This window comes from Aptenodytes patagonicus, chromosome 7, assembly GCF_965638725.1.
Source record: "Aptenodytes patagonicus chromosome 7, bAptPat1.pri.cur, whole genome shotgun sequence".
Classification (NCBI taxonomy): Eukaryota; Metazoa; Chordata; class Aves; order Sphenisciformes; family Spheniscidae; genus Aptenodytes; species Aptenodytes patagonicus.
Genome location: NC_134955.1, coordinates 9,102,940 through 9,174,039, shown reverse-complemented (window position 1 = coordinate 9,174,039; position 71,100 = coordinate 9,102,940). Strand labels below are relative to the sequence as shown.

The following is a 71,100-nucleotide window of genomic DNA, read 5'->3' as shown; positions in this document are numbered from 1 at the left end:
TTTCTATAATCTGCTATTTTTATACTTCACACACATGATTTACTTTTTTGCAGCAAGTACTAATTAAACTGTTCAGACAAATTTCATATTGTAGTTCTAGGATTTATTCCCTTTCAAGTGTAAATGCTGAGGAAGCCAAGAGAAGCAGTAGAAATATACAGTATTTACATCAGTGTGACCTGGAGCAGAATCCAGAAGAGAGTTTTTAGTAACACCTTTTACCATCCACTTTAGACGTTGCTTTTAGATTTTATCTGTGTGTTTTGTTTTAAAGAAAACGAGACTTTTAGAGTTGTCAGGATTAAATTCGCGTTACCATTTTTATACTGATGAATTATGTAAAGTGTGACATTTCCAGAAATATGCATACCTTCATGGCTGAGAGAGATAACAGTTTGAATAGTAGTTAGCATAACCAGTAGTTAGTCGAAAAACTCGCCGCCTTACAGCAAGGGCTGAACACCCCTCTTTACTGTTGAAAACAAATCACAAAGGGCTAAATTTTGGGCTTGTGGGCTTAGATAATAAAAAGAGGGTACAGTTCTGGCTTCCACTGAAGTTGATAGCGAAACTCCTCTTGACTACGCTAGCAGCGGGATTTCGCTCTGTACAGCAAAGCGTGGGAGAGTTGCAGAAGATCTGTAAATGTTTTTGAAACTCGGTGCTAACTTTGGTTCTCCTCGGTGCTAAGGAAATAATTAGATTTCTCTCTTGAATGCATGGCATTTTCATTCTTTTTAATTCTGCCTGGTAATTTGCTTACTTGTGCCTAACAGTGTCGAGGGACTACAGAACAGTAGGTGTGGTCTTTTTAAATAAACTTGTATTGTTTTTGTGGGATCCACTTGATGTTTCACACTTTTGCTTTAGCAGTAAAAGTGACTTGTGCTGACGGCTGGAGTAATTGCTGTGCAGGGAATAAAACTGACTGTCTTTGTTTTCTCGCTCCAGTTCTAAAATTTAAGTGGATTCTTGCAGATCTAAGCTGAAATACGTAGATAAATTTTTGCTGTATGCAATAAAAATGGTTTATATGTTTTTCTGATGCTTAAACGTGCATAAGACACATGTAACCATTATTGAAAGGTAAAAAAGAGAATGGGGCAAATTTGGAGGCAATAAATTTTATTTTTATACCTTATTCTTTCTCATTGTTTGTTATTTTTTTAAGCTCTTCTAGTGCTTTTTCCAACTCCCCTTGAAATTAATGAGAGCCAGACCAAGTCCCAAAAGACTTTTGTAGACATTAAAAAAGATGAAACACTTTCCTTCGAGAGGTGACAGAGCTCTAACTTTAAAATGTGTCCTGCTAAAGGGCGTTAGGAGCCATCTACTGGTGCAGCAGGTAGGTACTTGCTCTGAGTGGAGGTAAAGCTTTAAGCAAATATCAATAAGTGACGCTCCTGTCACTACATTCGTCACAATTTCTGCCGGTTTCCACGTTTGAACGTTGTTAGAAAATATGGCAAAGACATGAAGCTGGCCAGATTTGTACTGAATGTCATTGGAGATAAGTAGTGGATTGGGTGTTTTCATAATGATCAACTTACTTTTGAAATTGGCAAACCACACATTCTGAAGGTCAGATAGAGGAAGGGATGACAGCACGTCATCTTGTGAATCTTCTTATCTCACTGGTCATTTTTGTCATGTCGTTAGAAGCTGGCTACTGCAAAAGTTCTGGTTTGGGTTTTTGGCTTCTTTTCCTACAATACTGTCTCAGAAGGTAACAGGAGGATCTGTTTCTAATGCAGCATACTTGAGGAAGATAGAGATGCTATTTAAACTTTGTGCTGTTTGGCAGTAAGAATGAGTTTCAAGACTCTTTTGCACTAGTTTAGTTATTAGCTGTAGGATTAGTTGTATCTCTAACAATCGCAGTGGGTAGCAGCTCAGGGGGAGTTTTCCTCAGAAGTTCCCTGGCTTCCCTTTGCTCACGCTGGCATCAGCACAAGCAGGTTTCAGCCGAAGCTGGGAGCATTACAAAAGCCAACCCTTTGTGACTCTTTGGAGAGACAGGAAAACATACAGTAACATAAGGACTCGAGGAGGCTTTTTTGGCTGATCATTTTTGATCATATTAAATCGATATAAAGAACTACAAGAAACACAACTGCGTGTGATAATTTCCATCACTTGACAAAACTACCAGATTCTGTTACACCTGGCTGTGGTAGGAGTTGAAGAGATCCTGAGACGGGATCAAGTTGCATGTCAGCTATGCCCAGTATATGCAGGCTCGCACAGCCAGAAAAAGACGTGCGTGTTCCTAACAGCGACCTGTTTCATTTTTCTGTCCTATGATGCTGGCTGTCATTAGAAGACTTTTAAAGAATCTTTGTTTAGTGTCCGTTCTTTCATACAAAGCACTGTTATTTTATGAAACAGTATCTAGTTGAGCCATATACATGGGGGTGAATGCTTTTGCCCAGAATGTAGCAATGCTTGTGATCAGCATAAATGGAAAAACCCACATTCTTGCTGCCTGCTGGAATGCACAGCTGTGTTCCCGGAAGAACCAGCCAGTCCAAAAACCTTCTCCTGTCTTTTCTTCTTTTGTTTGGCCTTGAGTTAGGTGACTACTTTTTCTTTGTATTTCATTTGCAAGACTACATATGTGTTGTCATGCATGTATGCACTGGTCTTTCGTCAGAGGAAATGGTTCCTTTCTGGCGCTTGCTGAGAAAGAAGGAAAGAGTATTTCCTCTGTACGTTAGATCCCTCAACAGAAACAGGCAGCTCATTGCTAAATGAAATACATGTTAAGCGTCCACCATCTGCACAGTACATGCAAGTTGTATTCTGCGGAGTCTGATATAAACATTGTTTTCTTGGACTAGCACAATAGCTTTGATTCAAGATTAAATCCTCAGGCTGTTTGTCAAGTCTACAATTACCAGAACGATCTGGCTCTGAACGGAGTGAGTAGCTGATGTGGGTAGCTGGTGTTCCCTGATGGATGTTAGCGTGGAGGTTCACTTGTGGCAGGGGCAGGGGATCAGCAAGGTATAGCAGACCAAAGGGACAAAGAAAATTACTATTTGTAAAAGAGGATTTAGAGCATGACTGAATGCCACACGGTAACTAAAGGCTACAGCCAGCTGATGATATCTGGCACAGAATAAGGATCCAAAATCCTGGGGCTCTTTCCGCTTTAGGATTGCACCCAGTGACTCTCCTAGCTCACGTTCAGGCAGTTGCTACTGTTTGCGCAAGTCAGTGTTGCCAATGGAGCTGTAGAATTTTGCTCTGTATCTGCTATCAGTACTTTTTTCGAAATGATTCATAAAACTAGAGTTAGGGTATGTTAAAATAGTTTATTGTAGCTGTCGTATTTTCCCCTTTAAGCAGATAAAATTGTCATTCTTTCCAAATTAAAAGAAGAACTGCAAACAGAGAAAGAAATCCATATTCTAGTGCACTGCACTGTCAGCCACAAAATTTAGTTTTCAGTTACATTGTTTAAGTTGCAGAGGAACACTTATTTATCTGAAGTAAGGTAATTTTATAGATCTATAAAACCTGCATTTTCTCTCATGTTCCTCTCCCCCCAATTTTAGACATCCAGAAAAAAACTAAAACTGTAAAATAAATCTTCAAATGCTGCAGAAGGCTGAGCACAGCTTTTACTACATACCTTTGCAATTAGAACTAATTTACTGCCCTGTGAGATGGGGGGAAATGTGCAAGGTACTTCTTGGATAAATATACCTCAGTAAGAAAAGCATAGCTGCTCTGTAAAAGTTATCTGCTTGTATTCAACTAGTATCAGGGTCATTCTTGCAGCTACATACCGCAGAGCGTTAATTAATGGGGCTGCAGCTGGTGGTACCACTTTGGCTGCTTCAGCCCAGCCTCTTATTCCATATTTCTCAGGTTCGTATGACCAGTCTTGGACCACATCCCATCATTTTTTCCCCCAAAGTACAAAAAGTACTTAAGTCCCTACTGGAAAACTGCCAGGCTTTCATAAAAAGAACAGAGCTGTTGTTTCTTTGCTATTTTTGTCTTCTCTGCCAAAAAAGACACCATGTTGCATTGGCAGTTGTGTATTTTTAAATTGCCTTCTATGTTGAGCTTCTCGGGTCAAACCCCAGGCTTTCTACAGCCCATGGATGTCCAGCATGTTGCGGACTGTAGCTCCGCTGTAAATCTTGGGGGACTGGATTACTTTATGCAATGATTCCCACAGACAGCAGGACTGTACTTCTCAGTTTCCTAAATGTCAGGAGGCACACAAGTTTGAAAAAGAGCTGGTGAGGCAGGTATATGGAAAAGGGCATGTGAGCCTGTGGTAAAAAGCTGTCTCCAGTCGTGATGGCCTTCGCAGCAGGAGGGCGCAGTCATGATTAGATTTGGCCAAGTGGCAAAATTCCCCGACCTTACTGGAACAAGGATCTTGAAGTCTAAGAGGCTGTAGCGGGTACAGAGCAGTTCTGTCCTCCTGTGGTTTGTGAGAGGGAGCATCCTGCCATGAAAGCCAAGTCACTTCATCCCCAGTGTGTAGGGTTTTATTCCTCCGGAGTTCTTGAAACCGAAACAGAAAGGAGTAAATCTATCCTCATCATTTTAAGTCCCTTCAGCCATTTACTCTTAATGTAAAGAAGCCTGAATTTTAGGAGAAAAAGCAAAGCCATAAGGAACAAAACTCAGAAGTAAAACAAAAGCTCTTTCCTACCTGTAGGTTGCCAGTTTGTTAAAAAAAAAAAAAACAAAACACAAAGCAAAACACAAACCACCCCAAAACTAGGGTTATATAGACATTGAAGCGTGCAACACAAGATCTGTACTAAGTAAGTTCTTCGCAGAGATACAAGGGGAAAGGCCACCCAAAGTGCTACACGGTAATCTGGGGGGTGGTGATTCTCAAGCTTTTTTACCCTGGAAATGGTCTATGAAAATAATTGATGTTGTTTGTTCCCTGTTCTCTGAGTGCCTGGGATGAGACTGCCAAATGCATGGATTGTTTTAGTACTGGACAAGTACTCTTGTTGCCCTCTTTCCTAAACACCTGTTGCATGACCAAAGTGTGGCTACCACCATCACTGGCCCATGTACAGTTATGTGACATGGTTTGCCATCTGGAGGAGGCCACGGAGCTGGAAGTCGGGTGGAGCAAATGGGAAGTAAAAGCAAAATTATAGTTACCTGACAGAGATGGGACCGTAGCGCTGAATGTCCCTAGAAGAGGCTTTGTGATTCAGCCTGCAGAACTGCTGCAGAGGATTATACTACTAATTCTTGAATAACATTAAGCTTCCTTAAAAGTAGTTTTAGTATATACAGTTGCCGTTATCAATCAGCATATCAAAGTGAAGCAGCGTATCTCAGCACGTCAGACGGGCACTTCAGGAAGGCGTATTTACTGGGATTGAGAGATGGGACATGCAGTGGCACACAGCAATTTCTACTTTCCCCCATTCTGGTAATTTTATATGTTCGTACCAATGCTTCTTTTGTCCCACTTTGTGCCCTTTTTTTGAATGATTATAAAACACTTATACCATGTAAAAGGCAAATGTTTTTGGCATAAATGTAATGGCATTTTAAAAATTAAGTTCACTGCCAAAAGCATTTAAAAATGAAATTGTAAGCAAACTACAAAACCCAAAAATACCTACTTTGCCAATGCTTTTCATTCTGATGAATTATCTTTTAAGATAATACTTCTGACTGTGAGAGGTAAGATTTCATTGCCAAAATACAGTCCATTCCTATAAGGGCTCACTCTTGTATTTAAATTTGAATGAATAATATGACCGGCCTCTTCTGTAATTGCTACAACCTGATTTGGGGTGTGCAAAAAGCTTGCAAGATTAAGACTTTTTGCAGGTTATTATTAACGCAGATACAGTCTTCAGCTCCAAACTGCCTTGGAAATACCTGTATTTAACTGTACAGCACCTCAATGATTTTTTTTTTCTGCTTACAAAGAAAACTGTACTGTTCCCATTCAAGAAATAAAACAGAATCAAAATTAGTGTTGTCAGGCATTTGCTAGCAGCCTGTTCCTCATATGACAATGATTTCAGAGATCATCTGGATCCCCCAAAACCGTTTGTTTAAAGTATGTCACTGAGGCATTGTTTTAAGGATCAGTACCATAGGTGTGTCTTCTCAATTCAAAAATCTGAACTTTGGCTCTGCCAGCCAGCCTGTACACGCAAATGGAGAGGTGGCCTTAGCTGCAGCGAGTTTTCAGACAGTTCCCAGGATTTTTGACGAAGGCATGCCAGAAACAGACTCTTCAGTTGAGATTTTGACAAGGCGGTGCAAGACTGGCAGATTAGGCAGTGCTCAAGTGAACAATTAACTTATGCCCTGGCGTGTGTTTTTCCTGTTATTTATAATTCTGTTGCTTAGTGTCATTTAAATATATATATTTTTTATATATATATATACACACATATAAATGTTTGAAAAACAAGACTAACAGTCACTGGAATAGAGAGAGATGGTGGAAGGCTTCATGAAAGATGTCCTACCACAGGAAATACAGTTTGCTGTAAAGTGCTAAGTGGTGAAAAATGCGACCACACTTTTTCTTTACTGCTTTAAATGTTCCTTACACACACGCACATATTACCTTGACTCCTCAAAATCCTATAACAACAGTTTTTTTAAGGCCCCCTTCATCATTCAGTTCCTACTGAAAAATGCTTTGTAGGTGAACACCTGCTTTATTTACATAACTAAAGATGAACTAAGTTTCATACTTAAGAAAGGGCTTCATCATATTTGGTACATATGCCAAATAGAATATAGCTAGTGATTCCTCTACTTCTGAATGGGTAATTAATTTTCTGGGAATTTGCAGTAATATTTGGTAAACGGCACGTGGCATAGACATTCTTTACACAGTGTAGTAACTGAGAGGTGGCTTACGATGCCTTGAAGAGGATTAGCAACAAGAAGGTTAGCTTTAACTCCTTACACGCTGCTTTAAATCTTACTGGGACCACACTGTAAGGAAGTGGATCTTTCAGCTCTTACGCTCCATGCCAGCTTCTGTTAATGCAAAATGTGGTGCTTGGAGTTGAGAGCTATTTTGTCTTCCTCCATGTAAATCAGCTAATCCAAAATCCTGGGCAGCCTGCCTTCCCCATTCACAAGTGCTGAGAGCAGTGGTACTTGAGGGAGCTTGCAGGCTTGGTTCTTGAGCAATGATTTATGGCTTTTGACTGAGGTCATCACTTGGCACATAGTGATGACCAATTTGATGGATTAAGGACTCAAGCAACTCAAGGGCCCTTAACATTTGTAACCAATCATAATCTGGCTGGCAATGACCACAACAAAAAACCCCATGTATTCTTGTCTGGATCTATTTTAAACTACTTTGGCTTTGTTTTCATCTTGGAGACCTGCTCCTGCCATTAGATACTCTTTGATTTGGTTCCAAGGATGGGTCAGAGTCACGTTTTTCTTTGATAAACCTATTTTGGTTCCCTCATTGATGTACACTGCTGAAAGCTGCACGTTTCTTTTCGGTCTGCTATTACATTACCACATCAAGGAGAGCTTGAGGGGCCAGCTCTGCAGAGCAGGAAAAAAGGGATTTTTGTGTCAGTGAGAGCATATGTACTGTTTTTCTTTTGTATCTGCTGGAGCAGCGGGTCCCGATTAACAGCACCTTAGATATCACCAGTTCACCTGCACCTGCGCAGTGTGTGTAAGGCAGACTGCTCCACAATGGGAGTTAGTAAGATTTTCTCTACTGCAGAAGCTGTAAGGGGGAGTGGCGAGCTCTTAGAGAAAATACTTTTTCCTAGATAGACCTCCAGTTGGGAGAGGTACGTTGTCACCCCCGTACTGCTGAGCAGTTGGTAGCTCAGGTTTGTGAAAAGTGAAACTTTCCTCCCCCTGGAGGGTCTGCGCAGACAGCTCCTCCCCACGTCCCTAAACAGTCCTTTGTGAGAGCTGTTCTCTGTTTTAGCCATTGGTATCTCTTGGAGATGCTCTGAATCTCTTCCTCTCAATAATGTGTCTTTATTTTGTCCCACTAATTTATTTGGATTATACAATATCTTGTAATATTTGTATTATTGTATACTGCAATGTGAACTGCAGAACATCCCCTTAGGTAGGGGTGGATGAGAAGCTCTGAATACAGGAAACTCGATGAATATATGTTGTTCACATATTTTAAGTGAGCATAGTTCAGAAATAAAATAGTCATATCAACTGCAATGTTCTGCAAGGCTGATACTAATGTCAGTGGCAGTAAAATGCTATACGACTTTGGTATTGAACCTTTTCCTGTACAGTTGTGCTTTGAAAGCTGGCTTTTCTATGTCAAAAGTGTCTTGCTGTACTGCATCGCTGGGACAGAGATATTTTTCTGATGTGTAGTGTAGGCAGCTCAAACAACAGCAGTAAGAATTAATACTAGTCAATTCTTATATAGCACGTCTCACCCACTGTAGTGAAATGGCATCTCTTGCACAGGAAAGTCCCATCTTATTAAGGCAACCTTGTTTTGAAGGTGGTGATTTATTTTTTTCCTATGGTATTTCACAATCCCAGGAATTTATTTAGAGGATATTGGTATGTCTTGTGAGTTTTACTTTGCTCTGTTACATTTTAAGTGACTAAAATATAGGTTGAAAATAAATTTGCCAGAGTATTCTTATTTCTGTTATTTGTTTTGTTCTGTAGCAGTGCCTGGGAGCCACGGTGCTGGCTCCTTCACCAGTGATAGGGGCTGTGTAAATATAGAAAAAGGTGAACCTTGCTTCAAAGAGAGAGAAAATATTTCTGTGGCATGCAGAGGAAAATAGATACCAGGAAGGCTGTTCTTTTGCTCAAAGTAGCTCCTTCAGAGTGACTTGCATGGTGAACATCATCTTTCCTGAGAAGATCTCTAGCTCAGAATTGTGTATGCAATGCTCCTGAGCTAAAATCCACTCTGGGAACATCAGCACGTGCCTTAAGTGCTTTTGGGCTCAAACACGTCTGTTTCATAGAACTAAGAACTCTCCTCCCCAGCTGTCCCAGATCTTGATGTTCACCTTAGAAAGTGCGCCTCTTCCTTTTTACAGATGGAGGTAGGAACCGAGCTCTGCTTGACTATGGTCATATGATATGTCACTGAAAGAGCTGGGACTAAGAGCTGGGACTAAGACCTACTGCTTTGTAACTAGTCACCTCTGTCTTTTTCACAAAAGGGTGGGGATGAAATGAGTTTTCTTCAGATCGCCAAAAATGTCAGCAGACTCCAGATATCTCCAAACCTAAACTGTCTCCAACGCCTTCTCACGAGTCCAGGGCCTCACCTCTTCCCCTCTGTGCAGCTGCCAAAACCTCTAGCTTCCTTTCACTGACAGCTTCACCAGTGCAGCTGTGTATTTTCAATGAGTAGCACTAGGAAAATTTGGGGGTGGAATATAATTAAATTTTTAAAACCCACAGAAAAGTTTCTGGTTTGAACATATTAGTTACTCGAGTTCAATTAAAGCTTAATTTCTGAAGAAGTTACCTGATGCTACCACAGATGATCCAGAGAGCTGCAGGATGATCTGTGCTGTGGATTACGCTAGCCCCAGCGCTGTCACTCTCATCCTAATTTGAATCAGTAGAAAAACCAAGGTACTGAAGGCCAGTGACAGACTCATGGAAGGATCTGTGTCAGAACCAGGTTAGGTCTCGGTAACCTCTGATGGCAGTTGCTGTGCAGAGAGCCGTGGCAGCGTTCCTTTTGTGAAGCACAGCAAAAATCGGGCTCTCTTTGTCATCTGCTGAAGAGAAGGTAAACATTAAATGCACCTCGGTTCTGAGCAATTCTAAGTTATGATTCATGCAAGCCTTGTTCAGCAAAAATAAGGTAATGTTTCAAATGAATGTATGCTTGCCTTGTAATCTCCCCTTCTTCTTTTATGCAGCCCTAGGTGCTGCTGAATAGAGGTAGGTCTGCTGCTGAAGCACATGCCTGTGTAATCCTCCTTGCTTTCTAAGCAAGGGATTCTTTAGCTTATATGGGACATTCTTGTAGTTGGTGTCTCTTCTTGGATCTGTTTTGAAAGTATGGGAAGTCAGTGGTGCATTATATGAGACACTGATATACGAGACACTGATATGCTCTGGATTTATGTGCTGGCTGTGGAGTTGTTTAGACCTGTCAGAGTCCTTGTCTGGACAATAGGAAATCTAAGAACACAAATGCCAGATGAATGGAGCCAACAGAAAATGGTCTGGGCTTTCTTGGGCATACAGCTCTTGCAGGTACAAGTCATAGCTCTGAATGTGTCTGTCCAGATGAAAGGCCAGCGATGAGAAAGAATTGCATTCAGCTTTGGCTACCAGAAAGCAGCTGTGGATTCTCTGGTGTCAAAGCTCACTCCTCACTACCATGTCCACCTTATTTTTTATCTTTTTTTCCTTACACAACCCATTAGGTGGCACCTAGAGAACAGAAAAGAGATACATCTGACATATCCTGGACAGGAGATGATGGCAGGAGAGTGAGTGCAGCCGTCTCCCACAACCATCTTTAACTTCCTCCCAAACCTCTTTGCCTCCCTCCATGCTCCTGGAACAACTGGGCTGCCTCTTCAGCAAAGGCTTTTGGCTGTACTGTGAGATACACAGGTCTGCTCCACCAGTAAGTTTGCATGGTCCTTTCTGGGTCCTGCATCTTATCTTTCCTCTCACCTCTGCAGAATGCTGCAACCCAAATGATGAAACCACCTACTAAAACTGCTCTGTGGGCAAATCCTGCTGCTTTTCTTTCTACAAAGGTGCCACATGTTATATCTGAACTGAATGATCAAGATGCTTTTCCTCTCTGCAGTGTGCTTTGGCCATTTATTCTCAGTGAGACCTGGGTACATAACAGTCTTTTTCGTTCTCTTCTGCTCCCACATATCAATTGCAATGAAGAAGAAACCCCCAGAGGCCCAGTGGAAGCCACATGGGTAACTCAGGGCCAGGTCTTCAGGACAAGCTGTAGCAGGTACCTCCAAACAGTTTAGACACAGCCACTGGGATGGGAACTTGTTTGTCAAGAAGGTTTAGCCCCAAGTGCTACCAGTCCCACCCTGTAGCTGGCAAGACACTGAAAAACAGTCTGAACTTCTCCTTCCCGTGGATATTGAACTTGCTCTTTGGGAACCTCAGCTGCTACTGGTATTGGGAGCAAACCATGGAGGAGTTACATCTCTGCACTTAAACAAAATTGGAACCAGAAAAGGCTTCCTAAGGGTTTGTACCATTCCTTTAGGGATGGTTTTGTTAGAAATAACAACCAGAGTTTTAAGTGACAGCTACTGATCTGATAGACACTAGAACTCGCTCCTTTGATGATAATTCTGCTTCTGCCCTTGTCAAGCCCCCTGTGAACGGCTGGCTCTCTGCTCTACCTAGAGCAAAACTGAAGCTGGTTTTGGATGTCACTGCATGCTTAATGACATTCAGGAATGGAGGGTACCACAACAATGGAGCTGGTGTCACAGGTCTTGTCACATGGGAAAAACTTAAAACTGAGAATGAGAAGACTGAAATTTTTCTTGTAAGACTATGTATTCTAGAGTGACCTGGGCACTTTTATATCATCTAGTCAGTTTTTGACAGAGCAAGGAATTGATATATGGCTCACAGATACATCTGTCTGGAGTGGGTTTTGTCAGCTGGGCTTTTTTTTTTTTTCTGGCCTCCTTTTGTGTATGTCACAGGACAAGTTTTTATGGGGTTCTTTATAGGAAATGAAAGAGAATCGGTTTACATCCTGCTTAGAAAAAATGGCATCAAACAACTTCTTCAAAGTTCAGGACGTTTCCCTAAGCACAAGTAAAGGCCTAAATGGTTAAATCAATCCTAACTAATTCAACATTTAGTAAACTCTGTCCTTACTCACACGTTCTACTGTTCCCAAGCAGAATAAAAGGTTGGTTTATAGGGGACAATGGTGCAGATGAAAAGAAGCAGAAAATATCCCCCTTTGGAAGGATACAAGCTCTTCTTTGGAATATTTAAAGCAACCTGATGTTTGTTGCACATCTAGATCAATGTCATTATGCATCTTTTCCTTCCCCCATCAATGTAAAGGTTCAGTTCAGCTTGCTTGAGGATAGATCAAATCTCCCTGCACAAGTCTCCATGGTTGGAAGCAGGATCTGAAATGCCAGAAAAGAAAGGTTTTTCAAGACCAGTATCAACTGAGCTGTGCAAATAACTCCTTTTACTAGTTTCTTGGTTGAACTGAAAAACTGAGAAACAAGTTGTTCTATGACAGTGGAACTAATGAATCCTGGCTGCCTGGATTTGAATCCTTGCCTCGGAGCTCTTTGTCCAGCCCTCAGCCCCTGCTCCCTACGTGTCCCCTGTGATTCCCTCCCCTCCCACTACCTTCCCTTACTTCTCCCCAGATAACAGCTGGGCAATGGTAGCACGTATTGTAGTTAGTTCTGATGAGTAACTGGCAAGGGGGGAGCCAAACTGTGCAAATAACTGCTGAGCTCACATGGCAGTGCTTCTTTAGTGGAGGCACTAGTTTAGGACCCTTTGTTTCTATCAAGCTCCCAACACTTAGCGTTGCTGGGAATGTCATGTCTCTACAGAATTTGGCTGTAACAGGTCTGAGGTTGAGAAGTTATTCGAGAGACAGATGGACTGGCAGTGCAATCACATAAGCTTTGTTTCCTAAGGGAACCTGCCTTCAAATGCTTTGCTTGAACCAAGATAAAATATTCTTGCTTTGTTTTCCAAGACTTGTTAACTGCTGTATGAAACGATACTTTAAGCATGTTAGTACTTTTCTGTCAGTTTATGCATATTTTGTCTTTAAAAAATAGCAGTGGATTTATTTCTTTACATATTTTACAAGCAAAGCATGGCACAGCTAGTCCTGCCTAGTTTATGTTGGCTTCACAGAATTTTTGCTATCATTATGCTAGCCCTTTGATATCCCTCTTCTTTCCCCCTGCATGTGATGCATCGCCCAAATGTTGCTGTCTTCGTGGCAGAAATACACAGTATCTTTGAGACTTTGTTGACTTCTTAAAAGGTTGTGGTATTAATCCAAAAGTGTTTTTCTCCTCACCTTAGCATGGTTTCAGGTGTTCAGGTATTAGGTAGCTTTACTTAGTACGGAAGATCAAAAATGATAAAGAAATGGCTAAGTACACCTTAAGTATTAATACACCATAGCCTTTGAAATGACAAGTCCTACTTTGCCATTTCCTTGAACAGACATCATGCTTCTGTTTGGGCTTTTTTGTTTACAGATAGAAACGAATACCAAGATGGAACCTTCTGGCATGTATTGCCATGTCATATTCAATGATAAAGGTATTTAGTTTTCCTCTTTGTGAGCATAGCAGCCATCAACATTAATTTATTGTCCATCCTCGTGAAAAAAAGGTGTGACTCTTAAATTCATAAATATCTCATTCACTAGACCCAGTTTCTCTCAAATTCATCTTCCTTTTCCTAACTCTTTCTACAATTATGACCAGCATTTTGTAATGCACTGCAGGTCATTATGTGATCTTGGTGTTTGCAGAGACACAATGTGATTAGGGTTTCTTTTCTGACTAAGGACCTAATTACTATACTGTTATATAGAAAGAACAATAATAAAAAGAAAACTACAGGAGGCCATCAACGCTATCATCATCTATCTAACTTTAGAGTAAGAAGAGTTGTAAGAACTATAAAAATGATGCAACTCGCAAAAGCAATCAGTAACTCTGAGAAGAATTGTGTTGAAATCCAGGCCCTAGTTTCTTAGTACCAGATGTTAAGCTAAGCTGTTAAGAATTAAGATTTTCTAATAATCAGTTTTCATCTGCTGCTGTTCTTTATTTGTACTGCTGAAGCACCTAGGAACCCTGGTGGCAGACCAGTGCCATACTGTTCTAAGCACTGTATAAACACAGAACAGAGGAGATTCCTGTGTTTAAGGATTGTGAATTCTCATAAAAAGTAAATCAGTGCTTTGAAGAACATCAGTAACAACATTATCAACTATTAATCTATTCAGTAAATTATATGTCGTCTTTTCATCTGTCTTCATTTCCAGATCTCGTTCAGAAACATTTTCCTCCTGCATATACTTATTAATTTTTGTCCTGTATTTCATTTAATGCGTTGTGTAACATGTACTAAGAGAAGTTATACCTTCAGGGATCTGTGCGATCACTCCATGCTACAGGTGAGCTTTAGTACATTAGTCTTTGCAATACGAGAGCAAAGAGATGATTGTTAAGGCAGGAAAGAGAGATGCTCACTAAATCCAAGAGAAAATACAAATGTCTCGAAACATGGGAGAGAGTGAGAAAGAGGTAGATTGGTAGGTTATAGTGTCTTTTATTATTACTGTATTAAATCCAGTCTTGATGGTGTTAAATGCATCACGGTATTAAATGCATCATTGTCACACTGCTGGCTGTTTGGTGTCTGGTAAATGGAGTTCACGGGGTAATTCCTGTTCACAGGAATAGCCAAACTTGATGCTAATTGCCAACTTTGTTACCATGGTTATGCAGAACAAACATCTCCCTAACCCCCTGGGCAGGAATCAGGCATAACACAAAGGTAGCTAATTTACTGCTCTGAATAGGAATAGGTTGAATAGAAAGCTTTGGTCAGCAAGGATGCTAATGCAGTTCCAGTCATTAAGCATCCCCGCGTAGAGAAGTGATGTTACGGCTTCCAAGCTGTTAAAGCAGATGCACAGATGTCTGTACTTTCTCTATTACAAATATCAAGCCCATTCGAGCTTTCTGTTCAGAAATTTGACAAAGGAGAGACAAGGTTGGTTGGCCATGGCAAATGAGAGGAATCATTCCTACGCATCCGTTGTCTGCCTTTGTTAATGTATAGAGGGTGTCTGTTTGGGGCAAATACGTTGCATTTTTGTCCACCTGTTCAGCTGTACCAGTACTCCAGTACTGGTGGTGAACTTCCATAATGAAAACATCAGAGAGAGTTTTAGTATGACATGGTCTACCCAGCTAAGAAATGTCTAAACACTTGTGTCTGCTTGATGCCACTGTGTTGATAATAGCAAATGGAGCTCATGATACAAATTCGATGGGTGTGCCGCAGAGATGGGAGAGCTGGGCTGCTTCTTCTAAAGGAAGGAGAGTGGGAGGAAAGAAAGACTAGGGTACACATGGAAAGCCAGAGCAACTGGTGAGGGGCTGGTGAGCTGCCTGGTGACCTAGGTGGAAAGGACAGACGACCACTGTCCTTTAGGGAGATTGTCCCCTTCTCCCAGCTATAGCTACAGTCCCTACTTCTCCAGTTCTTCCACTGGCTGCAGGAGCAAGTCTGATAGACACAAAGGCGATGGAACTGTGATCATTTTGACATTTTGTACGGGCCACTTGCTTTGGCGACATCCTTTTTGGCCTATGCCTAGAGGGAGTGCTGTGCACAGCCGTTGGTGCCCACAGCAATGAAGCGGATACCAAGAAGTTGTGCCTCCAGCTCACAAGTGCAAAACTGACTCTATCAACTGGCAGCAGTGTATGTTCTGCCTGCAAACTACACAAAAATATATTCTTAATTAACTTCTTCAGTTATAAAGGCCATTTAAATGACATATGACTTTCAAAACAAGATATTCTATGGGGCCTATATATCTCTCCCCACTCCTATGTTTGCTTTTCCTGCTTTGGCATCTGACATTAATGTCTGTCATTGAACATCTCAACCTTTGTATCTTTCTCATGGGAGACACAGATCAGAGTGTTTAAGCCTTGTAATTTGGCATTGCTGGCATTTTTTGTTCACCACAAACGTTTCCAATGATACTAACGACATTTAGCAATTTTGGAGGAAAAATCATTAAGAATAGAATAAAAAAAAGTTGGTGATCTGAAGTGCTCTCTGAACGAACTCTGGGAAGTTTAAATTCAGACACAGCATCCAACCTTTCCATTTGTACTAGAAGTGATGCTATTTGCAGTTATTGTTTGAGACAAAAACTATGTTGAAAACTTTAGACAAAAGTTTTTGGTTTTGTTCAGAGAAGGTACGACTACTGATCAAAACTACATTCTATGTGTTTCCAGTTTATTGAGGCATACTCATTTCCAAGACTGAAACTGCTGTCTTTTTATTTTTACAGTCTTTGTTTGAACTGAGATCCACATTCATTGTTACTGAGCTTTAATAATCTAAGGGTCACTTGAAGGGCTTTTGTTTGAGAGACCTTTCAAGCCAAGCCAAGGCAGCAGTTTAGAGAACGTTTCTTGTTTGTAGACAAAAATATATTAAAACAACCAAGGGAGCTATTACTCTTCCACATAATTATTTTTAATGTCTCATTGGACATGTATGAAATGCCTTTCAGTTCCTGTGGGAGAATTACTTTTTTACATTTTGCAGCGTGGCTTTTGTTAAATTTCTATGCTGCTTTTCCATTGAGCAATGTTCACCCCAAAAGACTTTATAAACACGAACAGTATCTCTAGGAATATGCTTCCAACATAATGTACATAAGTACTTAGAGATTTGTCAGCGGTCATAGGGTCTGATACCTTGCATACCTTGTGCCACCTATTTTTTCTGGCCATAATCAAGAAAGAACGTGACCCCAGTTCACAGTGGGAAAAGTCAGAGAACAGCCGAGAGTCCAGGACTGCGTGAGGTGCGGCAGAGCCATATGCTGCAGCAGCCAGTGTTACAGGCAGGGGAGAGGGGAGGAGGGCTAAGACTCCCTTCACTCCCTCTCCCCTGGTAAATGCATGCTAGGTAATCGGAGCACCTTTGCGTCTTTGGCATGAAAATTATCTGCAAATGTTCTGCGTTGTGTAGCTCCTTTCAGGTACCTGGGAGAGACTGAAATGGAGTACATCCTTCTCTTTTATAACAAGAACAAATTCAGGGGGAGGAGAACAAGCACAGAAGTCGGGGGGAGAGGGAAAGAGTAGCTTTACAGAAGGACAGAAACCATCCTGTAAGAATGTAGTTCCAGTACAAACACTGGGGCTTGGCTTGGGACGTGCACATTATGTGCCATTTCTGCTCCACGGAGGTGCAGGCTTGGCAGGTAGACGCAGGTGCTTCACTGAGATGTCACCTTCCTATTGTGTATTCATGATCCTTTAAATCTGCTGGTTGCCCTTTCCATTTTGAAAGATGCCCAGATGTTTCTTGCTCAGGCATTGAGAGCTCCTGCAGGTCACATAGTAGTTGTCTTAATTCTGCAGCCATGGCCCTTCTCCCAGACATGGTGAAAGTTTCAGTGACCCCAAATGGACTGTGCTGTTAGAGCACTCCTAGCACACGCTTTGGGCAAGGACCCAGAAAAGATCAGGGCTCGCTCTAAACCTGAAACCTTTCACGGATTAAGAAAGAAGTTACTGCTTATCTGTGTGTTGCACACAGCCCATTTAACATACTGCATTGCATGTTGCAGTACCAGTACCTGTCTCCCGTCTCTTTCCTCGGGGCTGATGTGTGCTCTGAAGTTCCAGTGACATTACCTGTCTCTTCTGCTATAAGAGGAAAATCAGACTCTGAGTTCAGGGAGCGATAATGTAGCGCTGTGTCAGGTTTGGCACCTTACACAAACAAACACCATTATCAATGTCTAGTCATAAAGCTGATAAAGTTTAGCAAAAATGGGTATCTAGATAACTGTCTTTCCTAACTAGATGTAAACCCAATTCAAATATATAGTGCTCCCAGGTTTTGAAGAGATAAATTATCATGTTCACCATCTTCAGATGCCTAAATTTGAAATCTTCCAACCTGAGCTTATAAAATTGTAAGTTATGTAGATGAAGTATAATTTGTAATATGTTCTGGTTTGTGGAATGATCTTGCCTTGTTTATGGATAAGAACCACAGGTTTCTAGCAGTGAAAGGCTGTGGAAGCTGTTTCTTTGAAGCAGGATATGATGATAGAAGCAAACTATTGTAACTGTGTAACGCGGTGATGTTCTAATGTTTTAAGCATGAGTTGCTCAACAATAAGTGATTTAATTGGGTAAAAAGTTGCCTTTACATGAACTTCAGTATCTTGGAACAATAATTAAGTTGTGTCTCAAGAATATATTATAAGATTGTAAGGATAATACGCACTTACCAGTATCTTCCTAATGTCGCAGTGGCAGAATGCTTATAAAATATTTTGTACATAAAAATCACTGCAAATATGTACTTAACGACACATTCCTTGAGACAAGGACCATAAAGCAGACCAGGGAATTTTTTGAAGACATCATTACTTGAGGGCTTCCTGTGAAGTTGATCTTGCAGTGTCATCCAAAGTTCCCTATCCTGATTTGACAATTTTACGGCTTTGAACTCTCACTCAGTTGTTCAAGGTGATTTAGTCATTGGTTTGTGCGTCCTTACATTTAGAGACTGCCAAATGTAATTGTTTGCAGAATATTTAGTTCAACTCAGAGTCCTTCTATTCTGGAGAGATGCTGTTGGAGGGAGCGCAGAGGAGGACAGCAGGAAAAATGAAAAGGACTAAATACGTGCAGCCTGAACAAGGGGTGGAAAAGCTGGGATGAAAGGACATAATGGTCTATATGTAACTGAAACATGTAAGCATGAGAGAGAAGAATTATGTTGAGTTTGGCAGGAGGATGTAATGAGTAATAGATGGAATGATGAAGGGGAAATAAAATTGGCTGGATGAAGAAAAGCTTCCTGACCACGAGATCTTGTTTGATTACTGAAGTTTCCCAGGGGACTTCTGTGATTTGGGAAAAGTTGTACAAGACTATTCAGAGCCTCGCAGTGCTCCACAAAGCATAGCTCTGTAGTCACCTAATAACTTGGCATCCAGGAGTGGATAGTGCTTCCCATCTTTCAGCTGTGTTTGAGGTTCTTTGGATTCCTTGCATTTGCTGGGCAGCCCAGAGCGTCCCTTGTGTGCTGGCCGGCCTATGGCTTCTTTTTTGGTTAGGATTACTAAATAATATTACAGCTCTTGAAGAAAACCTACCTCCTCTGAGCTTGTGCATGCAAATGCGTTTACTGTGGTTATGGGATTGATCCTGTTTCTTTGATGCTAAGTGCAGGAGACTGCAAGGTTGGATTCAGCTATCCAAAGGGACACGATCTCTGAAGATGCATTAGGTGGCAATTGCATATGCCTTTGCGTATGTCCTCATAAATCTGGGGCCAAACCTTTACAATATCTGGATGGATATTATCGATAGATGTTGTTGGAGTGGAGCACACTGCAAGTCTGAAATACTCTGAAATCCTTATTTGGCTGGAGAGGGGTTTTATGCTTAAACAGAGACGAGTAAAATAGGGAAACTATTCAAGAACTTATGCAACTTATTCAAGAACCTTCATTCCATGATAAAGCACATGTAGCTATTACAAGGTGTTCATGTTACCCGTACGAAGAATTATTTCATTATAGATCTGGTGTCTGGCTAACGCTGACTCCAGTAGTTCCTCTGAGAGAAGTTTATCTGATGAAAAATTAAGTGTGTTTTTAGCTGATATCCAACCAATTTGCTGAACTTATTTTGACTTCTGCCCAGAGGTTCTGAGAGTAAATTGATAACTGAGAATCCATTTGGATTTGAACAATTAGGAGAGAAGCATGCAAAAACCCAGAAACCCAGAGGCAGTGAAGACCACAAGGCTTCTACAAATTGGGAAGCTCAGATCATGGAGTTAGGAAAATGGGCTGACAGACTGTTTTCCTGGTGGGTCTCTTCTGCTTGGCCTTTCAGTATATTCCTTGTTTTCTAGCAGCTGCCCAAAGCAGTAGAACCCATTTCCTCAAAGGCACATAGAAATTGCAAAGGCTGCTGCTGCTCAGGGTGAAGCAAGGAGATAAATATTGCTAAGAACTCAGTTTTGAAACTGCACACAATCCAACGTCTGCTCTGCTCCCAAGAGCTAACTGGCTGGAACTGTGGAAGCCCTGAATTTTGAAACAAATCACACAGAAATGTGAGTTTTTTCATGTAAGTTAAGCCACTAATAAATCAAAAAAATCTTCTTATAAAGATACTCCTTCTTTGAATTATCTTCTTATTTTAATTTAATATTTATTATCTCATGGGGGCATGATTAACTCTGTATCAATAGGTACATAACTTGTACATTCTGAGATCTATCTAACGTCTACCAAAGAAAAAAAATAAATCATTTAGATCTGGAACAGTGATCACAATGGAAGTTTCATTTGCAAAGGATTTATGGAGACTTGAAGCGAGTATTATGTTTTGAATAAATGCACCATTGACCAGTATCAGATTTCCATAGGCTTTATCTTGTTTTTTCTAAGCAACTGCTCATAAACTTTTTTAATATCTTGATTAGCATGATGGTGCTACTTGCAAATCTGTTCATAGAGCTATTAATCTATGATAGCGCAATCTAGAGAAAGGAATCGCACTTACTTAGTTGTTCCTTTCGTTGTTTCATTTAAAAAACCATAAATAACAAGTTGACAGGGTTTCTTTGTGCTTCTTTCTTTTCAACTAACATGTTAAGTATTTCAAGAAGGGTTTGTCAAGACATCACAAAAGTAGGTCTTAGCTCCGATCTGAACTTTATTGAACCCAGTTTTCATGTAATAGGAAGGAAAAACAAGTGGTAGATTTGAGTCTCGGTCCGAGCCCATGACTCAATGGCCACAGCAAACTCTTGGTGCTTTTAGTTCCTGTGTCACAGCAGTACTCAGACGAATTTAGCGGAATCAAACATGCATAAAATCTGAAGGGAAAGGAATCTCCTGTGTGTCACGAAGAAGAAACTTGACTTCTAAGGCAAGTTCAACACATGGACTCCCTCCCTCCTCTCCTTTCTTCCCCCACCTCTCCCTGCAAGCTTCATCTCTGTCTAGCTCACTCTTAGCATGAGCTTTGTGAGATAAGTCTGTTGGTGGCAGCAGGGTCAGCAAAGGCTGCTGCTGAGCAGTGACAGTCACAAATGTGAAAACAGCCGAGTCCTGCAGTGACATGCTGATGAGAACTGTGCAGGCACCTGCACAGCCCAGTTAGGTTGTACGCGATTCTGTGGAGGGCACCAGGGCTTCTGTCCCTGCTTGCAGCAGATCTCTCTCTCTCGGGCTGAGGCCCTGAAGCCATGGAGTTTTCAGATGACCATTCATCCCTGTGGCCAGACTAGATGTCCCATGCCGCAGCATGTGATACACACAGAAGGGAGAGACTGGCTGTAAAGCTTTGGTTTTGAAGAAAAAAATATATTGAGTGGGAAGCCTCAGAATAAAGAACTGGGAAAGCTCTTGTTTTGGTTGGAGCTACATTTTTGCTGCCAGTTGCTTCCAGCCAACTAGATGAGAAAAATGAGCTTGTTTGCCTTTTGTGTATTGCTGCAATCCACACATATCAGTACATATAATCCGGAGAGAGAAAAGAGACACGTACCTTTATGTAGCTTCGGTTAAATGAAGGACTGGGTGTGCTCAGTTACTAATGAAGCTAAAGGGCTGTGCTGGGGAGCTGAGGGCAGTGGAATCTCTCCCCAGGCCGTGAAGGAGCCGTGGGCGTATGCTGTGCTAATGGGGCTGGGAGCAGGGACTTGCCGTGTTGCAATAGCTCTCCAGCTCCAGCCCTGCCACCCCCTCACAGGTCAGATCACTGGCAGATCACATGGAACTGTGCTGCATAACACAACAACCATCTGCGTTTCTTTGCTTCCCCAAGGTCTCTAAGCGCTCCACAAATACTGCTGGAGTCCCCCAGTGTTCTGGCAAAACTACTGTCACCTCTTCCATTTCTCTGGAGCGTGCAGAAGGCATTGAACAGAACCCAGGAGCTTTTGCTCCTCAGCTGCTTTGGGCACTAGGCACATTGTCTTCACTGCTTGTCTTCCGCACTCACTGGACATCCGTAGGCAAAGAGGATACGCTTGGCTTTCCCCACTGCCTGGTACAAGGCGTTAGACCCTGGTGGACTGAAGTCCTTAAGCACTGATCTCAGTGGGACCACTCTTGCTCTAAAGCACCCTTAGTCAGGTGCTTACGTTCCTGAATTCCTCTGAAGTGTGTAGGATGAGAACAAAATCCCGCGAAAAGGGTTTTAGATCCTCAGCTGAGGTAAGACAGACCAGCCTCACTGGAGCCCCACTAGTTTCCCACTGAGGAGGGCTGGTCAAGAGAGTATCTTTGCACAGGTCTGCAAAAGGGCTTTGCAAGAACGAAGTGAGATTTGGACTTTGCTTGCATTGTTAAAGTGTGTTTGTTCAAGAATGAGGTTGCAAGGTAAAGGCATGGATGGTTAGTGTTTAGGAAAACGTGTTCATGGCAAGTCTATTGGAGAAACGGATAAAGGACAATTCATCTTCTGTCCTGGTCCTGTACTACCCAAGGGTTAGGGAGACCTGAGGCTGCTGGTGGCGTCAGTTACAAACTGCCTTTCCTTACCCGTGAGCTACCAAAATACTGCAGTGTGTGGCTGGGGATGGCAGGTCCACTTCAGCTGGAGTTTTCCTAACACTTTTGAATGTATAAGTGTTTGGTTTACATTTCCGATGTGTACCCGTATTCAAAGATGGTATTCCAGGTGGCTCAAAGAATTCTTCGGATCTGTGTCCATGACAGGTATTGTTACTGATTTGTTTCTATACTGTTACATTTAGAGTTCAGTATGCCTTTATAGTGGGATCTGCGTTCTACAACCAGGGAGAAATTAGTAAACCGAGATCTCTCAGTTACCATACATCCATTTATAATGTATTAAGTTTTAGAATATTTTTTTATTTTCCCCTCCCAAAATAATAATTTTATTACGTTCAAAACCATTAGAGATGATGCCAAGAACTGAGCATATTACCTAAGAGCTTTTCTTCCCCCAATTTCTTTTGTAAGTACCAAAATACCTATAAAAATTCTATATAATCATTTTAGCTGCTCCGTAAGTATATCCCATTGTATACCTAAGACTTTTAAAATGTCACATATGCCAGATCTGAAGGATGTTACCGACACTCAGCTTTCTGTGAACTCCTACTCACCAGAACCCCGCGAGGGCAGGACATGCACAGGGATGCTTTCTGGCTCTGCGCAGCTCCGTGATTTACACTGAGCCTCGGCTTAGCAGCACGCTGAGTTTAGCGGAGCCCCCGTGCTCCCCCGTCCTTAGCTTGAGCCCCACCTCGCACCCCTCCGGCACTGAAGCGGGCACCGCCCGGGGAGGGGGGGGGGGGGGGGGCGGCCCGGGGGCGGCCGAGGCGGCGCGGGGGGGGCCCGCAGGTGCGGAGGGCGGAGCGCCGCCGCCCCCCCCCCCCCCCCCCCCCCCGGGCCCTTCGCCGGGTTGAACGCGGGGTCAGGGCCGCGCCGCGGCTCGGGCCGCAGTCCCGGCGGGGCGGGGCGGGGCGGGGCTGGGCTCATCAATTTCCCGTGCTCGGTGCCTGCGTCCCGGCGCGGCACTAATGCGGAACAAATTGAGACATATCCTCTCCGTAATTAGTTCCAGCGTTTCAAAGATTTACGGTAAAATAATGGCCTGAGCCCCACCGGCCGGCCGGCCGGGCCCGGCCCTCCGCGCTCCGCCGCCGCACGGCGGTCGAGGCGCTGGGGAGGCGGCCCGGGGGCCGGGAGCTCGCCCCGCCGCCGCTCCCCTCCCCGGTGCCGGGCCGGCGGGGCCTGCGGCGGCGCGCACGGCCCGCGGGGGGCGCGGCCGGGGGGCGCGCTCGGAGCGGGGAGCGTTCAGCTGGCGGAGCCCCGGTCCGCGCTCCCCCGAGTGGCGGGGCCGGGGAAGGAGCCGGGGCGAAGGGAGATGTACGGGTCCCCCGGCGCCGCGGGGCTGTCCGCCGCGCAGCCTCGGCGCGGCTGCTTCCGAACGTCGCCGCCGCCCGACCGCACCCGCCCCGCGCTGGCCGGAGAGTCGGCTCAGGGCCGGGGTCCCTGGCCTCGGAGGGACGTTGGCGCCCGCCCCGCCTGTGCCCTGCTCCGCTCAGCGGAAAGCCGGGAAGAGGGCAATCACCTTTCCCTCCTTATGCCATCGAAAAAGGCTTTCTTCCCCCCAAGGCATAAACAAAACGTCCTCTCTCCAGCTCGCCAGCGTGCCAGTGCCCCCGTCAGCCCAGGCAGGGAAGGCCCGTCCCGCTTCGCCGGGGGCTCCCGGCTCCCGTGGTGCCCGCAGTGCTCGGCGGGGCGCGGGGCGGCAGCGAGGAATGCAGGATTGGGCCCGCCGTGATGAGTTCCTGCCCCTCTGCGCCCTGCGCTCCTGGCGATGCTTCGCAGCTTTGTTTCTGCTGCTCTTGGCGCTTAAATAATCAAACTTTGATCAGCTCCCTGAGTGAAAGGAGACAGATCCCCCTGCGTGCTGTGAGCGGCGTGAGCAGGATTGGAAGGGCTGGGGATTTATCTCTGTTTAAGTTAGTCTCCCCCAGCTCCGAGCCGCGAGGGGATCATTTATGAGTTCAGTAAAGTGTAGTAAGAATTACCGGTCCCTTAATTGGTTAGCATGGCAGGGGAGAAAGCGGAACGGGAAAACGCCGGCTTGGGGAGGTGCTGCAGCTCTGCTCAGGTTGGAGCAGGTTCCCGAGCCCGTTTTGCCTGGGATCGAGCGGGACTTAGTAGAATAACCCTCATCCAGGAAATATTTGTTGTTTAATCTTGTAAAGTATGCCTTCGAGCACAATCGAAGATTGAGCATTATCAGGAATTACCATAGCTATGGAATACCGGGCAAAACAATAAAGCCTGATCGCTGCCTGGCAGAGATTTGGATCGGGCCGTTCTTGGAGGGGAGAGGGCAAAAAGCTCCGGACCGCTTGGGTCTGGACACCGGCAAAGGAGATGCTGACCCTGAACTGCCATCTCTCCGGCCGTTGCTTTCAGCTGGGCACCGAGGCCCGGACGCGGGCGCCTGGTTTGCGGGGCGTGGGGTGATTTACGCCGGAGTGCGACTGGAATCGGGGTCGGGATCTCCGGGGAAGAGGCGAGCAAATGTCCCCTGCACAGAGGGAGCAGCTCCTCTCGGCATGCCGGGGCGCTCCCGGGGGGACCTGCTGCCAGCGCTCCCGGCCTGGGCTAGAAAAGTGCCTCCGCTTTGCAGCGGGGCGGGAGGCTTTTCTCTCTCCCCGGTGCTGGCTAGAAGGGGACGGCTGCGGAAAGGGGCGCTGGCCGTTTCCCAAAAGTCCCCAGCCCGTCCCGGGGTAGAAGGGTCCGGACTTCCCTCCTCCTCCTCGGGCTGCACCGCTGGGGGTTTCTCCCGGGACATCCCCGGGACGCGCCCGCCCTGTTTGCGCCGGGCCCGCTCCCTGCCCCGCACGGCTGAGGTGGCCCGGGAGGGCGCAGGTGCACGGCGCTGCGCAGGGCTGAGCTGGCAGCCCCGGAGCCCCTCCGGCCAAGCACTGCTTTCCCCAGCCTCGCTGCAGGCGCTGCCGGCAGCCGCGGGGAGGGAGGATGCGCAGATGGCCAAGGGGTCGTATTGTTTCACCGCTGGGAAGTGCGAGAGAGGCGAAGATTTGGAAGGACTTCGGCGGTTCTTCCTCCCAGGTGGAATAGCGCAGACCTAAGCGATCAAGAAAACATCTTTCCCTTTCAAGGAGATTTATCAAGCCAGGTTATCTCAAGAAAAGAAAAAAACCCCACACTGGTTCGAAAAATAGTCCGCTGCGGGAAGGGCTTTTTCTGTTTGTACCAAGGGAGCTCTAGTTTTCACGGGAAATTAAATACTCCGCTTAGGCTGGCCCAGGATTTCTATTTCTGTGTGTACGTTGTCGATTTTAGAGCCGGAGATGAAAGGGACCAACCTCAGGTGTCGGTCCATCGCAGGAATGAGCAAGGCCAGCGGTCTCCCCGCTCCCGATTCCGCACCTCCCCGCGGCCCCGCAAGGCCCCTGCGGCTACAGGGTGACTGCGGTGTGCGGGGAGCCCCGGGCGGTCAGAGAGGGGGAGCAGGGCGGGAGCAAGCGTCGGGGGCCGGCGGTGTCAGCAAGGGCAGCGCACTCCCCCCCTCACGGGCATGGGCTGCGTTCACAAATGCCGCCCGAGAGTGGTTTAGTTTTGTGCGTACTCGTAAGAAGCGGCAGATCCTGTAAACTTAGACGATCTTTAATATCGGCAAAGATAACCAACGAATCTTTCGGTCTGAGGTTACACGTAGATTTCCGTAACAAAGAGATTTACGCATCAAAAGAGAGACTTTAAAACGGAATTCTCTGAAGATAGTTTGTGAAAATTAAAGTCATTTCACTAATAACAAAACCCGAGGGTTTTGGTTAAAGAGTTTAAAGAGAAAATGAAATTATACTTGGCTACTCTAATAACGACCTATTTTAATTTCTCTTGTTGTACCATTTACCTTTTGAATTTTAAAGATTGGCGATGCTTGCGGGAACCTTTAATGCCGCGGGGGGAAGGAAATACCGAAGTGTAAATTGTCATCGGGAAGACAACGGGCTCGGTCTTGCCAGCGGCAGGTAAATGTTCATGGCGTTTCTTTTATTACTTTACCTGCAAAGGGAGGGTGAGGCGGCCGGGGAGGATGCGGCTGTGCGCTGCTGGGTGTGCGCCGAGCCACGGCCCCTACAGCGGTTTTAATAGCGGCCGGTGAAGATGCGCAAGGGACCGGGCCCGCGGGTCGCGGTGCTTCCCCCGCGTACTCTGCCTTTGCGCGTACGCTGCAGCGGGGCGCAGCTCCCAGGAGCTGTCCCACGCGTGCTCGTAGAAACAACCCCCTCCCCCACACCCCCCCGGGTGATTATTAATTAGTAGTTTTCAAGGAAGACGGCAGGATCCCTCTTCTCGCGTTCCGTGAGAGCGTCGCCCGTGGGGGAGGCTGCGGGCTCGCCTCTGCCCCGGGTCCCGGCAGGCGCCTGGCCGCGGCGGGTACCGCCGCATCCCGCGGGGCTCCACCGCCCGCCCCGGGGCTTCCTGCCGGTCCCGCACCGCCGAAATCACGGCATCCCTCGCTGCCAGGGCCGACCCGAAACCCGCCGTGTCGCCTGGAAGGACCGTCCAGTGATAGCGTATGAGACTCCATCGGGGGCTCTCCCGCCGCCGCCCCCGGGATGCACGCTGAGGAGCTGCCGTCCAGGAGGCTGGGGAGGGAAGAGAGAGTCCGGGGCTTCCCAGGAGCAGTGCCAGGTGAATCTCCCAACAGCCGGTTACTTACAGCGGTGCGATCCTCCCCTGCCTGCCCAGCCGCTTCCTTCCCTCTCACGCACGGGCCGATCGGAGGGACGGGGCTGGGACCGGGCCCACGCCGGCCCCGGTCCCCTTGCGAAGGGCGCCCCCCCTCCCCTCGCCGGCGGAGCCCTCGGTACCCTGGCACGGCCGGCTCTGCGCGACGTGCCGCGGCCCGGCGCCCCCTGAGGCGCCGCCGCCCAGGGACAGGGAGCGCCGGTGTGTGCGGGGGCGGGGGCCCGGGCAGGCAGCCCGGACCCCGCAGGAGCTCGGGGAGACGCAGGTTCCTCCCACAGCGGGAGAGGCACCTGGCGGGACATTTTCCCCTCGCAGGGACGGGGTCCGCTCGGCCCGGGCCGGGTCACTTCCCCCGGCTCCTGCAAGGGCGGGGGCTTCTCCGCGCCGTCCCCGGGGCCTGCGACCCCGCCGCCCTCGGGAGTCCCCACGGACATGCACGGAGCTGGCGGGGGAAGTCATCCAGCACGTACTTACTGGCCACCTGGATGCCTCTAACAGTCTCGCAAGTCTCTCCTAAAGCGAAGGGACGTTAGGGTGAGATTTAGTGGCGCTTGCACCAGAAGAAGGGTGGGAGTGATGTGTAGGGGAGATATATTCTCCCACAGTAACCTCTCCCCCTCCGTCCCCGGCTCTCCTTGTCTCCCCCCTCCCCCCCGCGTGTCTGGTCCGGCTGGGTTCGGCAGAGCGGGCTGTGGGCAGCCCCTCGGCGGAGGTTGTGTGAATGGAGGATCGGCGTGGCTGACTCCTCCTCCCCTGCAAGCGCCTCTATTTGAGCTTTGCAAAGTTGAGGGTGAGCAGGCATCCGAGGTGAGGCGTGCGAGGCGGCTGTGCCCCCCTAGCACGGACAGACAGACACACGCACAGACAGACAGACGCGCACACGCGGACACACAGACACACGCACACCCCGCCCTGCCCTGCGCTGCGAGCGGGTGCAACCCCGGAGGCGATCCTGGAGAACAACCTTTCCCTGTCGCTGCTGCCGGCTCCCGCAGGGCTGGACCCGGGGAGCTGCGTCGCGGAGCAAACTTCCCCCAAAGGGCTGAGCTCGCCAGCCTGGTGCCTGCAGCCGGAGCCGGCCTCCGGCTTGGCGGGCAGGGGCCAGGTGTCCTGGAACAAGTGCGGCCCGGGGGGAGACTGGCTGCCCGGCGGCAGGCAGAAGGTCTGCGAGCAGATGGGCTCCGATGTCCGAGACCTCAACGCGCTGCTGCCCTCCGTGCCCTCCCTGCCGGGCAACAGCAACTGCACCATGCCGGTGAGCAGCGCGGCGCAGTGGGCTCCCGTCCTGGACTTCCCCCCGGGGGCCTCCTACGGCTCGCTGGGGCCGCACTCCTTCATCAAGCAGGAGCCGAGCTGGAACGGGTCGGACCCGCACGAGGAGCAATACCTGAGCGCCTTCACCGTCCACTTCTCCGGCCAGTTCACGGGCACGGCCGGGGCTTGCCGCTACGGGCCCTTCGGCGCCCCGCCGCCCAGCCAGCCGCCCTCCGGCCAGGCTAGGATGTTCCCCAACGGGCCCTACCTGCCCAACTGCTTGGAGAGCCAGCAAGCGATCCGCAACCAGGGTAAGGGCAGCGCTGCCGGGCGCCCCGGGCTCGGGGGGCGGCCCCCGCAGGCCCCCGCTCAGCCTTGCCGGGCCGCGCTCGATGTAAACACCAAGCCCAGCCTTTCTCTCTGCAGCGGCCGGGCAGGGTTAGGCGAGCCAGCCCTTCCGTGCCTCCTTTCCCTCCCTGTGCGGCAGCCACGTCGCTCCGGGGAGTTTTAGGAGCCACGAGTTGCCTGCCCCCACCTCTCCCGCGGGGCAGCGGGCTGCAGCGGGCGGCTCTGCCAGGCGGGCTGGAGCCAACCCCCCCTCCCCGGCTTGGAGCAGCCTCTCGCCTCGCAAAGGTTTGCTCGGGCCGGGGACGGCGCAAGTCCTGGAATGGAGATGGGGCCGCTGCCCCGAGACAATTCCCTCTACGAATCTTGGGTGGGGGGTGGGGGGTGGTGTTTACCTCCAAACCTCCTCCCGAATCCGAAAACCGCTGTCCGCACGCTAGTGTTTTCAAGCCCCTTGTCGAATTAACCTCGGGAGCGCTGAATGCCCCCAGGCCGGGGTACACAAACAGGGGCGCCTCGTAATTTCTTTTCAGCATCTCCGTGGTCAGGACAGGCGGCTGTTTGCACCGCCCTGAGAAATCCCCGTGGGTTGCACGGCCGGGCGATGGGTCATCCCCTGCGTGTGCCACCGGGATCACCATCTAATCGTTTTTCTTCCAGTGGCTGGAGTATAAACATCTGCTGATGCAAACGCGAGGAAGACGGGAGAGGGGGCGAGCGTGCGGAGAGCTTGCCCGAGAGCTTTCGGGTCTCGTTCCCCCTCCTTCAGCTGGCCCCGGAGGCGCGGGTTGTTGAGCGCCTGCCCCGCACTCCCCGGCCCCGGGCGAGGCGCCGGGGGAGTCTGGCCGAGGGGCGGTCGGGCCGCCGCGGCCCCGAAACTCGGGGGACGCGGGAGCGGCGGAGGGTGCGCGGCCCGGCCGGCGCGGGGCGACTCGTCGGGATCTCGCCGCTTTCGGCACGGGGTCGTCCGCTCCCAGCCCGCAGCTTGGGCTTGCTGTGGGCCGCGGGGGCAACCGCGTACCCACAGAGGGGGGCTGGGGGCGACCGCCCCGGGAAGACCCGGGCGATTCGGGCCGTCCCCGGCTCTCTGGCGGCTGGCGAAAGGAGAGCAGGGCGGGGGGGCCAGAGCGGAGGCCGAGGCCCGGCGGGCGCGCTCTGTGCTAGCCGCGGAGGGGTGGCCCGAGGCCGGGGCGACGTTTGCAGTGAGGAGAGGCGACGGCGGCGGAGGGGAAGTGGCTGTTCAGCAGCGGGGCCGCGCACGGGCCTCCCCGGGGCAGTGCCCGGTCGCAGTCCCGGTGCCTCCGCTCTGCTGCCTTCGTCCCCCGGCCCCTGCCCCCGCTGTCTGCTCAGCGCCGGGCTCTAACGTCGGAGAACGCGGAGCGGAGCGCCAGGGCCGCGCCGCCGAGCCCGGCTGAGAAAGACGGGCACCATCCCTGGAGCTCGGGGGGAGGCTCGGCCGCGGCGGGCCGGGCTGGCGGCGAGGCCCCGGAGCCGCTGCGCGCCCCGCGGGGGCCCCAGGCTCCGAGCGGCGGGACCCGGCGGGGAGCGGCCTGCGATCGCCCCAGCACAGAGCACGCCGGGCCAGGGAGCTCTGCCGAGGACTTTTTAAAGACATCTGAAAGGATTTTAGACATTGGAGAGGATTTGTAATCGCTGGGCCGAAATAGCGACGAGAAGGTGGAGAGGGGGGTAAGGGAATTAAACTCGGCCCTGGGTGGGTGCGCGGGTGGGCGAGGGACAAAATAGCTGCTGCCCCGCGCCATCCTGTCGTCTGAGTTTAACCACTCCAAAGAGAAACGGAGCCTTTAACGCACCAAAACAGGGAGCCCGTGTCGGGCTTTACTCGGCCTCCGGCGCTCTGCGGGCGGTGCTCGGTCTGCGGCACCCCACGCCCTGTGGCACCGCACCACCTGTGCGTGCCCGGAGAGCCGGGGCCCCGCGGCCTTGTATCTCTGCACCTCCCCGGGCCCGGTCGGGTGGATCGAGGCGCTGCAAGAGCCTGGAGGAAGGCGCCGTCCCGGGGAGCCGGGGCCGTGTCCCGGCTCCCTCCCGTGCTCCGCAGGCCGAGCGGCCTCGCCGCGGGGCCGCTCTCCGCGCCCGCGGGAGGGGGGGTGTCCCTCCAGCTCGGGGCTGCCTCCCCGCACGGGCAGCGCTCGGGCTTAGCCACAACTATTTTCGGCGACATGCAGCGAGCTCCTTCGGCAAGGAGGAATTCGGCGAAGGGTGTTTGCTTTCCTTTTTTTTTTTCTTCGTGGATGGATAAAATGTTCTTGCTTTGGCTCTCCTCAAGGTTGAACTATTTTTTTTAGCCCGTTCCTCCGACCGTGGGAAAGACGCTACCTTGGCTTTGCGATGACATTTCTGCCAAGTCTGGGATGGGGTGGGGGTTAGGGAACTAAGGCTTTGAAACCTCTGCCCAATTTTCCTCTTCTCGTTCGCCTGTCTCTTTCATCCAGCTGGGCTCCTCCAACAACTGGATGCCTCCAGCGGGCCCCGTTCTCCAGCAGATGTACAACTTTCAATTATTTTCAGCACATTTTAATCAGGCCTGGCTCTGATAACGCCCTAATTAAAGAGACCTCACTATCGGCAGCTCGGTTCAGAACTCAACTTTCTTATCACATTCCTGAAGCTTTGGGTCAGGCAACACCGGAAAATGCGGCCAAAACCTCGTTCTGCTCCGAGCTGAGTTTTGAAGGTCACCGAAAGCCTGCGCCGGGCCAAAAGTAACGTAGAAAGTGTCAGTGTTTTCTGAAAGTTAAAAAAGAGGCAGAGGGAAATGGGGAAAAGGGAGTTGAAGGTTGAGCCTCTACCCTGAGGGCTAAGGGTGGAGATAAGGAGCGAGAAACAGCTGTGGGATGGGAGCCCGTAAGGTACCGGCCTGTCAACGCTGCTCGCATCGCCGCGAAAGGAGCTCTGCTCTTAGGGCGAGGGAGATGTGAGAGAGTTTTCGCCGGGGACGAGTCAGTCCCTCTCCTATCCCAGCCCCGCAGTCTGAGGGCCGGCTTAAAATCATCGCGAAGGTGAAAGTTTCAAAGTCTTCTGGATTCGCGCCCCCCCCCCCCCATTTCTCCCTTCATTTCTCCCGCGCAACCCCGCAGGTTAATTAAGCCCTGGATCCAGGCTGTCTGCAGAGACAATAAAACGGAGAAGCAACGACCGGACCCCTTTGTTGCCTCTCCATTTCATTCTCTCTGAACCCCCCTGTGATTATCGATCGGCGGTGGTGAAGCGGAGACCTGCACAGCGCCGAGCACTCGGCACCGAAGGGAACAGAGAGAGGAGCCTGAAAAGAGTCCCGAGTGCTCCCTCTCGACTAACAAAATCACCCTTCAGCTACATCCACTGCCAGACGAGGATGCCCGTGCTGGAATAAGCGGGTTAAGAGAGAGGGGTGTGAGGGAGGGAGGGAGGGAGTGCTCGTCGTCGGTTTGGTTTCTTTTCCCAGCCCGCGTCGGACTTTTTGTTTTGTTTTGGTTTGTTTTTTGGAAGGGTGACTCTCGGAGGAGCTTGGTTCTCGGGGTAAATGCTGATGAGCCGAGAAGCCTCTGAGATAATATTACTTTGTAATTACTTTTTTAGCTGAAGTTGTTTAGCCAGCTCCAAGTCATTAATGAAAGTTGGTGTCCAAGCACCTGATTTACGATTTCGTGTCGGCTCGGGGTCAGCAGAGGTGGTCTCTTTCCATCTGAATCTGCTCGGTGTAGGAAACAAAATAGGCTGTTTATTATTTTGGAGAGCAATTTTCGCTGAAAGGAGGAGTTTTATTTTTGCATGTAACATTCCGCCTCTTTATTGCAGAAAGCTGCTCTTAAAACAAAAAAAAAAAAAAAAAGAAAGAAAGAGAGAGAGAGATTAAAGGGTAACTTCTAAATTGGAAACGGCAGAGGAGTACACTGAGCAGATGGGAATCTTCCTCTTTAATATGAGCAACAATTAATGAAAACATCCTTTTTATTACCGAAGTCGATCTGTTCTCTTTAAGCACGAACGAGACTTCCGACTTTCCGCCCCTCGCAGCGGGCTGCCCGGCTCGCCGCTCCCCGGGGCGGGGGGGTCCCACGGGAGTCCCACCGCACCGCACCGCGCCCGCAGCCTTGCGAGGTGCGTGTGCTGGGGGGGTGGGTGGTGCGGTGGGAGCGTGACCGAAGGGGCACAGCCTTGCCGTGTCTTTTTTCCCCACCGTGGGCAGCAGCACCGGGGGAAGATCAGCACGGTGCAATAAACGCGAAGTACTTCGGCAGCCCGCGGCAGCGCCGTGGGTGCGTGGCGGCGGGAGCCTGCGGCGCTCGGCCGGGCGTGGGCTCCTCTCGCTCGACGCCTGCTCGGCGAGGCTTCGCGGGAAGCCGGTGGCCGAGCGGGGTCGAGGCTCCTCCTAACCCCGCTGTGGTCTCTCCGGCAGGTTACAGCACCGTGGCGTTTGACGGGACCCCGAGCTATGGCCACACGCCGTCTCACCACGCCGCTCAGTTTACAAACCACTCCTTCAAACACGAGGACCCCATCAGCCAGCAGCCCTCGCTAGGTAATTTCGGCCTCCGCGGGTGCGGTCCGCGCTCCCGGCCGCGGGGGCCCGCCTCAAAGGGAGCCGGCGGCCGGCTGGCAATCCGCAGTGGCTCCGGAGTCGCGCCGCTGCCCCCCTGCAGGCCTGGCACAGAGCTAGAGCTGCCCAAACGCTGGAGGACGGGGCCCTGCGGCCCCCTCTGCAGCGCAGGGCGGGGCGGGGTGGGGGATCGGCCGGTCGCCGCAGGGGTTAACTCTTCGCCGCTTTCTCCGCAGGGGACCAGCAGTACTCGGTGCCTCCCCCGGTGTACGGCTGTCACACCCCCACCGACAGCTGCACGGGCAGTCAGGCCCTGCTCCTCCGGACCCCCTACAACAGGTACCTCCGCCGGCAGGGAGCTTTGCCTTGCCTCCTTCTGCGCGGGTTGTTGCTCGGCCGTGGTCTCCCCCCCACACGCTGTTCAAACACCTTTCTATTTTATGCAGGGAAACATTTTTTTTTTCCTTTCTCAAAAGAAAAAAAGGTTCACACGTTGAGAAAACCCCAACAAAACCCCCACAAAACCAAAAAAGGCGCCGCGCCCTCCGCCCCGGACCCGCCGTGCCTCAGAGCTTTCCCGGGCCGCCTCGCCCTCCCGGGCCGGGGTTTGCGGGGGGTGGCGGCGCCTCCCGGCGCTGGCCGAGCATCCCCCGCGGGGCGCGGGCACTGCGCTGAGGGCGCAGGGGAGCCCCTCTCCGGCGGCAGGTGCCGGCCGCCTGCGGGACGCGGGGGCCGGGCTGCCCGGCCTCCTTGGGACACGTCTGTCCCGGACGGAGCCCGTCGGTGCGAAGGGTTTGGGATTTGTCCAGGTGCGCTCATCCGCGCGGGGGGGAAGTGCCCGGGGCAGCCCAGCAGAACCCCAGGCTGCAGGGCTCCGCCGGCGGAGCCCGGCCCAAACCCTGCTCCAAAGCATCCCCTCGCTGCCCGAGGCAAGCGCGGTCCCCGCCACCCCCGCCCTACACCCGTCCCCTCCGCCCCGGCTCAGGCTGCAGAGCGGAGGCGGCCCGCTCCGGCCACAGGGTCCGACCCGCAAGGCGCACCGGTCGGCGCGGCCCTGCCCCTGCGCCTTCTCCCCGCTCCCGGCGCTGCGAGTCTCCGCAGCCGCTCTTCCCCGAGGCCGGGAAGATGTGGCAGCGCTCGCTGGTGAGCAGCAGCGATGGGCAGAGCGTGGTGCAGGGATCGGGCAGGCAATCAGAACTCAGCTCTGTCCAGGGGCTTCCTCTTGCAGACCGAAGAGCCCTTCCGATGGCTCCCAAGAGCGACGGGGACTGGCCTGCAGGGCGGTTATTTGTTGTAAACGGGGCAATAAGCCTATCGGATTTCCTTGCTGGGAGAAAGGTGCATCTGGAGCTTTGCTGCAAGCACGAACTCTCTTTGCCAACAGAGGGGTCCGTTGCAAGCGCGGCTTCCCGTTCTCTTCGGTCTGGCATGGGGGCTGGGCGTGTCTCTTGCAGTTTTACAACGTGTTTAGTGAGCAAAGAAGTTCCCCAAAATTTATTCTTCAACTTTTTGTGAACTTGGAGCCAGTCCCGTATCTTGGAGTTGCTAAGTAACTCTCGCACACAAAACAATATGCCTCCGCGAAGGAAGCCGCGAGCGGCTCCTCTTGTAGGCCGGTTATATCATCTCTGATTAATCAACACTGGACGTGGGACAACAAAATTCTGTCACTTCCAGAAGCCACTTTGCTAATGAACATGAGTTGACGTCAAGGGAAGGAGGGAATGAGGTAATGAAGGAAGGAAAGAAGCCTATCCAGAGAGATTAGCTTCCAGAATAATTGGCGGGGCGAACTTCTGCGCTGAAGTGACAGAGATTGCTCGCCTCGCAGGGAAATCTATAAATATGGTTTGTAGGGAGACTTGGGGAGGGCAGCTCCGAGCCGCCGCCGGCAGCCGCCGCTCTCCGCAGCCCCGCCGGGCCTCGGGGCTCGCCCTCGCCTCCCTGTGCCCCGCTCCCGTGTCGGGGCTCCCGGCGGCGGCAGCACCGCGGGCGCTGCCTCCTGCGGCGTTGGTACTCGTTTGTACGTTTAGTGGAGGGAGCCGGGTCCTGGGAGGTGCGATTCCGATAGGAAACCGCTGCTTGTGCCGAGAGCTCTCTCCTCCACGTGCCTCTACCGAGGAAGCATCGGGGAGGGGGTGCGAGCACAGCCTGGCATCGCCCTAACGCGGCCACCTCCCGCCCAGCGTTTTGGGACCCAGACCCCGGCGCGAGTGGGCAGCCCTGCGCTACGGGGCCGGTTTCGTCCCGACCTTAGCCTTGATCCTACTCTGCTCCCCGGGAGGTTTACTGCTTGCTTCGGTAGTATAAGGATTTAAGCCCTTAAACCTCACACGAGCCAATACTGGTGCGTGGGGGTGTAAGCCAGGGCAGAACTTGTTCCTTGTCGAGGGCAGGTCCTGTTGTACAAAGCCCGCTCCAGCATCTCAGCCTGAACAGGTGGGTGAGCTCGGTACGGCCTCCCCTTGTCCCCTCCCGCACATGTTCAAAAGCATCTGGAAAAAACGGTTTTCCTACTACACGAATGTTCTTCCTAGAAAGTGTTGTCAACAACGTGGGTGACTAGTTACCGTGCAGAAACGGGCGTGACTCATTAGCCGCATTTCCAACGGACTGAAAACCGACGGCACTGTCTTAGTCAATATTCATATTGATCTGGCGGAATCTTTATTATTATTATTCTTATTTTTTAAGACCGTTTTTATTCCGTACCTCCTTTGCGAAGATTTATTTTGCTTTTCGCAGTTCAGGCCAAGCTTGCCAGCTCTGCTCTGCCAACTGATGGCTCGGTTGCCGCGCCTGAGCGCCGGGGCTCAGGCAGGGATGGGGCGGTGAGGCTGTCGACGGCCATGCCCGTGCCCGCTGCGCGCCTCCGTGCGCGCCTGGTGACCGCTGCGCTTGGCGCGCAGCGAGCACGCAGGGGATGGTGCTGAACCCCGGCGTGACGGGCTTCGTCGCGCCTGTCGCTCCTCGCACTGGCCGAGGGCAGCAGGCGCTCCCCTTCGCCTTTAGCAGCGGAGAGGGGGCAACGTGGCGGGAGGAACCGAGCTCGGGAGCGGGAGGTGTTGCCTCTTTCCCCGGCAGGATGGGACGGCCGGTGCTCGCCCCGCACCGCCTCTCCTTTGCGCCTCCCCGGGACGCTCGAGTAGCGCACGGGCGTCGTTCGTGGTCCCTCGCCCAGGGGAGGGACCTCACCCCGGCCGAGGCTTCGGGTCCCCTCGCCCTTGCACCCGCTCGCTGGGTCCCGCCGGGCTCCATCCCCCCGTCACCCTCCGTCTCGGACCTCTGCTGCGCCGAAACGAGACCCAAGGGGTAATTCTTCGGCGAGCGGAGGTGGAGCAAGGAAGCAGCTGCGAGGAGATGCAGGAGCGAACCGCCTCCACCCGATGCTGTCTCTTCTCCCTCCTCGTCATCTCACCAGCCGGGTGCAAGAGACCGTCATGAAGCCGCTATCGGCTTCCCCGCTCCCCGCGGGGCGCGGCCGCGGCCCTCCAGCCTGGCCCGCGGGGAGCCGCGCCGGGCCGGGCCGCGAATGGGCCTGAGCGTCAGGGTCCTTGGGCCGGGAGAGCTGCCGGCCCGGCCGGTGCCAGCCCCTCTGCAGTGCGGAGGGGTAGTCGGGCGGGCCTGGGGCTGAAGAGCGTTCCCTTCCCTCCTGTACCGAGGCAAAGCGGTCGGGAGAGCGACAGCTTGAAGGAAACGGTTAAAAGATCGTAATTCTTATACTGGAAGCAAAAGTATCTCTGAAATCTCTCGCCTCGGCAACTACTTGCTCTCTGTTTATAGCGCAGCCCGCTCCTCTGCCAAGGAATACTGCGCCTGTTGTTGATAGCTGGACACGGATGACAAACCCGCACAGATTGCAAGTGTTCATTAGATGACTAGCGTTTGTGGGTCCGTTAAAATGGTGATGTGAACTTTTCTACCTCGCGCTGTTTAATGTAGTAAACATGCTCGATGTTGAAAATTTACTGTGAGTCACACTTACAAAGACTTTAAAAGTGGAGGAGTCTCGGTTCAGATTATAGCTCTTTCTGTGCAGAGGTCAAGAACTCGGTAATACTGCAGTGCAGGCCAAAACAAACTCTATATGATCTACTACTGGTTTCCTTTTAAGTTCCCTTTTTGCTCAGCGTTGACTTCCTTTTATTCCACTCCAACTTACACTCATCCCCGTTGTAGAAATGTTCCCCCCCTTCCTCTCATTTCTCTTTAAAAGCATCTCTGTAATGAAAATAAGTTATTTTTAGTGTCTTCTTTGTGGCAGTTTGGCGGGCCAAGGATTCAGATTGGAATCAGCGCAGACGTATCCCCGGAGACCCCGCTTTCCTTCTCATCATTCAAACCTCATCCGAAGCCGAGATTTTGAGAGGAGCTGTAAATTCCATGAGATCATCTCATGGTACTGTCAATAATAAACCATGGCGAGGCGTACGTGGAGCTAGGGATGTCCTGTTCTCTGTCACATGTCAGATGCGAGATGTTTAATCCTGTGTCGATGCCCGATGGCCCCCGGGCAAACGGCGGCCGGCGCGGCCATTCCTGCCTCCGGGCTTGCCGGGGCGCGGAGCCCGGCGGTGCCCACCTGCCCCCCGCCCCGGGGCCGCTTTCGCGCGATTTAGCCAAAGCTTGGGCAATCCCGGGTTTTTCGAGATGTAAACCTCGCAGGGTCGCGGGCTCAGCATCTCCACAGAACAGAAATTTCTCCCCTTGGCCACTGCCGGCAGCAGAGATCACACAGACGCCCTCTGCAGCCCGTGTGAGGGGCGTGGGGGTGCCCCTCCGTGGGCACCGCGGAGCCGGGGCATAGCCCACCCGGGGCGTGCCGAGAGACCGCAGCGCATCCCGCGGGAATGCACTCTCAGAGCCTCAAGCCAAACGTCTCCTTCTCCCCAAGTCGCGCAGCTGAAACGCGCCCCGGCTCGGCTCCGGCGCGGGGGGCGGCCGGGGCTGGCGTGGGGCCCGAGCCCGGGCTGGCGTGGGGTCCGAGCCCGGGCTGGCGTGGGGTCCGAGCCCGGGCGCCTCCTCCCGCCGGCCCTCATTCCCCCGGCTCCTGCCCCACCGCACCGCAGCGGGAGGGCAAGGCGGGGGCGAGGGCTGCGGGTCTCTCCTGGGGCCGCCCCGAGCCAGAGGGACCGACGGCGGCAGAGCGGGATTTAGCAGGAAGAGCGGAGTTTTCGCTCGCCCTCTTTCTCCGAGTGCTTTACACGACGCCCAGCCTGCCCGAAAGCCACTCCGGACTCCCGCCAAAGGGTGAAGCCGGCTCGGGCTCCGCCGTTAAGCTGTTGTCGGAGCTGCAAACCCAGGAGCGAAGCGCGGCTGTAAATCGTGGAGGGCAGGAGGGAGCTTTAGGCGGGGGGGTGAAGACGGTGAGCTGCGGCTTCACCTCGCCGCTGGACCTTGCGCTGGTTTCCGAGCGGTTTGTTTTGGACACTGTCACCCAAAGGCGGCATGCAATACAGTGGCTGCGAGCTAGTGACAAGATGAATAAGTGTATTGCTTTATGAAAAAGCAAAGGAGGGGAAAAAGTGGATATTGTGGGGGAGGCTCTTATAAATGAACTGTCAAGCGAAAGAAAGTTAAAGGGGAATCTCCTGCTGTAAATGCATCGGGCGGGCACTTCTAATAAAAATCAGGGTCCTGGAGGAATTAATTACAGGAGCATTACAGGAAGAATTCGTGGAATTGCAAAACGTAGTTGGCACAGACCAGCACGGACTGCTGTTGGAAATGGGGAAACTGCAGGAGAGTTTAACAATTCCTGAGCTGATATGCAGGACATTGTAGTAGCATAATAGCACTTCAGACACACTAATGAATAATAGTGTCCAGTGATACTGACAAATGATATTACGCATACTTCGAGATTGAAGTCACTTAATTTGTTTTTATATGCAAAAGCTTCCCACTGGAATCTGACTTTTTTAGGTCGCTTCTACCTGCCACGAAGAAAAAAAATAAGGAAAAAAAAATACCCTCTTCTAATAACAGAATGATATAAATTCACCGCATAAGTCCAGCGAATTTAGGTGTAATTAATCAACAGGGAGACTTGCGTTTATTGTGAGCGGCTGTTCCCCGGCATCAATCACAGAGCCCGGCTGAAAGGCCCGGGGGGCTCCCGCCTCGTCCCCCCCCCCCCCCGCGGCTCGCCGGGGCGAGGCTGCGCGGCGGCGGGGAGCTGCGCTTTGGGGAGAGCCCGCAGCGGGGGAGCCCCCGCAGCCTACCCCGGGGGGCGGCATGCCACAGGCGACGGCACCTCTTCGGCCTCGCCGGCACCGCGGGGATCTCTTCGCCAGCGGGCGGGCTCCGCGGGGCTCCGCGGGGCTCCGCGGCGGCAGCGGCCCGGGGCCGGCCCTGCCCGCCGAGCGCCGCCGCGTCCCGCTGTCGTTGGAACCCCGCGGCCGCGCTCCCCGTGTTTGCCACTTCAAAGTGGAAAGCGACGGTCGGGAAAGGGCGCTGTGCAGCAGCCGCCCGTGCCGCCTTCGGTGTGTGCCGGCGGGAAAGAGCGTATTCCAGCGGTGAGCTTCGTTTATCGCTCAGCCACTCCATTTTTCTCCTGCTTGTCAAGCCCCTCTATGTAGTAACATCCATCATGAGTCACGATAGCTGCTTCACTCCATTAACCACGTGGTCTCTCACACTCCTGGTTAAAACAGTTAACGGATTTGCCTTTTTAAAACAAATAATCTGCTTCGTTAGCCCGCCAGGCTGCCTATATTCGTTTCATTAATTTCAATGTGTCAATATCGGATATTACTTTTCTGTAAGGAAAAAGTTTTATGTCTCCACTTCCAGCTCTTTGCAGATTTACAGGCTTGCAGACTCAAAGAGACTTTTCAATCCATAGCCATTCCTTTCTTTTATTTCCTTTTCTTTTTTTTTAAATTCATAATACATCGATAAAAGGGATGATATAAAATAAATTCACTTTCTACTGTTACATATTTAAAAACAATAGCAAAGAAAATGTTGCTATCTTGACGTATCGGTTTTAATTTGATCGCAGTAACTTTTGTTCTAATTCTACATATTTTCCCAACAGTGACAATTTATACCAAATGACCTCACAGCTTGAATGCATGACATGGAATCAGATGAACTTGGGATCCACACTGAAGGGGTAAGGTGCTTTATTCTTGTCTAATCTTTTGCCCTAGTGTAGTTGTGTTACTGAGCCAACTTTATCTTGTACTTTACGACTTGAATCCTGTCACTAGCACGAAAAAACACTGACCAGTTCCGACAGCGGCTCATCATCTGGCTATAGCTTGCCGTGTTTTTAGAAATACTTGTAATAACCCAAGTGAAGTGTCAGGGTGCTGGCTGGTTCACGCTTATGGAATTAAGCGGTAGGTATTTCAAAAGGCGACGTTCTCCGGCGGCAGGCTGCAGCCCCCCTGCTCTGCCCCCGCGGGGCTCCGCGCCAGCCGAGGGCAGCGCGGCCGCGGGGCTCCGCCGGGGCCGGGGCCGGGGCCGGGGCCGGGGCCGGGGCCGGGCCGGGGGGTCCCCGGGCAGGGCTGGGCCCGGGCCGGGTCCGGGTGCCGGTCCCGGCGGGGCGGCTGCGGCCCCTCCGCGCTCTCCTCCTCGAGTTGTCGCCCCTTCCTACCTACCATCCCTCTTCCCTCTCCCTCCCTTCGCCAGGCCCTGCGTCCTGTGTCCCGGCCCTGCCGCCTCCCGGCTTCCTTCCTCCCGGCCATTGTCGCCCTCCCACCTGCCGGGAAGAGGCTCCGGCCCGCCTCCCCCGCGGGGCTTCCTGCCGCTGGGCGGGCAGGAAGGCCCCGAGGCGCCGCGGGGCCCCGCCGGGGTGGCGGCCGCTGGGGGGGCAGCGCTCCCGGCCCCCGCCCGCCCCGGCCCGAGCGGGCATCTCCCCTGCCGGGCCTCCCCCAGCCGGCACCCGGCCTCCCGCTCTCCCGGGCCCGGCCCTGGGTGCGAGGACGGGATGCTGGGGGAGGAAAGGGAGAAGGAGTGAGCGAGGCGGCGCCAAGCGCTCGGTGCCGGCGCCGGGCCACTCGGCAGCCTGTGCCCGGTGCCTCCGGTAGTCCTGCGCTGGGTTGGTTGTCCTCCGACGCACCCAGGGGAGCATGAGGTAGGACCGAGGCCCGCTGGGTTGGTGCACTACCGTAACTTCACCTTGTTTCGTCTACAATCGCTACCCTGAGCAAAAGAGCCGCCTTTTGATCTTAGCCAAGGTAAAGCCAAAGATTGCCTGCTCTGCTCTGAGTGGGTGATTGGCTATGAAAACTCCCCTACCGAAGGTAGGTATCACCAACTCACTTTGAGATGTTCTCGGTGTCTAAGCATGTGCTAACAGTCTCAAGTGAACAACAGGAGAAATCTAGAAAAGCCTGTCTAGATCTATGCTTTCATGTAGCTGTCCATAAATGTGAAAACCTTGTTCAATATGGACTTTGTGTACAGTGCTGTAGCGTGATAAAGGAAAAAAATATTATGGGTCTGCTTCTAGCTCATTCACAAATGGTGTTTGAAGGTTAGAGGGACAAGATAGTAGCAGCATAGTAAACTATCTGTGTTGGAATGAACGAGAGAATTGAGCCTGAAGAGATCTTTCGAGGAGCTCTTGTGGTTAGAGAAGATCCCCAAATCCTGCAGTTGTCTACAGTTCTGTGTCTTCGCTGCCAGTCATCTCTTTGTAAAGGTTATTTCCTACTTTTATTTTCCATAAGTGTTTTTGATTTCCTCTTTAAACTGTACCTTTAAAGATCAGTCATTGCAATATTAGACACTGTTTTGTCTCTTCTGAAGAAAATATCCTGCAAAATGGAGAAACACATCAACCTTGACTGAGGTCCAAGTTATTAAAGCAAGGAAGAGGTTATTCTTTGGGGAACTCAGTGAAAAAAAAAAAAAGACACAATAGAAATATTAAAGCAGTACTGAACAAAATAAATGGCTTCTTACTTGTCCAGGAGTCAGACTGTTAGCAGTGTAAAGTATGTGACCTAGGATGCATGAAAGGTGGGGGGGGAAGAAATCAAGATGAATGATCCATGGTAAAACAAAGCTGAAAGTTTTGGTATAGGCCAAGATTGTAGAATCTGTGGAAAATCAGTGCTAGACATAGCCTCATCACTGGTAATATGAGCCAAAATAGTTATCTGTCTTTTCTGGCTGAGAGTTACAATACACAGTACCTCCAGTCTCAGTTGCCATGAACATAAGGTATTCTTCCCAAGATTTACATCTTTAAAATATATGAACTGTTCATAAGTGATTCCCAGGCGTTTAGTATTTCAGATGCTTTTCTCAATCTTGTAGTTGTAATTTAAGAATTTTGGAATCAATCTTTCTGTTGAAATACGGAGCTTCTAGATTCTGTCCAACGATGACAGTCCTTGTTTAGCTCCTTGCCTTGAGTTCTCCCCAGCACTTCTTGGCTTCAATAAGACTTTTGCACGTTATAAGAAAGAAGAAAACATTACCAATAAGTTCTGCAAATAGTTAGAGAACTCCACAATTATATAAATCTTATGGGTCATACACTTTATACTTGACAGTAGACCAGTTCAGTAGCTTGCTTTCTGGGTTCATGTTCAGCATAAGTTTAATACACTGAAATGAAGCTGTTGCCGTGCATTTCAGGTAGAGTTAGTTAGCAGCTTCTATGCTTAAGTTATCTAGCGGTTTATCAGAGAGCGTTCTGCTTTTAGCTGTTTACATTCTTGCCAATATTTGACTGATCAGCTCCAGAATCTCCTCACTTCAGATTAGAAGTTTGAAATTTGGCAAGGAATACTGTCAGGCGGCCAAAGCTGTGTCGTTTTCAGTCATTGTGAAAACCATTCCCGTTGAGTTGCACCCTTACGAACAGTCCTGTTCGTGTGTGATCAGAAGCAAGGGCCTGGCATCTAAACTATCGAATGATTTTATCTGCTCAGGGCCTGTGGCTTTAAGGCCTTAGAAGACTTTTTTTTCCTGAATGTTTTTTTCTTCCCGGATATTTTAATGTCGGATATTGGAACTGAGGGCAAGAAGTTTCTTTGTCTCAGTGGGTTTTAGCTTTCAGCTTTTAGTGCTTTCAGTAGGTGTAAGCCTTAGGGAACCGCAGAAGGCACGGCCTGAGTATCAAGCAGAGGTGGGCAGTAAAAGGTATGGAATAGAGTGCCTGGCCAGCCATTGCTAAGTGGTGGAGAGAGACACATAAGGTGAACAGAGATGTTGTCTTCTGGCAGAGTACAACAACATGATAGACTGGCAGGGGAAGGGGAGAGAGGTGTAAATGGGGAAGCAGATAGAAAAGGCTGCAGCCAGGCTACCCCAGCACACGGAGTAGGTTCTAAAAGTTGACTTCTAGACATTTCTACTTACTGGCAAACCAAAAGAAGGTCTGATGGCGCAAAATGAGCTTCCCTCTGCATGGAGTGGTCTCTGGAAGAAGACGACAACCCCCTACTGCTACCATGTAGTCCAAGTGACTTGAATCTGTAGATTTTCGCTTGGGTTCTGAATGCCAAAGATTGAGTTCAACTTGTGCTTATAACTCATTTGAGGGAAGAACAGTCCACATTTGGTGGCTTGTGAGCGTTGATTATGTGTTGCCTGTTTGTCCAGGGACTTCTCTGTCACCTTCTGAACTTTGGGTAGACGAGAGGGAGGGCTGGCTTGTTGTCTGTGAGAGTTGTCACACAAACTGTCAGCTTCAAGGATCTGAAAGGAAAACTTCATGGTTAAGGCAGTGAACATCACTGTGGGACTGGATTTTATCTATTCAGAGCGCTGATGGTTTGTTCCTCATTTTGTGGTATTTTGTTTGGAGCAGCTGAGATCAGATTTATACTGTTGCAGGAAAGTCAGTGGGTCCTTTGCTTATTACCCCGAGAACTCGGGTCCCAGGCATCTCAAAATGGATGTCCCACATTAGTGGACACCTTTCCCTTCAGTTTCTGTCCTTAATATTTTTGTGTTGCTTTCTTATTTGTCCAATGTGGAAAATAACTGCTTTCCTTCATAGTGTTGTTGTAGAGGTAGACCTCATGACTATAAAAACCTCCTTGATATTTTGATGAGTTCCGTATAAAAGTGACATGGAAATTATTTATACCAAGCAGGAAATGATACGGCATGGTAGACAAGAAGTGTAGCCACACACACAACAGCAAGACTTAACAGAAATATTGCATAGTTGTCTCTTCAGCAGCTTGAGTAAGAAGTTTTGATCCGTATTTCCAACAGTCATCTGAAACCGAGTATATAACCAGACAAAATTTGTTTGTTTGTTTGGTTGGTTTTTTTTCCCTTTTGGTTTCGCTTAGGTGTTAAATAGTCAGCATGTTCCATGGACATTTGTATATATTCCTGTTTGCTCAGGCTCACTGGAAGGAAAATGAGGTATGATCTCTGTAGAACACTATTAAAACTGCATCTAAAACAAGACAGTGAAAACTTATTTTCTCTAGGAGTGAATTGTAAAGGTTTTTTTGTTTAGCTGTGATGGTATTATTAGTAAAATTTGGAGGTGCAAAACTTCCTTCTTGGGTTCAGTTCTGTAATCAACATGAGATGGGAACAGACAATGACCTATTGTCTCTAATACTGAATTTCCCCTTTCCCACTGATAGCTGAGGGTCTCATTTTGAAGGGAAGTGTTGGGTGAAATCCTGATTCCACTCAGGTCAATGGTAAAAAAACCCAAACCAAACAAAGACTATTGAAGTCAGAGAGACTAGGGTCCCCTGAAAATCCAGTGCCTTCCTTTCATCAACCAGCTGGTTTTCTCATTGAAGATGGCAGAAGGGCTGTAATCTGTGAAATCACATTTTTTAATATTCCTTTGCCTTGGAAAGTGCAGATAAAAATGCAGCTTTATACTCCACCCTCTGTAATAGTATTAGACAAAAAACAGGCAGAAACATGATCTTCTATATAACTAATCAGAATCTTTTTGCTGTCTCCATACATATTTTTCCCAGGGTGCTAGGATGGTAAATATTTTAGCAGAGGGAATTAACTCTACTTCTCTTCCTTTATGTTCTGTTATCAACGCGACTAGCCCACACCCTCACTTTGCCTCATTTTTGGCTCTGTTTCTAAACCCTAAAATTCCTGTTCCTGCATTGAAACACAATTAAATTGAGGCTTAATGTGGTGCCTGTTTTATGTAATCTTGCTTTCTGGCTTTTTTTATTCTTCCAAGTCTGAATCTCATGAATCAATGTGTATTCACGTTTCATCTGAAATTTTCTAACTCTCCTCAGTATGCCCTAAAGCTTCCCTTTTTTGGTTTATGAAATAATAATAAAAAGCTTAACTCTTCAGATTAAGTTGTAACTGCTTTATACATTAGACAGATGATTTCAGTTTAACAAAGTAAAAATGGTGTGAGAGAGAAATTGCAGCTTGATTATTTTTTAAAATATTCAGATTAGAATGTCATCTTTTATGAGGTTTTTTATAACCACTTAGATTGATACAACTCTCTAAAGCTGCTCTGTTTTTCATCACACATTCTCATCTGTAAAACCTTCATTTTTATTAATCTTTGTACAATCTGTACAACTTTGAGATTAATCATTTTAAAAGAGCTACTCTCCAAGTGTTAAGGATTTGCTGGGCTAATGGTAAATGCAAGCGCTTCTAAATACTCTACAAACACATAGCGCTTGCTTAGCGTTTTATGTTGCATAAGTATCAGTCTTTGTTTCCCAGTTATCTAGAGTTACATTTTATGGCTACGTTTCCAGGTCTGTTTCTGGCTGCCTAGAACCCGAGAACAAAATATACTGGGTCCTTTTTTCACCAACTAACTCGAGTTCTAAATACTTATCGTCCGGTTCTGCCTTTCTGCTGTTCCCATTGAAGTTAAAGGGAGTTGTATACTTACAAGTAAAGGCAGAACTAGGCTGTGAGGCCAAATCCTTCAGTCCTTGCTCGAACAAAAATTTGTTGGATCCTGGCAGGTCAGCTTGGCTGCATCTGGCCTTGCTTAGTTTTGACTCCTTTTAGGACTTGTGGAGGGATCGGTCTAGTGTCTCTCCTAACTGTAACTCTGGGCCTTACTGGGGATTTTTTTTTTTTCTTCTTTGGTTAATTCAGCTGCTCACCCCCTGATTATCCCCCTAGCCTTAGCTGAATTTCTCCTCAGGGCTGCTCAGCCCTTTGAGCAGGGGAAGACACAGCGTAGGAGCTTTGGCCATGCTTTCAGCCATGCTCTGAGTGCACTTGCAGCTGGGCAGCGAGCGGCTCCGTTGGCAGTTCTCCAGGCTGCTGCGGTGTTGCCCGAGCAGCCCATCCTGCTGGGAGTGAACCTGTGGGTCCTGGTCCCAGAAGCCTGTCTCTCCCGAAGTGTCAGTGTTTACCTACCCTGGACTATCACTGTTCATCTGAACAGTGCAGTATAATCTCTAATGCCTCTTCTTGTTAATTTATAATGCATATATTGTTAGTGGATCTGGGGTGTACAGTGTATGCATTGCAGTGCTTTGGTGGAGATCTAGGCTGTTATCTGGTCCTGAGAATCTAGTGGGACATTTTTTCCCACTAGACAATATTATTCTTATGGATTTGGTGGCCTAAGTGTATGAGGCATTGTCTCTTTGCCTAGTTAAACAGAGTGCCTGACTAGAAAAGATGAAGGTTAAGGAATCTCCTATTCTCTTAAGATTTCCCTTTATGTAACGTACTGCAGGTACAAATTCATCAGTTACTTGTATTGCTCATATATGTGGGATTGCATCTGATCATTATCTCTTGTATGCAATAAAGCAGGTGTTTGAGCTTCAGTAGGAGATTTATATTGGTTCTTCTATCAGTGCTTTTATTTTAGTATATAAATTGCAGCAATGTGAACAAGCCAACTGTGCAAACTGCGGTATACATTTTGTGGCATGCGTCATGGATGCATTGAGTAAAGGGTCTGGAAGAAAAAAAATTGTATCTCACAATGAGGTTACTATCGATGCAGGGTGAAGGTTGAAGTTCAAGAGAGCAGTAGTGTAGGGACGGTTTGTGAAAACTCCTCCTTCAGTGTTCCAGTTTCTCCACTGACTGGAAAGAACATTCACCTGTTAACTTCTAGCCCCCTGAAGGTCAGATTATTCCATAGTGCTTCATAGTGAATAAATAGTATTTTAACCAAGAAATCTCACGTGATCCATTTTGCTGTCATCATCCACATGACCACGCTGAGTACCAGCCAACCTTGATGGAAATGTGCCCAATGTAAAATGGGAACTAGGGTTCCTGATTATTAAAGCGTCTCTCCTAGGGAGCTGGTTAAGTAGATGGCTATTCATTACTTAGTCTATTATGGGTCAAGAGGCTCAGAAAACAGGTTTTAATCTTCAAGGCTTTGTAGTTGTATGTACAGTTTTAGTGAAGTGTAACTAGAAATAATGGGAGGAAATATGAAAAAGGCTGAATGTTGAGGAAGGCTTCCCAACTGTGCGATAAAAATTGAGATGGAGATCATTTGGAGGATACCTCCCATTCATAGAGCCATTCCTTAGGGCACAGACAGGGTCTTTGTTCTGCTTCTTATTCCTGGGAGGAATTATTTCAGAACTGACTGGTCTTTACAAAAATGGTTATCACTGAAAGATGAAAACCATGTGAATTTGGAGGGAAAGTTAGGTTGTGTTTTATGGTGTAAGCTTTTACTGTGTATTCCTGTTCCTCCTTCTAAAGTTTCTGTTCTGGGAATTCTTCTTATCTAACTGTGTGTCTCTTGTTTATTGTAATGTGTAAGGTTGCTAGCACAGGCGTGAATGAGAGGTTACATGGTTACTCAGGGTGACTAATGCTGAAGTTCATATTTACCCTTGATTTACTGCTACATTACAGATCAGGAGTAGCTTCTACTGCAGAACTTCCTCCTTATAAATGGTAGTTCTCATTTCATTTCTGTTTTAAAGCACAGTTTAATATGTGATTAACATGGGTATCACCGTGGGTTGGGTGCTTTTCAACCTTTTTTTTTTTTACCATCTGTGGACTTGCTGCCTTTCAATAGAGAGGAACATTCGATGCTGGTGGGGAACCTGAATTGAGCAAATGGTCATGTTACTTGTATTAGGGAACAAAAGGCCACATCTGGGCCCTGAGCAGAAAGGAGACCCTATTTAGTTAGACATGGTACATATCTAGAGAAGAGTTTAATCCATTTAAATCAGATAACGGTATCTTCCTTTCTCTATTATTACAGATAATACTACAGATCAGAGATACTTTCTTGCCACCACCCTATAAGTTATTTCATTATGGTCGCCTGTTTGCCACTTAAAATTAAAATAAACAGAGCATACCTTCCTAAAAGGTGTAGCCTTTGATTTGAATAGCCAGGTGGAGCCAGGATTTGAAACTAGTATTTTAGGCAGCGAAGGACTTGATCTAAAGGAACACATCTGCCAGGTGGCAGTCTGCAAGCCGCTATGGGGACGAATAATGAGGAATGCGACCCACACTCTGCAGTAAGAGCTGTTCACAAATACTGTTCCCCTCCTGTTTAGCGAGGTTCACAAACCATTTAGACATCTCCCGCATTCCAGTTCCACTGGCTGTTCTGCAAATCACTTAAGAGGTTTAAAACTTCCTTGTAATTCTACTCTGCACGTGAACTTTGAGTGAAGAGAAAGGAAGGACCAGTGAAATGAGAGTCTGGGCCTCAGGGACCCCTTCAAATTGCTATTGCAAGCATTTGGCAAAGAGTGGGATAACATCCTATGTATCCATCTTTGTCCCTAGCTGTGTGCCCTTGGGCTTTGTTCTGGGCTTTCTAATTTCTAGTGCAGTGTAAAACGTGAACACTTACTGTTGCCAATGTATATTAATACATGTGGCAGTGTACACACTATTGTAACGTACTCATTTAAAAATAAAACCTAAAATTTATTTGCATAATGTAAGAAGGTTGCAACAAGAAACACAGCAATGTTCCTGACGTTCTGGACAGGAGAACATAGGATTTTGAAGAATATAATGAGATAAACATATGGTGGTGACACCCCCAAAACACAACAAAGGTTACAAATTTTTAAAATTATTGTGATGATGCTGCATGAGGAATTCTGAAAATTTATACCTAGTAGGGATAGGCTGGTTTTGTTTTTTTAATTTTATTTTTATAAAGGGTTAATTTGTAGCGCATCCTGCAAGCTGATATGTGGGATAAATAGTTTGGACACTGATTTGTAATCTCTGTTTATGAGTACATGACTGCTATTCTTATAAATGTCATCACTTTCTTGGTAGTATCTGGTAATATCTGAGTCATGAGGTGCTGACAAAAATCCACTGCACTTAATGTGAAACTTGAGGCATTTTGCTCATTCCAAAAGATATTAGCAATAGCAAGCCCCACATTTAACTGATAAATAATGTGTACATGTGCACATGACACAGTTATGCTGCTATGTGGATTTTTTCCTCTTACCTAAAGTCTTTGTGGAAATACATCAGAGTTCAAATCATGGCAATTTTTTTTTTTTCTGGACTGTCTTATTGGATGCTAATAGATGTATGTATGGAATCAATGCATTGTGTCAGCGGGAGCAGATCCATACGAAGGCAGAGCAGGCTTCCTTTGGTGGATTTCATTTGAACTTGGATATCCTGGCTATAAAAGCGAACTCTGCGTATGTTATCACCGACTTAAGAAATGAAACCTCTCACATGGAGCTGAGTACTGAAAAATATTTCATTTCTCCATTATTCCCCTCTTTATTTACAGCCATACAGCAGGATATGAAAATGAGAACCACAGTGCTCCCATGTTATACAGCTGTGGGGCCCAATACAGAATACACACCCATGGAGTTTTTAGAGGCATACAAGTGAGTATAGTAGGGCGTTCTTCATAGGGAAGTAAAACTGCTGCCTATTTATAATGTTCATTTACTACTTCACTGGTATTTATAAATCCATCCTTGATTTGCGGTTTCCCTGTGTTGTCAAGAAATGCTTTACCTAAGTGTCCTGACTTCACTGAAGCCATTGAAGTATAATATAAGATTTCTTTCTGACGCAGTCATTTAAAATAATTTATTTCTTCCTCTGAAATATATCTGTGAGACAATATTCCTTACCAGCTTCTCAGGATGGTCCAAAACATATGATCCAGTTTCCAACTTCTAGCTCCAGTCACTTTGGCCGTGTGAAGCTTCTGTGGTTACGGTGGACTACATCTGATAACTGTATATAAGAAAGTGTTAGATGACATTTTGCTTTTACGGATTTCTGAAACTTTACTAATTCAAACGTATTTCCTTAAAACAAAATATAATAAGTGATTGTTTTCTAATGACTAAGTAATTAGTGAATTTTTGGAAGGAACTTACCATTCATGGGAGTTAATTTCCTCCCTTTTCCGAAACAGTCATATCATCAATAAATACCACTGTAAAAGATATACCTCCTTAAAACTGATGGCAAAGTTGTTACATAATATTTGTCTCTTCTGTGTTGCTCTGTGTTGTCAACATACCTCAATGGTTTTAGGTAGCATCTTTTCTCCTTTTCCTTTTCTCTATAGTTTAACAAGTCATTATTCAGTGGCAAGCTCTCAGAAATAGGCTCGTGAGCCAGCTTTCATTGACTGAAGCAGGCTGAACTATTCACCAGCTCCAACTATACAGTCATTCTTGTTTTGCTTTTTACCAATTTGTATTAACCCAATACATTAATTTCCCTGTCCTTTAACTTCATGTGAGTATTTAAAATAAAGAGGAGAATGCTTCTATGGCTCGTGCTCTTATCTCTTACACTGGTATAAGCCTAAAACTATTTCATATGCCAACGAGTGTTCTTCCAGGACTGTGTGATTATACATGAGGTCACAATGTGGCCCATTTAATCCTGCATATAAATATTGGCGAGAGAATTTAATAAGTAGAGTTCACTGTATTTCACCTTCAAATAATTTTAATACTTTGCAAAGAACAGATTAAGGTATACTAAGGGTGTACTTCATTAATGTAGAATAAAATAAAATTGCCTGTTTGCAGTATAATATATTTAAGTATCTCTTTGTCCCGGAGAAGTGCCTCTGATTGTTTGTCTTTGAATATATTAAGTAAAAGCTTGAGAACATACACGTTGCATTAGCAAGTCTCTGTCATTGTAGGATGTCCGACGGGTGCCAGGAGTAGCTCCAACTATTGTCCGATCAGCAAGTGAGACAAATGAAAAACGTCCCTTCATGTGTGCGTACCCTGGCTGTAACAAGCGATACTTTAAGTTGTCCCATTTACAGATGCACAGCAGAAAGCACACTGGTAAGTGTCAGCATGGATTGGTATAAATCACGTTACAGCACTGAACAGCAAAGTGGGTAGGGTGATTTTAAAATAGCATAAGGTGCAAGAAATGATCTGCCGGGTCAGGGGCAGCGAGAATCTGTCAGATGAGGTATGTACATGCTCTGTCATCTAGGCAATCCCTCTTTTGGATGCAGAAGACTCTCTGAATCCAGTGAAGAAAAACACAGAGCAGTGCTGACAGCAAGTAGATCACCTCCCTCCCTCTCTTACTGTTACAGGGCATCGTTCAAGGCTGTGAATCTTCTTTCCCCCCCTCCGCCCTTCCCGTTTAGGAGCATCAAAGCTTGTTCCAAATCTTAACTGTTGTTAACTATTAAGAAGTTTCCCCTGCAAGAGGAACCTAGACATTTAGCATCCTCTTGTCCTCCTGTGTAAGCCTTTTCTGGTTGGGGGTGGAGGCAGGGATTGGCAAATGAGCTTCCTTGCTATGGGATCTTTCCATGAAGAATTGAGCCTGAAGCCAGTCATTTGTAGGCTATGATCTGGATTCTCTCTGAGTTCAGGCAATATAAGTTACATCTCAAAATGTGGAAATCAAATGTCCTGCTGCACCTTGCTGAAGGGTAAATAGAATTATTTCCCCTATTGGGAGATCTATACTGTTGGAAATGTATAATTATGATATAGCTTTAGATATGCTCCATATTATTTTTGATGGCCTATCATATTTTTATTTAGACAGTTCTTTCTCTGCTAATCTAGAAATTTGTGGATAAAATCTGTAAATATGGATGCTCAGTTAACCATTAATATGATGGAAAGTCAAAGCGATGAAACAGACAACGGGAAGGCAGTCCATATTGTTGTGACTTAGGAGATTGTCTAACATTTCATAAAATATAGTTGCAAACTTTTCCTTTTGGAGACCATGTGGTGACATTAGTTAATTGTGTAAAAACAGGTAAGAAATGAACTTTACAAAGGATTTTTAATTTCTGAATGGGCAAGTCACAAAATAATTCAGATAGACATCTTCAGTGTTGCTCAGATTACACATTCAAGATAATTTAGATTGTAACTGGAATTTAATCTTTAGAGCTGAAAGTCTACAGAAATGCTATTTTATTTTCTGTAAATAAATTTGAAACAGAAGAAAATTTGGAGATCTTTTGGGGTCCATTAACTGGGGTGTTTTTCTTGAGTATGCCTAAACAGTTCTGAATTTTTCTCATAATCACTATTTCTTTCATTCCTAAATTGATTTACACTGTATTTTAACAGTCATAATTTGTTTGTTCTGGTCCTGTATTTTATTCCATTTAGTTGCTTGGCTTTCGCAGTATTATTTCTGGATGCATCACAAGGACTTCAGCTTACATCTTGTTTTTTTTTCCTTAACTGGGGAAGATTTCCAGCATTATACCACATACAATCTAGGCATGTAGAGCCACAAAAGCCCCAGAAGACATAGAGGATAGGACTATGGCTGTCTAGCATCCCTAGGGAGACTTCTCCCATTGTCTTTGAGGTCATACATGCCCCTTCCTTCTCCTCTGGTTTACCCGATAGTGGAACGGGGTAGAAGAAAAAAAATGTTTTTTCCCCCCCAAACACCTCTTCTGTACAGGTGGGCCCAGATTTTCTGCCACTATATTTTGATATGTTGACAACAAAACTTACTTCTCAAATCTTTGCAAGTTGTTTTCCATAAGAGGCCAGCTTGATTCCCAAAGCTTGTATTTGGTGATACAAACGTTGCCGTTGATAAGACTGTGTAAGCTTTCGAGGCTGGTTGCAGCCGAAGGGATGAAGCAAGGGACAGTGCACTGCTGGTATGAGAATTGCTTGGGTAACTTGCCTGGTTGATGCATTCAGCTTTAGGATCAGAAGGGAGTGCTCCCCTTTATCAGGCTGGTGGGTTTTTGTTCTCAGCCGGTTGTATGGGTACTAGCCATTTCCTATGATTATTGTCTGGAAATTTTACTTACCAAATTCCCAGCTGCTGTAGAGGCTTAGAATACGATGCCCTTCATTTCTCGTCTCCTGTCTGTTAGTCCTAGTTTTTGGGAGTGCTTGGTGAACTATATTACATGGGAGCATCTGGAGTGGATGGTCTACGAACACTTGAGTTAACATATTTTCTTGGCTGCTTGGCATGGCGGAGAGTCTGAACTTAGTGGCCATAATGGTCTTTTCCAGTCCCGTGCTCTTCAGGAGTCCTGGGCAGTTGAACCGACTGTTGTGATGCAAAGCCATTTCCAGTCTCCTTTGTAACTTCATGTCTTTGTCTATCTAACCCTGATTTGTGTCTCCTACATGTGGAAAAGCTGATTGTCAAAAGCAAAATTTGGAAACCAGTTTTCTCCAAGGGCAGATCAATCATCACTATGAAGAATGTGTGTGTCTTGTTGATAACAGTTATGGTAGCTACAGTTCACACTTCTTTGCACCTTCTTTCTTTTCTCTACCTGCTTGTTTTTATATGTTAGCGGATATCTTAAGGGACCAGTACGACTCGAGTGAGGCTGTTGGTTTATGTTGATAATTATGTGTCTGTCTCTTAGGCTCTCTGATCATCTTTCTGTTTATAACTCAATGAACTCCAAACCCCCATTCTAGAGTTCTTTACTAGGTACAGAAATTGGCCTTGGTGGAATTAGCATATTAGACAGAAAGTAGTTGGCAAATGTTAACACCTAATATCTTACTAAACAGAGGGATATGTCTCTTCTTCTTTTGCTTCGATGTTTTGATGGGGAGGAATCCTGATGAGCCAGTCTAAAGTCAGGAGAGCTGTCAGATGTCAGCTCAAGTGGAGGATAATTTGGTTGTGTTTGGTATACCTCTCTACAGCCAACATAAAATTTTACTAGTCCTCCTGTAAGGTGGTTCTGGATTCACTCAGGGGTTTGAAGCTCTTCCACCTTTCTTAGTGTAGTGGTAGGTAATTTTTTTAAAATTATGAACACATGATTTGAAAACAAGCTGTTGCATATATCTAATATTAAACCAGCAGAGAGTATCTTTGCAGAATAATGTTGGCTCTTGATTATCTTTTTTCTATCTATAATAGATACTTACAGAGGACTGGCTCATCAGATCTTCCATTCTTCAATGGTTGCAGTATTGCAAAATCAAGCAGGGCCCTGAAACACCAAGCTGGATTCTGTAATCAGTTTTTACCAATGTTTCAACATAGCCTTAGTTGAAAATATGTTGACATTTTGTACCCTCCAAGACTGCTTATCCATTGTTAACAATGCCTTTATTGAAACATGTACAGCCAAAAAAGCTTTTTTCTTATCTTGGTGTATTTTGCTGCAGTAGAGAGGCCTCTGAAAGGAAATGCAAAAATACATATAACTTTTCAACAGTACAGAAAATAATGTGAGTTGTCATTCTGTGGCAGACTTCAGAGACTTCTTTGCAGAAACAAATTGATGTCTAGACCTCCATAAATTTCATTTATGGTGGAAACATCAGCATTCTTTCCAGAGACCCTTTGGGTTCAGTGCCACCCATTGGAAAAACTGGATTTATCCTAACAGAAAGCTGAACATCTTTGCAGAGAAAATTTCCTCTGCCTGTTTGCCAGGGATATTCTTCAGCCTAAATATGCTCAACTGCAGGTATGATTTTCTACAATGAAGTATGAGAATCTGTAAATTGGGAAGGTTGTCCTTTATGTGGTAGGGGACTCAGGTCTCGGTGGTGAATTTCTGAGGCTGTAGGAGATGTAAGTAATGAAGTCTAATAATGATTTTTATGCTAATCATCTGACAATGATTTCTTTTCTTTTACAAAGGCAAATATCCTTTTACTGTGGCGTATGCCACCGTGCTGCTAAATGCTTTACAGTCATCATTACAACACCTTTGGAAGACAGAGCTATGTCCTCTATATACAGAGGTGATAAGTTGATAAATGGGTGTAATTGTGCCTGAGCTGGGAACTGCACAGGCTCTCCTCTTAACAGTCTAGTGTGGTAACTTGTAGGATAGCACTCTTTCATTAATGTTGCTTTGAAATACTGACCTTCATACTTAAGCTGTGGAATACCGTTCTGCAGAATACTGTGGAAGCTGAAAGCTTACATGGGTTCAAGAAACAACTGGACAAATTAATGGAAAGAAACTCCATTAACTAGTGTTAAACAGAAAGCACCTTTGGCTTAGAAAGTTGTTAACTCATGAACTGCTGGATACTAGGAGTGTCCAGGGAAAGTACTGCTGCATCCTTGCTGTCTTCTGCTCTCCTGCAGGCATCTTCGGTGAGCCACGGTGGGAGACTGCTGGGCTGGATGGACCTTTGGCCTCACCCAGCAGGGACTGCTTTTAGGCTTTCATTTCTATGGCATAAAATAAGAATACTTATGTATTTAAAATACAAGATTACTTTCAAAAAGTAATGACCTCTCGCACCTGAACTACAGTGTGAAGATGACAGAAAACGTTACCTATAAAGGCTCTCTACTTAATAAAGAAACATATGTTTTATCTAAGTTTGCTAAAGCAAATGATACCGAATAGAAAAATGTTATATTAGTGAGGTAAAGTTGTGATTATGGGCTTGTGCTCGTTTGATTAAGTGGGTATACAAGAAAAGGGGTTTAAATTGGTGAAGGGAGTATAGACAAGCCTTCAGATTCTCATTCAGACTTGCAGCCTCTGGTCTCAAAATCAGCCTCCACTCCTCATGTTTTCTTGTTAGCGGCGGGCTTTTGCTCTTGCAGCACGCCTTAATTAAATGCAATGATTATGAATATTTTGTGCAACTGCTACAGCAGTAGGAATTTCTGTTTTCCCATGCATCTGGGCAAATGAATTCGCTCCAGAGAAAATGTGCATGCTCCCTCTAGTTTACGTTAACTATTTTTGAGCAAATAGGTTTATTTTATTAGAGGCGTTTATTGTGATATGTGCAAAGGCTGATTCGTACTTGTTCTGTGATTGTTGAGCTTTATTTTTTCTAAATATTTTCCTAAATATTCAAGAACTGCTGTTCCCCCATCCTCTCTCATCTTATGCACTTATGCACTAAGTTTAGCCTTTCTTTTGTGTGCCCACTTTCAGTAATGAAATGTAAAAATAATCATGGAAGCCTCCAAGTCGCAGGTGGAAGGACTGGTGAAGCTCATCTTCATCTCCTGTTTTGTTTTGAAATTGTATGTGGTCGCATAGGAAGGTGACAGCATTATGGGATATTTTTCATACATTAAGAGACTTTAGCCTTTTACTGCAGAGGCTTTAATAGGCCTGGGGAAACTATACACTGCTCTAACCCCTCTCGGTATAGTGATTTAATGAGGTACTAACAGACTTTTTCTAATCTGGGACATTTCTGTCATCCTGTTCTGATGAAACTTATGGGAGTTAACAGGTATGTGACAGTTCGCTTTGGCAGGCATTTTTCTTGGCACTAGCTGATGTGGAAGATGTAGAAGGAAAGGGAAATTAGGATTTCTGTCCAAATACTGTGCCTCTTTTTGTTTGTTCGCTTTTTGTTTTCCACACAGTGTCATCATATCTCTGTGTAAGCATCTTGGATTGATTCCTTTAATATATGCATTGGTTAAATTTGTCCTTAATTTAATCAAGATTATATTTCAAAGTATTTAAAGAAATACTTTCATGTGCATGCCATCAGACCCGCTATACCGTTTTATTCAAATACCTCCTTAACCATCTTCTGCGTTTATATTGCAATTAGCAGACAATCATCCTGTCGCTGCATTCTGCTCTGCTGACATTCCCCCTCTTAAATCTGCCAAAGGGCTGAATTCCTTGGAAGTAAGTGGTTTCTGAAAAGCAGGCACTCCCCAGGGAGTCCTTGCGGTCAAAGTGTACGGAACTATTTCAAACACCTGTGGCAACTTTAATCCCTTATGCTAATAAATTAAGCACAGCAGACATGGAAATTGTCCACACCTAGGTTTGAGAATCAGTAAACTCCTTTGGGTGACTGTCACAGGAAGTTAGCTTGTTCTTGCAGATTTAGTTGCTTTTGTGAAATTTTGATCTTAGACACACCAGTATGAATTTGGAATGCTCTTCTTAATATGCTACTTATACCATAGATACACGATCAGAATGCTTCTGCTTTAAGCTAAAAGAGTTTCTTTTATTATTATCTTGTTCTGAGATACCAGTGCAACCAGAATACATTTCCTCATCATAATAAAATCAGAAATGCAGACACTTGCAATGAAGATTTATGAAAGTGATATGTGTTTAAAAATATACCCAGAGAAATTGAACCCGCTGCCCACTTCAGCTGATGTTTTTCTTTAGGTCCTTCCTACTGGACCTTTGTTTTACATCTCAGCTTTCCACCGTAGACAAAGCAGGTCCCAGCTGGTCTCGTGTGTACCTTCCAGATAAAACCCAGGATTCTCCCGGCTTTGCAGTGAAAGATGTTTCATTACTTCTGGTGCTGAGGCCTCTGCGCAGGGCTGTGGCACTGTAAACAGACTTTATGTAGGTATAAATGCAGGATTCCAGTGTTGTGCAAAGGGGCCTTAGACTAGATCTGAAAGATCATACAGCTCCTCCTGTAACAGCATAAGGATTAGGTTTTTTTGTGCTGGCCAAATTTCACCAACTCTGTGGTATGCTACCTGCCAGCAGTGTTTCCCTCTTCCCTCAAGCTCCTCGACTGCTGCATTTCTTTTTGTGTGTTTATGTGGTTGGTAAAGTCCTTTGCATTGAAAATCATGTTCATTTGAAAAGCTAGCTTGTAGGGATTTCATTTTTAAAAAAAGTCAGAATCTCACTTTTTGTCCCAGAGAAAACCCATCCTGAGGACCTCTGCTGAACTGTATGGGAGGTGGAGGAAGAGTTTATGTTTACATGAGGCTTTGCAAGAATTCATAGGCTTGCCTACGAGAGGTGTGCAGCTAAATGAGAAATTCTATTTAATGGTGCTTTATGCAGAAACATAATTTGTCTTTTGGGGAAGGATGTATTTTTCTGTGGTTGAATTTTTCTTTTCATTTTCTTTTAATCCATTTAGCATTGTTAAAATTACCACCTACATGGATGTCACTGGTTTTGTTTTTGCTTCAAATCCAATTTAAAGCAAACTGCAAGTTGTTCCCTTGTACAAATTATATATTACTGAAACAGGTGGAAAGAGCTTAATACGGGGGTTTTTTTTGAGAAATATAAAATGAGATTTCTGCTCTTTTCCAGCAGAAAGCAATAAAAAAAATTTCATGCAACCTGAATTTTTTTGTAGCTTTAACCTAATGGGCTATTTTTTTAGAATAAGCAGATTCAATATCAGTGTCAATGCAGTAGAATTATGCCAGTCTTTCCCCACTGATTCCAACACAGTTGTATGGTTTTATAGCAAATGAGTCCTGGTGTACCACTAGACTGCTTTAGACAGGAGAGAAGCCTTTTCGTGTAACACGTTTCATCTTCTGATTCTGGTTGACGTGTTCCCTCATTTAGCCACATTTTCTGATAAACTGTTTGTCCTTTACAGGTGAAAAACCTTATCAGTGTGATTTTAAGGACTGTGAACGGAGATTTTCTCGTTCAGACCAACTCAAACGGCACCAAAGACGACACACAGGTTTGTTGACAAGACATCGCTGCTCATTAGAGTTCATCTTTATATGTGAATTGCGATCCAAAAAGCATACTTCTAAACTTCTCTTTTTCTGATGTTGTGTCTGCTCATACACGATACCCGTAGTGCCAAATTCTTGAAGTTAGCTTTAGGAGAAGACTGTATGTGGGTTTTTTAATTGGCATTTCAGCACTACTGTGGTTGTACAGGTGACACTTTCTTCCTGCCACTATCTTTTTGAAACAGCTTTCTTAGTGAAATTCTTTGCTCTATACGGTATCCCCAATATAGGGAATATATTATTTTTAAAAACCAAACAGTTCTGCAAGAAAAAGTTGCCAGTGAGTAACCTGATAAACACTACTGTTGGTATTCTGATGTTCGAGTGGCAATGCTAATAGGCGAGTGCTGCATGTGCATAACCTGAAAGGCTGGTGGAATTACTGTGCACTTATATGTGGAAAGCAGAAGTGGAGAAGGAAAAGCCACACCAGCTAGTATGCTTAAGACGATAATTCAGCAAACCACTTAAGCTTAGATTTGAGCCTTTTTTGAATTCTGCCAACTAAAGAAGGATTCTAGGAGCAGCAGGGAGAGAAACGTCAAAGATCTGGCTGGTTGGATTGCACATATAGCCTGGAGAGTGTATAGCAGTTCACATACAGCGGAGAGGGCAGCAGCAGTCATGAATGGGTCTGGGTCCCAGCTAGACTTGTGTATCTTTCTCAGTGAATCATTTACTGGGTGAAATGTTCCAAGACAGCCAAAACTACTTGTGAGTTCAGTCCAAATTCAGCAAGTTGGTTTTTGCGCATACACCGTTTTCTGGAAATGTCAAGACAGTCCATTTCAGCATTTCAGAAGTTCTTGGAGGTCTAGATTAGATCGACTGGGGAGACAGCTGCCCTTCTCAAAGGCACAGAAGAGGAGATGGTGATGACTCCAGCCTCCTGGCTGGGAGTGGAACCATGAGGGCACTCTGCATGGAACATGAGAAAGGGCTTCAGAGTACTTCTCTGACTGAGTCACAGCAAGAAATTGCATTTGGGTCTCCTGTGTGAGAGAGGGTCTCCTCCTCCACTCCCCTGAGGGAGTGGCCTGACAATTGGTTTACTCACTGTTCTGTGGTGGATTTCTGCCTACTACTTTTCTTGCTAAAGATGTTCTATCCTACTCAAATGGTGTTGTTGAAAGGTGTAGGAAGTGTCTCTGAAAGCTGTTGGGATGATACATTTTTAGCAACTGCATGCTAGAACATATCTGTGTTAAGCAGTCCCCAAGACTTATGTGTAGTGTGTAAAGTAAGTATGGGAGTATATAAAAATATACCTCTGCACCTCTATTCTTCTTATGTCATATTTGCTCATACATAATGCCAATAGTGCCAAGCCACAGGATCAGAATTAACAAAGTTTGCAGATCCTCCTTAGCCCAACAGTGTAAGTGGGTGTTTGCTTATGATGGAGCTGTTTGGATGCTTCAGTCCCAAACATCGGAAGAGGAGGTTACAAAGGGATGGTTAGCCTGATTAATGACTTTCTGTAATGTGTAGGCATGAAGCTGGGAGGAGCAGTTACAGTAACTATTACAAAAAAATCCAGGCTTTTGAAAATTCAGAAATAGCTGATTTTATTCACCCTTCCCAAAGGTGTTGGGATATAAGAATAGACTTCTTTTGTCTCTTCAGGTGTGAAGCCCTTCCAGTGTAAAACCTGTCAGAGAAAGTTCTCCAGATCCGATCATCTGAAGACTCATACCAGGACTCATACAGGTAAAACAAGTGCGTAAACTTTTCTTCACATTTATATTTCATTATTTTTTAAGTTTAAATCAATGTTGTTGTAAATTACGTGATTAGAAAGTCTCTTAACCAGGAGTTAAATATTCAAAACAACAGAAGGAATTTCGGAGTGTGCTGATTTTTCAGTGTGACTACATTCCCCAAGTGTCATAGTCACTTTTCACAAAGGGGTTTAGGTGATTTTTGGAAACTACGCTTTCTTTCTTCATGTTTAAAGAAATTTCAGCTTGGCAAAATATATTTTGTCAGCTATTGTGAAATAAACATCATGGTCTCAGCCCACAAATGTCAAGTTGATCTACCGCCTTTACTGAAAAAACCCTGCAAGACAGAAATTTTAATTCTAGCTTCAGCCGAAGGTCTGTAATCTAAAGTATTCATGCCTACTCATGCTTCTCCTAAGTGTCAGTTGAGCCTAATGCAGGATAGCACGGCAAAGCTCTTGCTGTTGCTGCTTGTACTGTAATCTCTCCAGAAGATAAAAGGAATGCCTTTTTCAAACTCACACTGACAGACACTAAAGTAAAAGCTTACTCAAATATTCAACGACCTTTTTGTAGAAACCATAGTATTTCATATAAATACAGGGAAAAAAATAGGAGGCCATTTTAGTCTACTCTGCCTTCACGTAAATGTAAACACCATTAAGGAGCAACTGCAGCAACCTCTATATTTTAGTTTTAAGTTTTAGAATTATTCCTATGAACTGACATTTTCTGTTCCCTTCCACTGTGTATGCAGTATTTTTACCAAGTAATTGTTTACCGAGCACTTTGACATGTTATTAGATGTCACAGTGTTTTCTATACTGGCGTTAACCTTTTAAATTCAGTCTCTGTACAGATGGACAAGGAGCCTGAAAATCTTTTTCTCCCTGCTAAGGATTCTTTTTTCTCTTCTGGACCATAAAAACACATATTTAAGACTTTCAAAAATAAAGAGAAATTTTAATAAAGGAAATGATTCACCTGAGAATAATGGCATTTTCTGTGGCACCGGCCAAATAAATGCTTCAAGTAATGACTGTATCTACGCTTGCAATCTGCAAATGGTAAAGGGCATGGCTGCGTTCCTGGGTTCTCCCCACAGTCTCGTGCTGAGCTGCAGGGCCTGGGTCTGTGTGCCTTTGCATGAAGAAAGATATTTTCTTAATCAGCCGCAGGTAACATTCTGGTCGAGACAAAATGGCAAGCGGTTGTCACATGTTAGCAAGTCAGGATAAACTACATTCCCCATCACATTTCATTGCTAACTGATCTGCTAAGTCATGACTTTGATGAGTCCAGTAATGTTTTATCCCACAGCTAAATCAGTGAAGAACTTGCTCTCTTTTTTCTAGTGAAACTCATCTCCCCATTCTAGTTCTTCCTTGCTCCATGCGATCCAAGCCCACACTGCACTCATTGCTGAAAGCAGCCTCACTTGAGCACTGATAACCTCATAGCACAGACCTTTGCGTGGGCTTGCTGCCTGCCACTGGCTCAGGTTCTGTGCGAGCTCGGCAGCCCAGCTGCCTGCTGCTGTGATGATGCTCCTGTCGGCGGTTTGGATGGGTCGTGCTCCTTTGACTGTAAAACACACATATCCTGAGGGAAATGAGCAGGAGTGGTGGGTGGGGATTTTTCATCTCCATCTTGCCCTGTAGCTTCATTTCTCTTTCTTGTACCTCCTAAATTTTGCAACAAAACACCTAGCTCAAGTTAACTTGCTCCATGTTAAATCTTGATGAAGCAAAGCACAGGTGACTTCCATCTAATTCCATCCTAATTTTAAGTCAACTGCCAAACTATTTGTTAAGCTACCAATTCAGGTTTTTTTGTCTCCACAAGCAATTTTACTGTGACAGCAATCTTTGCTGTAGAAAGCAAAAAGATGAATCAGAAAAACGCCATACGTCTATATGCATTTTTAGCAATGGAAATGTGATTTCTGATATCTGTACAGTGAAGCTGTACGAAGTAATTTGTGCCCAGCATGGAACTAACAGAGATTGCTGCCCCCTGTTGCGAGAGGACAACCAGAATTGCTTGTGAAACAGCTAAACTGTGCTGCTTTTACTGTGGTAGTTCAGTGAAAAACTGGCCAGTAATAGATAATCCGCATCAGTTCACAGGATGGTTTTGCTAATGCTGCTGAGATGAAAGAAGACCACTTTATACAATCTGTGATTTTTATCAGTAGCTCTGACCAGATCAATTTTGTCCCATACTGTTTTATGCACTCATGTGAGACAGTTGATGCTTTTGCCAGCATGTATGTTAAGTGGATAAAGTAGATTTTACACACCACCCCTGCCCTTATATATATTGCATGGGATTTTGCAAACAGAAATATACAACATTTATGCCAATCCCAGATCCCCTTTTGCCTGAATTTGGATGTTTGTGAAATGCACAAAATGTGAGGCAAAGAAGAGGAGAAGATGGCTGGGTGAGCTTGTACCACCCCAGTGTGTCTTGAGTTGGAGAGAATGGGGTGTGTAGCCAGCATGGAAGAGCCCAGTCCCAGAGCTGAACCTACTTTAAAATAGTGCATCTATTTTTGGGGAAAAAAAAAAAAAAAGAAAATGCAATTCTAAAAGAAACATGAGTCACCGGGCACTGCTCTGAGCTAATGAGAGCATTCCATCAGCATTCCTGCAGCATCAGAAACATGGCCTGAAATTCCACTTAAACATTGTAGAAAATCGAGAGACCAGATTAAACTGTAAAAAGGTGATGGCATTTCGTGTTAAAATTGAATGTGCTTTGCTTGAGGTCATTTTTAGTGAATATTATACTCATGGGAATGTTAGAAAAATACTGAATATTTTGAGCCTTTAACGTCTCCCACAGATGCAAATCTACTTTATTTAGACAGTAGTGAGGAACTTTCAGTCTGGCTCAGCAGACTTCATGCTGAACTCTTGCTTCTACGATATTCACTTACACTCACCAGTTTCAAAGAACTTCAGCCAAAACTCATTGAACTAGCGGGAAAAAACTCTTCTTGACTTGAAGTCAAGTTCTAAATAGTCACTGACAATTTTCACAGCGACTAACAGTATGTCTGCACCACAGTCCAAGGTGTGACTGAAGCTTGTGCGAATACCAGAGTGACTTTTAAACTAGTTTGTTCGAGAGCTGAGAGTAGCATAGACATGGCAGCACGGTGTTCAGTAAGGGCCTGTCTTCAGGAATGAACCACTGCAAAATGTTCTACGTCATCTGAAAAGGCTGTTGTTAAACATCAGCTGAGGGAGATGTAAGAAAGCACTGAGCGCTGATGTGAGCAGGAATCGAGGGCACTCCCACACCCTCTCAGGACAGCCCGGGATGCCTTTCCTCCTGACAGGAGCTCTGCCTGGCTCCTCACAACCCTGCAGAAAGAAAACAAACAGCAGTGTCTCAGGCGAGCTGTATACCCAGTTAATAACAGGGTGTTTTGTTAACAGGTGAAAAGCCTTTCAGTTGCCGGTGGCCCAGCTGTCAAAAAAAATTTGCCAGGTCTGATGAATTAGTTCGTCATCACAACATGCACCAGAGGAACATGACTAAACTGCAGTTGGCCCTTTAGACAGTTCAAACAAGTGAATAAACCAGATGGGACATTATGAGCTACTGCAAACTTTATCAACCATCTTCGATCACCTCTGTCAGAAAGCTGCAGCTGTCTTCGCATCCCATTTGACACAAGTTAACTAAACCGTAGGATTCTGCTCAGCCTTGTCTTCCATTTGGACTTACACAAGTTCCTGTTCAATAAGCGAAAGAGATTTTTATTTGTAATTTTGTTAAAAAGTAGGCAAGATTGCCACAGTTTCAAGATTACTATAAACTGTGCTTACCTTCCACGTCTGTCTCCAGTTTTCTGGTTTTATTTTCACTAAAACTTTTCTAGGTACATATTGTTTTTACCTTTTTAAGTCCTGCAGTGGGTAGGGTGATTCCTCCCTGTTGAAGGTAAGCTTTACGCTTACTGCATCTGTGCATATGCTGGGGTTTCCAAATGCTAGTACAGCTATCCTCACAAAATGAGACGGAACAATCACCTGAGATACTTTTGGTAAGCTTTGTACTCGTACTGCCAGAGGGCAAGCTTTTAAAGTTGGAAGCTCTGCTTTCAAATTTCACAAATCAAACCTTTTTTTAAAGGATGTATTTCTAGAGCAGCTAAAGCTAGATGAACCAGAGCCTCTCTGTAAGAATGGTAAGAATCTTACCACTAAGTTAACTTGTTTTTTAAATAATCACATAATCGATCCCCCCAAACTGTTTTGTTTGTCAAATAACTCTCTCCCTTTCTCTCTCTTTTTAATGTATTGGTTTAAATTTATTCTATCATGAGATGCATAGATCTCCTTTACACAAAACTAATTCCAATCATTGTAGACATTTGGGATTTGTTTACAATGTAAAGCCACACTGGTTATGTGGCTAGCAAGCTGTATAAACTTAAAACTGAACTTTTAATGGGGCTGGTCCAGGATCTCCATTAACAGATTACTCTTAAGATAAGTAACTTAAAAAGACTCTTTGTCAAGTATATGTGAAAAAGACATTATTAGTGTAAGGAAATATATTGTTTCAGGGGTTTGGGAGGAGGGGTTTATTATTTACTTTTAATTGCTTGAAATTGTGTGTATATATATATCTGATAATGTATTGCTCTTAGACATCTAAAATTAGAAAGTGTATAAATATTAGATGCATCACTGTTCTGATGTTGTTGCTGTTACAAACTATTGATAACACTAAGAATGTAACCTGCATTTTTCACTGAGCTTTCAATTAAAGCCCATTCAAAGAGAAACAAATGAGAGTCCAACAGATGTCTTGTTTCATGTCTGGTATTAAATTTCAAATGCCCTGTCCAATAGTATCCATTTTTTTTTTTGTATATAAAGGTACCACCAGCACTGATGACCACTAGTTAACCTGTCCAGGTCTTGACCACAATTTATCCATCTCACTTGGGAATCATACTGGCAGCAGAAAACAGTGTCAAGTTTCATATTGTGCTATAAAACAGTTGCTTCAATCGTTCGTCTTCTTACCAAACTATTCCTTTTCTTTCGACCTGTAAGATTTGTATAAGAACATTATAGAGTAGTAAAACCCAGTTTATAAATAGCAGTACTGGCCTTCTGTAGAACTGCGCTGAAACCATAAGCACAGATAACTTCTTAGATTAGGATGTCGTAGACTTACTTCTAAGTAAAAGTTAACTTAGAGTTGGGGTGGCTTAAATCAGTTCAGCAGGTTGAAAAAGACAGTCTTTCTTAGATGATGAAGTGTGAAAATGAAGATAAAAAAATATTACTGTTTCTTTGTCATACTGCCTACTTTTCTTTGGAAGTAAGTACAGCCTGCCTCAGCACCCTTTGACCTTGCAAAATATTTGTATCTCTTTAGCAAAAATCTTTAATGTATCTTGCCAAGCTTTTTTCTCTAATGTACACAATGGAGTTCTATGATGGGTTGAGCTTTCTCTCTTAAAGTGCAGCTGCATCGTCAAGAAAACTCAACAGTTAATTCTTCAAGTCCTCTTTTTCGCATGGGTATTGCATCACTGTTAATTACTGTTGGGGTACTGTGACTCATTTGTATCAGTCAACTTTATCTTTTGCTGCCAAAAGACAGCATCTCTCTGGAGAAACTCATAACAAGTGTGGCAAACATCAAATATTTGGAGTGAATGGTGTACATAAAACTGCACAGAATTAAAAAATAAAGCAACTCCTCCTGCTTTCCTGAGAGAAAAGTTCAGTCGCAATAACAATGTCCTCTGATTTACCCAGCAGTCTTCTGCAACTACAAAACAATCTGTTTTTCAGTCTGCACCCAAAATAGAGAGCTGCCACGAGTGTTTATACTAAAAGCCAAAAAAAGAAAAATCAGCCTCCAGTTGTGCCTGCATTAGTCAAACATAAATAAAACTATCTTTTGTGAAATACAACCAAAACTCCACTGCAGCACAGGCCAGACTTCCAGTGACCTGTAAATAACTACAGACATGGTTTTGCTGCTTAGTGAATTGCATGCCAAATAATAATGGTAGATGGCTACAAAAAAAGAAGCGTGTGTTGATGAGTGACAGAGCTTGTCCTTTCGGTTTTGCTGTCGCCACTTTTTCAAGGAAAGTACTTATTGCTACTCTGTTGTTTGATGATCATTACGCCCCCCAGCCCGCCGAGTACAGTGAAGACAAAGGTAAACGTTTACAAGATTTTTTAAAATTTTTATTCCTAGTTATTTTACAGTCTTTGTCATGAGAGGCATTTTATGTCTTTCCCTTTCATTTCCCCATTTTCAAGATTCTATCAGCAAGGTAAGCCACCTTTATTGAAGTGCTTTACTACATGAATTTCTCAGAAGCAGCCCCCAGACGCTGGTTCTTGCAGCATGCAATTCCTCATTTTGCGGCAAGCAGAAACTGCGCAGCGGGCCGAGTTTCTGTGAGCTTGACCTCCGTATGAAAGATGAGGGGGCTGCGCTCTATTATATCTTACAAGTATCCTTAGCTCTCTGGAAAATTTTCAGTCCCACGATTAATTGAGCAAATCTTTTATGCTTCTGCCTTCTGTTCTTAAACTGAAAATAGTGACCAATGTTATTTTGGCTGTTGGTTAATGTCTTGCTGTGATTGGCATACTATTCCTGTCCTGTAGCTTCCATAGCCCCCAGAATGGAAAATGTTAATTATATAGATAACACTTCTACTTTTTCTTGTCACTTCATCATGTACAAGATGTGTTGGGTAGGAAAGGGAACGTGATCTCTTCTCTCTCTGGTGGTATGAGCTGAGATACAAGGGTTCACTTGCACCAATTTTTTCAAGGTTGGTGAATCCAGCACTGTTCCTTCTACTTCAGGAAAACATGAGAGCTAACATGCCCAAATTGTAACCACATGATAATACTTTTGGTGCATGTCATATTCTTTAAGGATACAGACTGTACTGACCGAACAGGAGGTACAAAGACATTATCTTGCTGCAATTAGGCAACCAAGCTGAAGGCAGTCCATCCTTCAGACAGGTGCTGATTCCTGTAAGCGAAGGAGGGGCCTTGCAAAGAAGTAGCTCTTTGCTTCTCTTTCCATGGTGGGTTAGGTGAGCTGTTCATTTTAGAAGCCACTCCAACCAGGCCTATCTGTTTCAGGATGTCAGTAGGATTCATTTCACTGCTCCACCAACCAACTTTACAGCAACTGGGAACAGTTCCTGAAGATGCAGGTAGGTGCCTTAAACCAGTGTTTCTTCCTCCTTCCCTTTCCCCAGACAGGCACTGAGAAAACCCTATCATGTGCAGTCTTTTCCCATCATCAGTGTGACCTGACAGCAAATCCAATGTGGTAAGCAAGCTGCTCCTGGCACCTTGTCCAAAAGCCCGACAAGGCTCTGGAGTGGATCGAGGGGCTCCGAGGAGGTGGCTGCAGCCCCACACCTCAGAGCTGCCTGGACCTAGCGTGAGGTGGGTACACAAAGGCAACCAGCAGGCAGAGGTATGCTGCCAGAGGACGTGCAGAAGTTCTACTGCTCAGTCCTGCTTGAGCCCTGTTTGTACCTTCCCCCTGGGGCAAGTACGGGCAGGGAGAACCGCTCAGCTTTTCAGTTGGGGAACTCTTCCTGGCTTGGGGAAAAGCCTCCTCCCCCCTCCCTCCCCTCCAATTAACAAAAAAGTAATTAAAGAGAGTGTATGCAGTTCAGAATGGCACTAATGGACAAGAAAGGCCAGCTGCAATATTTGGGAAGATCCAATAAAAGTTTCATTAGGATTCTTTTAGTTATTGGAAGTCCTGATGCACGAAGGAGCCTAATGAAACAGAAGACCTGGTCACAAGAGCGATGAGTTAAAAAAAGCCCAAACCCAAATCCCAACCCCACTGACACCATTCTAAAAATTAGACAATTAAGAGTAAAAGCAGGAATGTAGCCAGAACTATTCCACCTCAAATAATAAACACAAGGATAAGTTGCCAAGTGAGGTCAAAGAAGCAAATGGTAAAGTGAGTTTAAGAGACAGCTAGACACTTTTATGGGGAGAGAGGGGATTGAAGGATACAGTGACAAAACCGGGGGTAGAGCTGAGATAAACCCAGAGGACAGGCACGGTGGGCCAATAGCCTCAGAGAGTGCTCTGAGCCCCAGTCACTCAGTAGAGGAACAGAGCGGCTCTTGGTGTTTGGGGGAGACTTACCAGGGCTGTCGGCAGCATCTTGTGAAGGATGAAGGGAAACTACCAGAACAGTTTGAAAGGAAGATGAGCCTGGCAGACAGAAATGGGTGTGCTCTCAGATGCACTGGTCGTAAGTGCTGCCCTTGGTTTCACTAGTGAGATGCCCTGGTAGGCTTCTAAAAAGCAGGTTTTTGAGGAACTTCTACCCAAGCAGCTTGTCTTCTTGCAAGTTACCAATGCAAAGCACAGAAAGAGACACCAAAAGAAAACCAGAAAGAAAAAGCTTTTTTTCTTTTTTCATTTTTCATGAAAGACTACTTGTAATATAGGAAAGAACAGGGTTGAAACTAGAACAGAACTAGAATGTGATTCAAATGAGGCAAAGACAAAATATGCAAAGGTTATGTTCTTCTCTGCTTGTATGAAGCTTTGCATACTTTCACATTGTCATCACAGCCTGTGTTGATTCCCATAAGAAATGCTGGCAGAACTTCTGTGGCTTCAAATAGCAGCATGATGAAGCCTAGTTTTAAGTGGTCGGTTTGGCCATCTCTGTGCTGACAAGCAGATGTGGTTCCACCAGGACAGTAAGGCTCTTACGTGATGGTGGTGAGGGAACCAAGACCAGCATGGCCGCTGAAAGTAAGCCAGAGCATCAAATAAATAAAGTGCAGTTTTCTATATAGATTGCAATCCAAACACAAGTGCCAGCTTCTGCTGCTAAAAAAGTTACCTTTGAGACCTCAAAGGGCTCTGAGTAGTGAGGATGGTCTGAAAGATGATATTCTCCTAGAAGACAGACATAACATGGACAGATCTTGTGCTAGGTGCTGTAGGAACACTGAGTAGCAGGAGGGCTCTGCCCTGAAGAGGTTGCAAGCCACAGATAAGGCTTTAAAAGACAAGTGTTTAAAGGCATTGAAAATCTTGAATGAGAAAGTGTAGTCCCAGGCAGGGCTTTTCTATTCCTGATGACTCAATGCTTATCCCATAGGTATAAATATAATCTAATAGCATCACTGTTTCTTATGTAAACAGGCTAGTTATATTCTGATGAACTCTTGCAGAGCCAAAATCTTAATCTGCAAAAATAGGCTGAGCAGTAGTGGAAAGACCTGGCTGATCATCCTGGCTTGAATGACTAGATAAATCTAATACAAAACTGGTTGCCCTTCCCCAGTATCAAAAAAGCCCTTTTGGTGCAAGGGGATTATAAAAACACACAGGGCACTGAGACACTTCAGTATGGAGGTGCAAGAGAGAAATACAACTGTATTTATTCTCAAGCTGTTTCTTTTTGTGGCTCATTCTCATCTGAGTCATGCCCCAGAACTCCCATTCACTCGAATGAAATGTTGAAAAACATAACTACAAAAAAAAAGTAACCTCACTGCCCGGAAAAAATCCTGCCCCAGAGTTTCCTGGGAAATGGTGTGTCCTTGTGCATGTGCTCTACTTGTACAATTATTACGCCTGCTTAATGTTTCCTCCCAGGAAGGTCTCTGACATTTTTAACCACATCGCTGAATTTTTTAGGTTAAGTTATCAGTCTAGCTGCACAGTAAAGGTACATTGTAAAGACAAATACAGAAGTTTTTATCTACTGTATGGCAAGCACGCCAGCCCAACAAAGACCTGTATTTAGAGCAGGAGAGCTTTTTCACTCTCAGCCACTAGACGGCTCAGCCTAGAGGGCTTGCTTGCTTCTAGGACAGCTGCGTTTCTGGGAACGCAATGCAGCCAAGCTGCCCGCTGCAGCCAGAGGAATTGCCTAACTTGCAACGGAAAGTTACAGGACTTACAAAGCAGCAGTCAGAGCTGAAGACTGTCGTGTAATACAACTCAAAACGTAGTTCAGAAGCCTGAGCAGGGGATTGTGCTGTTATTGTAATTACAGCATTTATCCAAGTGGGTCTGGGTAGCTATTGAGAATTACAGACTTTTAAAAATCTGGTTGCCTGGGGCCTTCTTCAAAGGCCAAGCTCCTACTGTCCTTGAGGCTGCCTAGGACAGTGCTTCATGCTCTGAAGAGAGGTGTGCTGTAAGTCACTCACTGCTCATTACCTCAGAAGTGTGGAGATGCATGTTTCTGTTATTAGAAGGAAGAACTAATAGAGAATCCAAGAAAGGAAAGGTCACATGGCAGCAGGATTTGAATTGCCT

At 46.4% G+C, this 71,100-nt stretch overlaps 1 protein-coding gene across 2 annotated transcripts; it reads left to right on the top strand.

Moving 5' to 3' along the window:
* The first annotated feature begins 27,885 nt into the window (after positions 1-27,885).
* On the top strand, positions 27,886-65,565 carry WT1 (WT1 transcription factor). Of its 2 annotated transcripts, none has more exons than XM_076343367.1 (9): positions 27,886-28,617; positions 33,054-33,176; positions 33,431-33,533; positions 40,237-40,314; positions 49,876-49,978; positions 51,268-51,418; positions 58,892-58,981; positions 60,666-60,749; positions 64,213-65,565. In XM_076343367.1, the coding sequence occupies exons 1-9, from the start codon at positions 28,227-28,229 to the stop codon at positions 64,332-64,334; spliced, it is 1,245 nt and encodes a 414-aa protein (XP_076199482.1). In that variant the 5' UTR covers positions 27,886-28,226; the 3' UTR covers positions 64,335-65,565. The 2 variants fall into 2 exon arrangements, with proteins under 2 accessions (XP_076199482.1, XP_076199480.1); XM_076343365.1 differs by having other exon boundaries at positions 60,666-60,758.
* The last annotated feature ends 5,535 nt before the right edge of the window (positions 65,566-71,100 follow it).

What these genes read in the sequence shown, in the direction of transcription:
- WT1 (XM_076343365.1), top strand. Translation starts at nt 28,227, where the DNA reads ATGGGCTCCGATGTCCGAGACCTCAACGCGCTGCTGCCCTCCGTGCCC. An exon ending in TTGGGATCCACACTGAAGGG is followed by an intron (nt 40,315 to 49,875) that starts GTAAGGTGCTTT and finishes CTTTATTTACAG; the next exon opens with CCATACAGCAGGATATGAAA. An exon ending in GAGTTTTTAGAGGCATACAA is followed by an intron (nt 49,979 to 51,267) that starts GTGAGTATAGTA and finishes CTGTCATTGTAG; the next exon opens with GATGTCCGACGGGTGCCAGG.